The sequence below is a fragment of the Mus caroli genome, unplaced genomic scaffold (genome assembly GCF_978045245.1).
Source record: "Mus caroli unplaced genomic scaffold, Mus_caroli_1 scaffold_13, whole genome shotgun sequence".
In the NCBI taxonomy this organism is placed as follows: Eukaryota; Metazoa; Chordata; class Mammalia; order Rodentia; family Muridae; genus Mus; species Mus caroli.
The window spans coordinates 34,463,982-34,535,034 of record NW_028227268.1 but is presented as its reverse complement, the minus strand read 5'-3'; the positions used below and the strand labels follow the sequence as shown (position 1 = coordinate 34,535,034).

Sequence of the window (71,053 nt, the reverse complement as noted above, 5' to 3'; positions counted from 1 at the left end):
TGGGTTTGTACTTATTCTAAATTCCATTTTTAAGGAAAAAGCTTGAAGTGGGGCACCCGGGCTAGAAAAAACAATATTATCTGGTAGAATTCAATAAGGAAGGCACATTTAAAAAGCATTAAATCTACTTTGCAACATAAAAGTTAATGAAGAAGCTAAGGGAACATGAGCTTGCATGTAAACGCCCACATGAGGAGCAGTGCAGGATTGTGTGGAGTGTGTTCCCTTCTTTCTACTGCAGCGTCTGCTGGGTTGTTCCTTTACTGGTGTTATTATATACACAAAGTCTAATGAAAGACAACTTTCTGTTTCTCTTTTGGATAGTTACTGTTGATTGTTTGGTTTCGTGACTTATTTCTAAAAATAAACATGTCATTTCGAGAAATGATTAAACACCAGCCAACCCTGGCATTTTATATATTTCCCTCTGTTGAATGAAAGCAGAGATAATAATGTTTGGAGCACGAGATGCCTCCCCAAGTCCAGCCACTTGGGGAGGTGGACCTCTGCAGGGAGTAGACTGCACTTACCCCACCTGCTGCTGGAGTGCTGGTGCTGTAAAGAACCGCCAGGCACCAGGGAGGAGGGGATGGAGGGACCACAGTCTGAGATGTGGGAAAACCTGAGCTAGTTAGGGGGTCCCCAGACCTGCAATGAGGCAGGGGCCATGGGGTTCTCAGACTCTGGGACATCCAGGCACTGCTGGGAGCAAAGAATGGAGTCAGGGGCCCATGGGCTGGGGACAGCTTCTAGCCAGGGGCCCGGGGGGAGAAAGGGGGCTCTGTCTTGTCCTTAGCTTGACTTAGTGGCAATTGTGGCTGGGAGCACAGAGAGGCCTTCTACAGGAGAATTAAACAGTAGCTCTATAGGCAAAGACCTTCTTCATGACTCCCCATGGTGAATCTTGATGAAAAGAGACAGTCCATGGTTCTAAACAGTTTATTGTCATGGTGGAAAATGGGTGTGTAATGTACCATAGCCAACTTCTCAGGGTGGGCCTGAGATCAAATAACTTTCGCAGGGAGGAATGTCTGGGAAGGGAAGCTTATTGGCTAAGCTCCCCAGGCCTCTAGATACCTCATTAGCATGGAGAACTCTGTTTTGAGCCTATATGACCATAGGACACCTTTCTTTTATGTGGCACACGTTCCTAGCCAGGAGTCTAGCAGGGATCTGGGAGTCATCTAAGCCTCAAAGTGTGTGCCCACCAAGTCTCCAGGTCTCAACCTGCTCTACCTTACCAAATGTCCTGGCATGTTTTTACATCCCACAAATACATGTGTTAGGGATGTGACCCAGGCAAGTGTCTACAGGCTGAACTACCATAGCAGGGTAACTTCCGCGAGACAGTGAACACAGGATGATTTAGGAGAAGGAAAAGCTAACGCATTCATGGGGACTAAGCATTGGGTTCCTAAGCAACAATTAGGGAAGAAATGAGAGCGGGGATTAAAAGATATCACGAGACAAACAAAAACTGAAGCACAACGCAATAAAATTTAAGGTACAAATAATTAAAAGCAAAGAAATTCTAAGAGGAATGTAATGCCTACATTACTGAAGATCCCAAGTAAACAGTGCCACTCTGGGAGGTCTATAGAAAGAACACTACCTAGGAGTCAGAAAGAGGTTTTGTTTTCTCCATAAGTTACAAAACTAAAGCTAGAAGCTGGAAGATCTTAGGGAGCCCCACCAAAGCCACCATATGATAATGGGGAAATCAGGGTCCCCTCTTGGGCTCTTAGTGTCATTAATGAGCACAAGGACAGACTCAAACAGGGTCTATCCCAAAAGGACAAGGACAGTTTTTTAGAGCTTTAAAGAAAAACTCCCAGGGGGCTGGTGAGATGGCTCAGTGGGTAAGAGCACCCGACTGCTCTTCCGAAGGTACGGAGTTCAAATCCCAACAACCACATGGTGGCTCACAACCATCTGTAACAAGATCTGACACCCTCTTCTGGAGTGTCTGAAGACAGCTACAGTGTACTTACATACAATAAATAAATAAATCTTAAAAAAAAAAAGTTTCTAAAGAAAAACTCCCAGGCAAACAAGCTGTAAATCTCATGGTTGTGGAGAGCAGAAAAATGAAGATAGGACCATCCCTTCAGTTCTTAAACTCTGGCCACCCGCCTTTCTGTCCCCTGCTGCTGCTGGCTGCTGTGCCCGGACTCCACCATGGACCAGTGCCCCATACCTACCTTGCTGGAACATGGCAACTTCCCTCAGGTCCTGTTTAACAATGTGGAGAAGTTCTATGTTCCTAGAAGAGATATCATGTGCTATTACACCCTCACTGAAAAGTTCATCCCTCGACCCAAGGACTGGATTGGCATCTTTAAAGTAGGGTGGAAGACCACTCAGGAGTATTATACCTTCATGTGGGCTCCCTTGCCAAAAGACCAAAACAAGGATTCAGCCACACAGCAGGAAATCCAATTCAAAGCTTATTACCTTCCCAAGGATGTGGAGCGCTACCAGTTCTGCTATGTGGATGAAGATGGTTTGGTCCGGGGAACAAGTGTCCCTTTCCAGTTCTGTCCAGACCCTGACAAGGACATAATGGTTATTCTCGATAAGGAAAAGGTAGAAGAGATGGAACAGCGCAGCAAGGAGCTTTACCAAGAAAACAAGGAGCTGAAAGACAAGTGCATTGACCTCCATGAGCAGCTACAGAGGAAGCAGGTGGCACTGGAAGCAACACAGAGGGTCAGTAAGACCTTAGAACAGGAAGTGGAAGAGAAAGCCTCCTGGGAGGAAGAGAAGGCCTCCTGGGAGGAAGAGAAGGCCTCCTGGGAGGAAGAGAAGACCTCCTGGAAGAAAGAGAAGGCCTCCTGGGAGGAAGAGAAGGCCTCCTGGGAGGAACAGAAGGCCTCCTGGGAGGAACAGAAGGCCTCCTGGGAGGAACAGAAGGCCTCCTGGGAGGAACAGAAGGCCTCCTGGGAGGAACAGAAGGCCTCCTGGGAGGAACAGAAGGCCTCCTGGGAGGAAGAGAAGACCTCCTGGAAGGAAGAGAAGGCCTCCTGGGAGGAAGAGAAGGTCTCCTGGGAGGAAGAGAAGACCTCCTGGGAGGAACAGAAGGCCTCCTGGGAGGAACAGAAGGCCTCCTGGGAGGAAGAGAAGACCTCCTGGGAGGAAGAGAAGGCCTCCTTGGAGGAACAGAAGACCTCCTGGGAGGAACAGAAGGCCTCCTGGGAGGAACAGAAGGCCTCCTGGGAGGAAGAGAAGACCTCCTGGGAGGAAGAGAAGGCCTCCTGGGAGGAAGAGAAGACCTCCTGGGAGAAACAGAAGGCCTCCTGGGAGAAACAGAAGGCCTCCTGGGAGAAACAGAAGGCCTCCTGGGAGGAAGAGAAGGCCTCCTGGGAGGAACAGAAGGCCTCCTGGGAGGAACAGAAGACCTCCTGGGAGGAAGAGAAGGCCTCCTGGGAGGAAGAGAAGGCCTCCTGGGAGGAAGAGAAGGCCTCCTGGGAGGAACAGAAGACCTCCTGGGAGGAAGAGAAGGCCTCCTGGGAGGAAGAGAAGGCCTCCTGGGAGGAAGAGAAGACCCCCTGGGAGGAACAGAAGGCCTCCTGGGAGGAAGAGAAGGCCACCTGGGAGGAAGAGAAGGCCTCCTGGGAGGAAGAGAAGGCCTCCTGGGAGGAAGAGAAGACCTCCTGGGAGAAACAGAAGGCCTCCTGGGAGAAACTGAAGGCCTATTTTTTGAGTGAGCTGCACCGGGAGAGAGAATACAACCAGAAGATGATCTCGGAAAATAAGGCCTTGGAGATCAGAGAAGAAGAGCTTCAGAATGAGCACCAGAAGATTCTGGAGCAGACAGTGGAAATGTGGGAGAAGAAGGAAGCTGTAGCGTTGAAGAAGCAGCAGAAGCTAATGGAGATTTTACGATGCTATGGATGGAAAGCTCAGGTCTGAAGCTGTTGTAGCTGCACCACCCTCTGTCCTCCTATTTGAGAACTGAGTGTATAAAAGATAGCTCCCCACTTCTTGAGCGTGCCCGACTCTCCAGCAAGAACGACGCTGCAATAGACAACAGGATCCTTCTGCACACGTTTATTGGGAGAGCTTGATTGCAGAGGCAAAGATACCCCAAGCCCAAACTGGTGCTTACATAGGCCTAGGAGAGGCATGTCTCACACCCGGATTGGTTATGCAGGGGTTATGTTTACTACCTCATTTGCATGTCTTACATCTGATTGATTAACATGTCTCTCGTCTGATTGGTTAATTCTCAACCTCATCTTGGCAAAAAAAAACTTTATGCCTATGTATGCGTGGTGGCCAGCGGTAGCCAGCACCACCCTGCAACAGCACATGTGGCTTCCCACATCTCCCCCTTTTGTTTTAATAAAATGAAGCTGGACTAAAAAAAAAAAAAAGAAAAATGAAGATAAGCCAGCATGGAGTTTGGCCACAAGGCGGCACTCTGCCACATGACATGACAGGGAGGGAAAGTGTAGCAGAAAAGGAGGAGAGGAAGAGGAGGGGGAGGAGGGAGGAGGAGGATGAAAAGGAGGAGGAGGGAAGAAGAGGAGGAGAAAAAGAAGGAAGTCCTGAGTGAGGTAACCCAATCACCAAAGAACTCAAATGATATGTACTCACTGATAAGTGGATATTAGCCCAGAAACTTAGAATACCCAAGATATAAGATACAATTTGCAAAACACATGAAACTGAAGAAGAACAAAGACCAAAGTGTGGACACTTTGCCCCTTCTTAGAATTGGGAACAAAACACACATGGAAGGAGTTACAGAGACAAAGTTTGGAGCTAAGACAAAAGGATGGACCATCTAGAGACTGCCATATCCAGGGATCCATCCCATAAACAGCCTCCAAACGCTGACACCATTGCATACACCAGCAAGATTTTGCTGAAAGGACCCTGATATAGTTGTCTCTTGTGAGACTATGCCGAGGCCTAGCAAACACATAAGTGGATGCTCACAGTCAGCTATTGGATGGATCACAGGGCCCCCAATGGAGGAGCTAGAGTAAGTACCCAAGGAGCTAAAGGGATCTGCAACCCTATAGGTGGAACAACATTATGAACTAACCAGTACCCCGGAGCTCTTGACTCTAGCTGCATTTGTATCAAAAGATGGCCTAGTCGGCCATCACTGGAAAGAGAGGCCCGTTGGACATGCAAACTTTATATGCCCCAGTACAGGGGAACGCCAGGGCCAAAAAGTGGGAGTGGGTGGGTAGGGGAGTGGGGGGGAGGGTATGGGGGACTTTTGGGATAGCATTGGAAATGTAAATGAGGAAAATACCTAATAAAAAATTAAAAATTTTTAAAAATTCTTGAAAGAAAAAGAAGGAAGAGGAGGAAGAGGAGGAAGAGAAGGAAGAGGAGGAGCAGGATTGCTGGAGAAATAGTTTAGCAATTAAGAGCACTGGCTACTTTTCCAGAGGACCCAGTTTCCATTCTCCACACCCATATGCCAGTTCACAGCTGTCTGTAACTCAGTCCAGAGGATCTGACATTCCAACAGCACCAAACACAAAATGTGGTGCATAGATTTATGGGCAGGCAAAACACCTGTACATATGAAAGAAAATAAAATTGCAAAGAAAAGGAAAGAAAGAAAGAAAGAGAGAGAGAGAGAAACCCAAAGCATCAGGGAGTTTTAAATAGCATGTCCTTTGGCTACTTGTGACTTTTAGCATAAGTAGAATGGGCTGAACTGAAACGTGATAAGGACAGTTGCATCCTAAGTGGGACCAGCGGCCACTGCAGCAGCAGTTGTAGCGGCAGCCTTGAGGGGCAGCAGGAGAATTCCGGACAGCAACAGGAGGCAGAAGTGATGGTGGAAGAGAAGTGGCAGAGCCGATGAAAGATGGCAGCAATAAGGAGGTGAGAAAAGGCGGTGTCTGGACTCCAGAAGGCGGGGGCCAGTGGGTGACAGACTGTGGGCCCTGGTTACTAGAAGAGGTCCCGGGAGCTCCCAAGCCTTGAAGTCAAGGATACCCACATACAAGTCTCAAAAATTGCCACCATGGCCGCTGTAAGGAGCAAAGGTCCGCCCCTAAGGTATCAGCACTCGAGGACCAGTACTACTCACTTTAGAGGGCCCACTCCTTTACCTACTCATGATTTCCATCTACATAGAGCAGATGACCCAACCAGCTCACTGGTAACTGAATTTCTCAACCCCGAATGCACAGGCAAGGAAAGAAAATATAGATAAATGGGGGGTGGGGGGGGGGCTGAAGAAATGGATCAGTGGTTAAGAGTGCTGGCTGCTCTTCAAAAGGACCTGGGTTTGATTCCTGGTATCCACACAGTGCACATACATACATGCAAGCAAAACACCCATACACAGAAAATAATAACATTAAAAAAAATAAGTAGACAAATGAAATTACACCAAATTAAGACACTTCTACACAGAAAGAAAAAAAAAGATTATCCCACAGAGTCAAAATATTTACAAATCATACTTTAAGACAGGGGCTGAGCCAGATGTGGTGGCGCACGCCTTTAATCCCAGCATTCAGGAGGCAGAGGCAGGCAGATTTCTGAGTTCGAGACCAGCCTGGTCTACAGAGTGAGTTCCAGGACAGCCAGGGCTACACAGAGAAACCCTGTCTCAAAAAAAAAAAAAAAAAAAAACCAAGGCTATCGACTCAGCTACACAACAAGTTTGAGGCCAGCCTGGGCTACATGAGATCCTGTTTTAAAAAGCAAACAAGTAAAAAAATAAATAGGGGGCTAGAGAGATGGTTCAGTGGTTAAGAGCACTGACTGCTCTTCCGAAGGTCCTGAGCTCAACCACATGGTGGCTCACAACCACCTGTAATGAGATCTGACACCCTCTTCTGGTGTGTCTGAAGACAGCTACAGTGTACTTATTTACAATAATAAATACATCTTTGGGCCGGAGCAAGCAGGGACTGAGCAAGGTGGTGACCGGAGCGAGCAGAGGTCCTAAAATTCAATTCCCAACAACCACATGAAGGCTCACAACCATCTGTACAGCTATAGTGTACTCACATACATAAAATAAATAAATCTTTAAAGAAATAAATAGAATAAATAAAACTGTTTTTAAAACTTCAGTTGAAGTGACAGAAAGGTCAGTGAGTGCCAGAAGGCCATCTCAGGTGTGATCGTGGGTGTGGTTACAGAAGGCCATCTCAGCTGTGATTTTGGGCGTGGTTACAGAAGGCCATCTCAGGTGTGATCGTGGGCATGGTTACAGAAGGCCATCTCAGGTGTGATCGTGGGCATGGTTACAGAAGGCCATCTCAGGTGTGATCGTGGGCGTGGTTACAGAAGGCCATCTCAGGTGTGATCGTGGGCGTGGTTACAGAAGGCCATCTCAGGTGTGATCGTGGGCGTGGTTACAGAAGGCCATCTCAGGTGTGATCGTGGGCGTGGTTACAGAAGGCCACCGCAGGTGTGATTGTGGGTGTGGTTACAGAAAGCCATCTCAGGTGTGATCGTGGGCGTGGTTACAGGAGGCCATCTCAGGTGTGATCATGGGCATGGTTACAGAAGGCCACCGCAGGTGTGATCGTGGGTGTGGTTACATGGCTGAAGACATGAAGTCAGAAAATTGTACAGTGAATTAGTAAATTTTGTTATAGATGAGTTTCCTTCACTACTGATTTGTTTATTAAATTTTTTTAAAGATTTTATTTATTATATCTAAGTACACTGTAGCTGTCTTCAGATACACCAGAAGAGGGCGTCAGATCTCATTACGGATGGTTGTGAGCCACCATGTGGTTGCTGGGATTTGAACTCAGGGCCTTTGGAAGAGCAGCCAGTGCTCTTAACCTCTGAGCCATCTCTCCAGCCCCCGATTTGTTTCTTAAACAAAGATTATTCTTTGGTTTCTCTTCAGATCATGTAAATCTTTCACCTTATGAAAGTAAAAGCATGGCCAGAGATTAAAACATGAGTTTAGAAATCAATGCCTCCAGCCCCACCAGGGCTTTAGGGTTCTCATTGCTTTTATGTAAGCACATGGGGAGCTCTTGGTACCCCATTTCTCCAGAGCAGGGAAAGGCAGCAAAAGGGAGTCATCTCACTCAGTTCTGCTTCAGCGTGAGGAGTGTGTGTATGGTGTGCAGTGTGTGCCTGTCTCAGTGTATGGTGTGTATGTGGTGTATAGTACTGTGTGTCTCTGTGGGGAGTATATATGTATTTGGTGTAGGATGTGTGTGTCTATATGTGTTTGTAGGGTGTGTGGTCTGTTGCATATCTGGTGTATAGTATGTATGTGTCTCTTTCTGGTGTGTTGGGTGGTGTGTGTTTAGTGCAGTATCTGTGTGCCTCTGTTTGTGTGGTGTGGAGTTATGGTGGGTGTAGTGTGTAGTATTTGTGTGTATGTGGGGTGTATGGTGTGTGGTGTATATGATGTGTGATGTGTGTGTGTGTGTGCGTGGTGTAGAATGTGTGTTGTGTAATGTAGTATGTGTGTATCTCTATGTGTGGTATATGTGTGTGTACATAGTGTGCAGTATGTGTATATCTGTGTGTAGTGTGTAATATATGTATGTTTCTGTGTATGATGCATGTATATGTGTGTGTCTCTGTACTGGCTGGTTTTGTGTGTCAACTTGACACAACTGGAGTTATCACAGAGAAAGGAGCTTCAGTTGAGGAAATGCCTCCATGAGATCCAACTGTAAGGCATTTTCTCAATTAGTGATCAAGGGGGAAAGGCCCCTTGTGGGTGGGACCATCTCTGGGCTGGCAGTCTTGGGTTCTATAAGAGAGCAGGCTGAGCAAGCCAGGGGAAGCAAGCCAGTAAAGAACATCCCTCCATGGCCTCTGCATCAGCTCCTGCTCCCTAACCTGCTTGAGTTCCAGTCCTGACTTCTTTCAGTGATGCACAGCAATGTGGAAATGTAAGCTGAATAAATTCTTTCCTCCCCTACTTGCTTCTTGGTCATGAGATGTTTGTGCAGGAATAGAAACCCTGACTAAGACAGTCTCTATGTGATATATATATATATATATATATATATATATATATATATATATATATGTGTGTGTGTGTGTGTGTGTGTGTGTGTGTATGGTGTGTGCATATGTGTGTCTATGTGATTTATGTAGTGTATGTATACACATATATGACTGTATGGTGTGTGCATTGTGTGTGTGATGTGTGTAAGGTATGTGCATGTACGTGTCTGTGTGGTTTGTGTAATGTTTATGTGTGTGTGTGGTATATGTATTGTGCATGTGTGTGTCTGTATGGTGTGCATTGTATTGTGAGATGTGAGTGTGTGTTATATATAGTATCTGTGTGTGGTTTTTTGCGTGTGTGTATGTGTTCACATGCATGTGCATCTATTTGGGTATATAAGCAGGGGAGGCCAGAGCACTGGGTGTGTTCTTCAAAAAGTGTCAACACTTTTTTGAAACAGGGTCTTTCATTGGCCAGCAAGCCCTCAGTATCCAGTTATAATTGCCTCAGAGATGAGATTACAAACATATACCACCGTACCCAGCTTTTTTAAATGAGGATTCTGGGGAACTGAACCTAGGTTCTTGTGCTTGCAAGGCAAACACTGCAGCCTCTTGGATTTCTTTTTCTTCTGTTAGATTTGAATAAAATTAAGTTTCACTTGCATGTTTAATAAAATGTGGAACAAGATCATTTGTATGTAGTCTTTTATTCTAATCCTGCTTGATAATAAAACACACTCCACATTGCACACAAAGAAAGAAATATACTTGAAATCATGTCGGCCAGACTCATTGTTTGTCTGATCTAAAATGTGATTTTTCTTCTAACACATGAGCTGTCTAGTAACCACACTGGCTGTGGGGCCAGCAGCAGTCACAAAGTGGTTGTTACTACTGACACCTTCTGGCAAAATAGTGACAGTGCCAGCAGCAAAACTATCTGGGCACCTTGAAAGTCCAAAGACAAATGTCGACGTCTTTTAAAAGATGCTGCATTGTTGTTAGTCTTCATGCACAAATGAGCCTACTGTATTCACACAGACACACAGAGAGAAATGAACACACACACATAGATGGCAAAAAGTGATTGAGAGCAGGCATGATGGCGCCTGTCTGTAATTCCAGCACCTAGGAGACTAGGGCAGGAAGATCCCAATGAGTGTGAGGCTAGCCTGGGCTACAAAGTGAGTTCAAGTCAACCAGAGTACCGAATTATACTTTGTTTCAAAAGAAAGTGAATCCAAAGAATTAAACTCAAAATGGGAAGATGTTTCAGAACTGTAGCAACCAACTTCATTTTTATGCCTCCATGTACGTAATGTGTTAGAAAGATTTAGAGAAGTCAGAGGTTGCAGTCGCTAACCCCAATTGCCAACTTGAAGAGATCCAGAACCACTTTGGAGATGGGCTTCTGGGTAAGCATGTGGGGGTTATTTTAGGTTACTGACATGTGAAGACACAGCTATTATATGTGGCACCATGCCCTGGGTTGGGATCCCAGAATGTACAAAAGAGAGAAAAACACAATCCAAGCACTCGACTCTCTCTGTTTCCTGACTATAGATGTAACATGGCCAGCTCCCTCAAGCTCCTGCTGCCGTGACCTCTCCACTAGGATGGACTAGAACCATGAACTGTGTGAGACAAGATAAACCGTCCTCACTTAAGTTGTTGTTGCCATGGTATTTTATCACAGCAACAGGAAGACACTAAGATGCTGACTTGAGACTCTGGGACTTGACAGTGTGCCTCAGGGGCAGTGCTTAACATGTAAGATGTCCTGCATTCCAGCTTCAGTGCAGAAGAATGGATGGATGGGTGGGTGGGTGAGTGGATGGATTGATTTGGGTTACAACCCAAACCTAGAATTGATCAAATTTTGTGTTTCTGAGAAAGAGTTTGGATTGTTTATTGCTCACTTCCTTAAACTTCTCAATATGGTTAATTTCTGTAATGAGTACAAAAGCATTATATTTAATGTTGTGTGTATATATATTATATATAATAGACTACTATAATATATCTGGAAGATATAATTTTTATATGCCAATATACATATCATATTATGAATACGTGACCTTTTCTATCTAGCACGGGCTCTTTGCTGTTATAACTGATGCTTACATGGACCATTTGACATTTCTCTCTCAGCCTTATCCATACTCACCCACCTTAGCAGAGCTTGCTGCAGGGATGATCTCTTGTGTACTGTGTGGAAGCATCACCTGTCAATAAAAAAGATGGTGGCCAATGAACTGACATAGGATTAGAAGATGGGATATCTGGGAGAGAGAAAGGAATTCTGGGAGATAGGCACAGAAAAATTTGCCACCCAGTCTCTGAGGAAATCAGATGGGTAAAGCTAGGAGAGGTAACTAACCAGCCATGTGGCAGACATAGACTAGAAAATATAAGTTATGAGCTGGTTGGGGAACAAGGCCAAGCTGTGGCTGAGGTATTTATTCATATATAAATAAACCTCTGGGTCATTCTTTGGGAACTGGAACACGGTTGGAAAAGCCCACAGTTATAGCTTGCCCCACGTATTTCTCCAGTTCTCAGATTTTCAGTATTTAGGGCCCAGCCTAGATTTTGGCAGTTCATTTCACAATGGAAATGGAGCTCTCTGGTACTATCTCGAGGATTTGCCTTTCTAATGCCTTCTATTTATTCTCTCTATCTCATCCCATCCATCCACCCATCTCTCCTGCTTTTCTCGCTCTCTTCTTCCTTTCAGGGTCTCTGAAAGATAGCAGATATGAGCCCGTGCTCCTGCAGTTGAAAGTATAGTCTGCAGTTCAGGACCACGGACAGTGACTCAGCTTTATGGCTATGGCTGTCAGTGAACATCTTGCAAGCTAAACCCAGGGTCTTTCCCCAACTGTGGATGTTCGAATGAGAGCGGACTCCCACGGACTCGTATGTTTGAATACCTGGTCTCCAGTTAGTGAAACTGTTGTAAAGAATTGGGAAGTGTGGCCTTGCTTGTTGGAGGAGGTGTGTTGCTGGTTCCAGAAGCCCACACCAGACCAGTCTCTCTCTCTCTCTCTCTCTCTCTCTCTCTCTCTCTGCCTATCTGTGGATCAAGACATAAACTCTCATGCCTACCTGCCTGTATCCATGCTTCCTGCCATGATGATAATAGTCTAATCCTCTGAAACTTTCAGAAAGCCCACAGTTACATGCCTTCTTTTATAAGTATTGCCTTGGTCATGGTGTCTCTTCAGAGCAATAAAACAGTAACTAAGACACAATTCTGTTAAGGTTTGGTCTTTTGCTATCTATTGTAAATCTAAGTGCAGGCCCCCAAGACCTGGTTGTCCCAGAGACAGAGAGTCCACACGTACACCTTGGCCCCAAGTTATTTCTGATTGGTAAATAAAGATGTCAACAGCCAGTAACTGGACAGAAGAGACATGGGCGGGGTTTAGGTTTCCCAGGCTTGGGGGTCAGAGGGGGACCACAAGGAAGAAGGTAGGAGGAAGAAAGAGAAGCTGGCATGGATTAGGATTAAAGAAAATGTGGCCCTGTGAGCTCGCCAATTGGACTGAAGAGCAGCCCAGATGAAACATAGTAAATAATAACTTGGAGTTATGATAGGAAAGTAGATTATAATAGCATAGAGAGTAGATATCTGCCCAGATCTTGTGCTTTTTAAGGCTTATTGTAAATATAAAGGTTATGTGTGGTTTTTATCTGGGTACTAAATGGTCCAAGGCAGGGTAGAAACCCCGAGTCAGAATTAAAATTTTCTACTACACAATTCCAGATTATAAAATCCTCCCAGAAAGATATCATGACAGTGGTACTCAAAAACACTCTGCAAATTAGTGCACTGACTAAAAGTTTATTCCAGTAGCTGGGCGTTGTGGTGAACGCCTTTAATCCCAGCACCTGGGAGACAGAGGCAGGTGAATTTCTGAGTTCGAGGCCAGCCTGGTCTACAGAGTGAGTTCCAGGACAGCCAGGGCTACACAGAGAAACTCTGTCTCGAAAACAAACAAACAAAAACAAAAAACAAAACAAACAAACAAACAAAAAACACCAAAAAAAGTTTATCACAGCAAAGAGCAACAGCTGTGTGCTAAATGCATTCATCAAGTATTTGTCTGAACCCCTACCAAATGGCATGCAGGACTCTGTCAGACAATACTTATGCCAGCATTTGCTGGGGTTCCTTAAAGGAACAAAACAGATGAAATTATTCTATATATATTAAAGAGAACTGATTAGAACGGCTAAAAGGCAGTGGTCCAGCTAGCCCAACATGGCTGTCTCCTGACAGAAAGGCCAGGAATATAAGAGTCATTTGGTCCAGGAGGGCTGGATATCTCAGCTGGTATTCAGTCTATGTTGGAATCCCCAAAAAGTATGTCCTAAATGCCTCAGCAGCAGGATAGATGGACTTGCCAGCAAAAACGAGGCTGAGTAGGCAAAAAAGCGAAAGTTTCTTTCTTCTGTCTCCTGCTATGTGAGCTGCTACCAGAAGATATAGCCCCGACATATGGTGAGTCTTTCCATCTCAAATTGTCCAACCAAGAAAATCTCTCAGGTATGCCCAGATGCTTGGGTATTAGTTAATTATAGATGTGGTCAAGTTGACAAGCAAGATTAGCCATCACAGTGACCAAGCCCTCTGTTGTCCTCTGTGTGACTGCTGTCTTGTGGCAGTGGAAAACCCGGCTTCATGGCTTGAAGAAAGCAAAGGCTGATAAAGTTTAGAGCTTTTATCCTGTTATAATTCTGGATAGCTTGTTGTCCGTCATCATTTTCTCCTTCCATGGCTTTTCACCTTTCCTACATCATCCTAAGACTTCAGAGCAAACAAGCAAAACCTTCTCTCCCCATGCCCATTGCCAGTGTATTGCATCTAACATTTCAGATAAGTATTTTTTAGATTCATTTTATTTTTATGCATGTGTGGCTGTGAACCAGGTGCATGCCTAGTGCCTACAGGGGCCAAAAGAAGACATCAGATCCCCCCTGAAACTGGAGTTATAGCTACTATGCAGGAACTGGGAACCAAACCCAGGTCCTCTGTGAGAGCCACAAGTGCCCTTAACCACTGAGCCATCTCTCCAGCCCCTAGTTAAGATTTTATTCTGGGAGCTGGAGAGATGGCTCAGAGGTTAAGAGCACTGACTGCTCTTCCAAAGGTCCTGAGTTCAATTCTCAGCAACCACATAGTGGCTCACAACCATCCATAATGAGATCTGACACCCTCCTCTGGAGTGTCTGAAGACAGCTACAGTGTACTTACATATAATAAATAAATAACTCTTTTTTAAAAAAGATTTTATTCTGTGCGTATCACCTGCCCCCAACTCTTACTTCCAACAGACGCATGCATGTGCACACGCACACACACACGCGCACACACACACACACACACACACACAGCAGGCTGAGCAAGCCAGAGAGCAATCCCATAAGCAGCATTCCTCCATGGCCTCTGCTTCAGTTCCTGCCTCTAGGTTCCTGCTTTGGCTTCTCTCAAGGATGAACTTTAAAATGGAACATAAGCCAGGCATTGGTGGTGCATACCTTTAATCCCAGCACTCTGTGAGTTCCAGAACAACCACAGCAACACAGAGAAACCCTATCTTAAAAAATAAAACAACAACAAAAATAAAGTGTCAATTTTCTCAGAGGAACAGAAAGCAAACCGGAGAGTAATAAAATTTGAGATCAAAGGAAGATCTATAAGCAAAAAGCAGTAAGAAACAGAGGTGCCCAAGGCTAGAGAGATGACTTGGAAATAAAGAGCATATATCGCCTTTGCAGAGGACCCAAGTTCAGTTCCGAGTTCCTGTGTCAGGTTACAACCATCTATAGCTTCAGCTCTAGGGGATCCAACATGTTCACCTGGCCTCTACAGGTTCTTATACTCACATACGCACACCATAGCACACACACATTAAAGCAAAGCATATTAGAATACTCTCTCCCTCCTGTCCCTCAGCCCAGTCACTTAGTTCCCATCTTGAGTGATAGCAATACCATTGCTTCTTGTGTGGTCTCTACTAAGATGCACTAACCCCTCCTCTACAGAGATGGATCGCATCATCTGTGTCCCTGTGGTGGTTTGAATAGGTATGGCCCCCAAAGTCTCATATGTTTGAATGTTTGGCCCATAGAGAGTAGGACTATTAGGAGGTGTGGCCTTGGAGTGGGTGTGGCTTTGTTGGAGGAAGTGTGTCACTGTGGAGGCGGGCTTTGAGGTCTCATACGCTCGAGCTATGCCCAGTGTGCCACACAGTCTCCTGGGACCTACCAATCAAGACGTAGAACTCTCAGCTGTTTTTCCAGCACCATGTTTCCATGATGGAAATGTTTCTCGCCATGATAATGATGGACTAAACCTCTGAATGTGTAAGCCAGCCCCAAGTTTTCTCTATAAGACTTGCCATGGTGGCCGGGCGTGGTGGCACGCGCCTTTAATCCCAGCACTTGGGAGGCAGAGGCAGGCGGATTTCTGAGTTCGAGGCCAGCCTGGTCTACAAAGTGAGTTCCAGGACAGCCAGGGCTATACAGAGAAACCCTGTCTCGAAAAACAAAAACAAAAAAGACTTGCCATGAACATAGTGTCTCTTCACAACAATAAAACCCTAAGGCAGTCCTTTTCTCTTAATCTATTTCAAACCCTTCCTAAACACTGTGTACAGTGGAGTAGACTGTACATATGTTCTCTAGCTTGTTAATCCAATGGCCAACCCCCCCCACCCCACCCTTGGAGGATTTTAATACTTTCCATCTTTGTAATGAAAAACTTGCTGTCCTTTATATAAAAGGTGAAGGCTTTGGACTAGGATCAACCAGGGTTCAAATTTGGCTTATTTCATGCTTATGAGGTAATGACTTTGGTTCAGAATTTTTGCTTCCTATGTCTGTTTCTGCACTTGCAGAATGAGGACACTAACACTTGGGAGCTGGGATGATAACTTAGCATTAAGAGCATTTGATGCTGAGTCACAGGATGTGGAGCTCGGATCCCAGTACTCACAATAGGAGACTCACAAATGCCTGAAACTCCAGCTCCATGGGATCTGACATCATTGGCCGGCCTCCATGGGCACACATATACATCAATGTCCAGACGCATGCAAATGCGTGCACACACATAATTAAGATAAAATATTTTTTAAATAATAATAGCCAGGCATGGTGGCACACAGCTTTAATCCCATCCCTCAGCAGAGGCAGGTGGAGCTATGAGTTTGAGGCTAGCCTGGTCTACAAAGCAAGTTCCAGGGCTACACAGAGAGACCCTGTCTTGAAAAACCAAAAGCTAGTTAAATGATTGAAATTTTAATTAATTGAATTTTAAATTAATTAATCAGAAATTCAATTAGTTCATTCAAAATGCTATTCTGACAATCGTCAGAGGAAGATCAAGCATCGAAAATGTATACATCTGGCCCAAGACTGTAATGACACTAACAATATCTGATACGTTTTCAGTGCTGCTAAGCCCTGGATTCCGTTCTGAGAATTCACGTTTTCTTTTTCCATACTCACAATCCCACTTCCACACATGCCGAAGAGTAACTGACAAGTTAGCTCATATGTCCCTCAGCTCAGAGAGAAGAGGAACAAGATTCCAACCCAAGGTTTTCTAGCACCAGAGAACTTCCTGATGCTCAACAAATAGAACATGACCGTCAGCATCCCTGTGACAACCACATTCCCCACGTCTATTCCCCATCATCACCAGCATCCTCATCATCACCATCAGCATCACCCCCACCTCCATCATCACCAGCATCACTACATCATCATAACCAACATCTTTATCATCACTGTCACTGTCACTACCAGCATGACCATCACGACCAACAACATCATGATTGTCACTATTGTGGGTTTTAAGCCCATTGATCTCTGAAATGGCCTGTGTCTTGCTTTGTCTCCAGCGTCTCAGTGAACCAGTACAAATCTTTTTCAGAAACTATTTTCAGATTTGAGGCTAGTGCTTCCTCTGACTTCAGCTACATGCATGTGCATGTATGTACGTACACATATACACAGGGACCCACGAGCCTTTAGTGACAGGAAGCACTTGGGATGACCTGTTTGTGTGACTTTCTGGTCAACACAGGCAGCTGAGGGGGCACGCACCTCCAGAGGACTACAGGAGGCAGTGTTCCTTCCTTTGCCACCCCTATCAGCACTGGGCCGAGTGAGACAGAAGAGAACAGCAGCCACTGAATGGGCACCTACATACCACATGGCAGTGCTGGCCTTCTGTGCTTCCTCGGACCCTCAGGAGAGGTACTCCAGGCTGCACTTCCTGAGACCAGGAAGGGAATCCTCGATAAACTTAAGTGAGTTGCCCGAGACCAACCCAGTGAGTGTGTGCAGCAAGATTCAGTTTAAGGCCTGGCAGATGAAGCATCTTGATGCTGAGAGAATGCTCAAAGCATCACCATCCCCAGACAATCATTAGAGAAGCAAAGCTCTTAAAAGCCATCTGCCACCCTACTCCCCGCCCCTCCCCTACTGGCCTCCTCTGAGGCCATCCTAGAAAACCACTAGACCTGACCTCACGCCTTCCTTAGAAATCCATCATGTGCGTTTTCAGGATGAATTACGTACATCATGTGAGTGACTGACAAGCTTGGAGTCTTCTGCTCCAGCCTCACCAGGCCAGGCCAGGCCAGACCCCCCTTATCATCACTCAGGGTCCACATTAAAGAGCCTTGTCATATCCACAGGACAGGTAGTTAGGCAACGCAGCACTGGCTCTTAACACAGCCACCTAGAAGGGCCATCTGTCCATCTCACTCATTTCAGCAGTCAAATCAAGGAGCATGGTTCACCTATCGAGAGGTACGGCTGGAAGGAACAAGAATATTCAGTGTCAGCACTTATGGCTGCCCCAGGGAGAGGTGTCGCTCCTTGCTGGCCCCTGGCCTGACTCTCCTTGCTGCTTGCCTCACCTCCCCTTCCCTGCTGCCCACTGAGGCACTCGGCTTTTTTTTTATGTATTTATTTATTTATTTTGCATTCTTACCGTTCCCCAAAGTCATGAGGAGCACTCAAGGGAGCAGCAGAGTCTACGTAGTTTTGTGGGCCACTGAAGCTCACTTGTTGAGCACCAGTCTTGGGTTGGTATTTCAAGGGGTCCTAGAGTCTTAGTTAACATTGTATTGCTGTGAAGAGATGCCATGACCTCAACAACTCTTATAAAGTAAAACCCTGCTGTCTCCAACATCTTGGGGTCTCCAAAGCAATCCAGGCTTCAACCTTCACAGTTTCACACAACGGCCTCTCTAGGCCTCCAGGCAGGGATGCTGCTGACACATGCCTGGCCTCAGCAGCTCTCCTTAGTCACAGAGCGAGAGTTCATAACCCCTTTCTTCTGCCTTTGACTCTAAAGCCAGAACCACATGGCCCAAGCTGCCAAGTTCTGCTGCTTTCTGGACCTGGAACATGGCCTTTGTTCCTGTTACATAGTCACCAGCTTTCTGTTTTCTATGGTTTCCTTCACTGCCTAAGCATGGGTGTTCTGGAGTTCACTCTGCAGACTGGGCTGGCCTTGAACTTAAAGATCCTTCAGCCTCTGCCTTTTGAGTGCTGGGACTAAAAGCATGCCCCACCTTGCCTGAACCTAAGCTAAGCTGTTCTTCATTTCCTTTTCACAGGTTGGAAGCTTAGCTAGGTGGGGTCTTCCCCCAAAATCACGACCCTCCTTGTTCCATTTAATACCAGGCTTTTCTTTGGTCCCCTTATCTCCTTGAACACAGGACTTCGCTCCATTCCACTTCCCAGGGCCCCTTTTCTCCTCAGATTGTACATTTTTAATTTTCCTTGTTCAGTTGACTCCTTTTTATTATAGATCCTCATCAGAATGAGCACTGAGAACCACATGACACAGTCAATACTTGGCTTTTTTGAGTTTTCCTCTAGCGATGCAAAACTCTTCACTTAAGCCTCAGGCAGACTTTTTGGACAAGGGTAGAAAGCAGCCACATTCTTTGCCAAAATATCACAGGAATAGTTTCTCAGCCACATATTAATATTCTTCTCCTCTGAAACCTCTCATACCAGGCTCCGGTAGTTCAAATCTCCACCAGCAACAGTATCTTCCCATATTCCTGCTGGGATGGTCCAGTAAGCCCCGTTTAAAGCATTCCACTGCTTTCCTAATCCAAAGACCCAAAGTCCATCCTCCAAACAAACACACTATCAAGCCTATCACAGCAATACCTCACTTCTAGAACCAATTTCTGCCTTTAAAAAAAAAGATTTATTTATTTATTTTATGTATGCAAGTACACTGTAGCTGTCTTCAGACACACCAGAGGAGGGGCATCAGATCTCATTACAGAAGGTTGTGAGCCACCACGTGGTTGCTGGGAATTGAACTCAGGACCTCTCTGGAAGAGCAGTCAGTGCTCTCAACCACTGAGCCATCTCTCCAGCTCCCCAATTTCTGTCTTTTATTAGGTTTTATTGCTGTGATATTGCATAACCAGGGTAACTCTTATAAAATGAACCTTGCCGGGCATGGTGGCATACGTCTTTAATCCCAGCACTTGGGAGGCAGAGGCAGGTGGATTTTTGAGTTCCAGGCCAGCCTGGTCTACAGAGTGAGTTCCAGGACAGCCAGGGCTACACAGAGAAACCCTGTCTCAAAAAAACAAAATAAATAAATAGATAATAAATAATTAAATAAAATGAACCTTTATATTGAAGTTGGTTTACAGTTTCAGAGGTCCAGTCCATTATCATCATGGTGGGAAGCATGGCAGCGTGCAGGCAGACATGGTGCTAGAGAGGTACCCGAGAGTTCTACATCTTAGCAGAAGTGAATGCCACACTAGGCCTAGCAGGAGTATCTAAGACTTCAAAGCCTGCACCGACAGTGACACACTTCCTCTAACAAGGCCACACCTCCTAATAGTGCTAGTCCCTATGGACAAGCATTCAAACACATATTCAAACCACCACAGCGGAAGGGAGTCTCTGTGGCCTGCTCTAGGACAAAAATATCACATAGACAAAAGACCTGACTTCTCTCCCAAAGCTTTAGTGACAATGCCACAGTCTCTAGACCTTAACTGGAGACCACAGCATGGATAGACAGTGACAGAGCCAAAGCACCTCACAGCTTATCTGAAGGAGGAGCAGGACTCTGACTTGTAGAGAGCTGGCTGGTGGCTTCCCACTGTCTCTGTCTCCGCTCTCCCTGGGAAGCCCTCTTATAGTTAGTTACTGATGGAGCCCATTTCCCTGAACCAGCTAGACACAAGGCCAAAGGAGGTGCCTTTGAGGACAGGGACCCAAGAGACAGTCTAAAGACACTCATCGCCCAAAGTGCCTGAACTTTCTGCTGTCCAAGGTCATCCTCCGATCTTTCAGGCCCCCAGAATCCTGAAACTCTCATTTACGTTGTCTTTCTGTTTGTTTTTCTTTCTTTTTTTTCTTTTTTTTTTTCTTTTTTTTTTTGAGACAGGGTTTCTCTGTGTAGCCCTGGCTGTCCTGGAACTCACTCTGTAGACCAGGCTGGCCTCGAACTCAGAAATCCGCCTGCCTCTGCCTCCTGAGTGCTGGGATTAAAGGCTTTCGCCACCATGCCCGGCCTGTTTGTTTTTCTTTGGAGTCTTTAGAGACAGGATCTCCCTGTCTTGATACATAGCACTGCTGGCCTGGAACTCACTATGTAGACCAGGCTTCCCTTGACCTCTGCAGGAAAGCTGCAATCCTGGGCTGTGGATCACTCACACTGTCTCTCTAGGCTCCTCACTGGACCCCAGCTGGGCCTGCTTGCTCTAGATGTTTTGGGTCAAACAAAACTACAAAATAGTGATCAGGCAACACATGGACACTCGAGAGAGGGTGGGAGGGGCCACGTTAGATCAGGATTGGAGACAGAGGCAGCTCATTAGCCACACTCAAAAGAGAAAAACAGTGTGGCTTTAATCTCTTGATTAAATTACGGAGGAATGGGTCTGGGTGATGAGAAATCACATGGGGAAGTGGGTTAAGTGAGATGATACAGAGCTGTGTGCGCCAGGAAATGAGAGAAAGGAAACAGACAGACAGACTGAGACAGAGGCAGAGAGAGAGAGAGAGAGAGAGAAACTGGGAGGGAGACAGAGAGAGGCCCCTGCAGAAGCCCATGGGAAAGAGAGCAGTTTAGTCAAACATGACAAATTCTATATGAGGAGTTGGAGGGGACACCAGGGAGCCATTGAGGCTTCTGGAACCATCCAGGCACAGAGAGGGAGGATTGCCTGACTTATCACCTGAGGCACAGGCTAGCTGGAGACACAGATGATCAGCACCTGGTTCTCTACACAAAATGCCTCCCTTAGAGTGTCCCTGAGCCCCAAAGGCCCTAAGGGGAGGGGACCCCCAGGGACAGGGTCTTGTGTTTGCTCAGAGAGGCTGTGGGAGTATTAGGAAGAATTCAAAGCTGTGACAAGCATCCTGCAGCAGGGACCACGGTAGGGAATGGTCTAAGTACCTGATACAACAGTTAGAAACGGGGCAGAGGCAGGAGGACCCTAATTCAAACCCTGGCTCTGCTTCCCACTGCGAGCTCTTAATGTCTGTAAAGTATCAATGACAAGATCTATACCCTGGTTTGCTACAAGGATTAAAATAATGATAATGATAATTAAAATAATGATAATGTTATAAAAGATAACTTGGCTGTACATCCCCGCCCCTTCCGGCATCTGTGCAGTCCCGCGTGACTGTGAGACTCCTCCCATCACAGAGGCTCCTCCCACCATCGTCGGTCTGTTTCTCATCCTGCCCTTGAGGTGGTGGCTTGCACTGACAAAGAGTAAAATGTTTCTAGAACAGCCTTGTGGAACGACGACAGCTGGCTTCTTAGGCGTGCGTGCTCCTAGAAGCAAGCCCAGGCTGGTCCGCCAGCTGATGAGAGACACGTGGCCCAGTTACCTAGGTCGCTCCAATCAACAGCCAGCAAACTCAGCAGTCTGCAGACTGGTGCCTCCCCAGCAGACCTCCCTCGCCTCAGGCCAAGCTCCGGAACAGAGGGAACAGCTGCTGGTGTAAGGTATGCGGTAAGATCCCGTTGATAGGTTCAGACTTCCACACAAGATGAACAATCGCCAACAGACTTATCTTCTTGTCGAGCAATCAAAATAACAAGGCAAGAATCTGGGCACTGCGGGGAAGACTAACGGATGACCACAACTGAGAGACAGGAAAATAAACAATGAGAGTCCCACCGTCCTGCCTAGGTGCGGATGAGGGGCAGCTAAGGGAGCCAAGGATTACCCGAGCTCTGGAGAGTTAAACAGAGGCCAGAGGACCAACCAAGGTGGCCAACTCCTGGAGAGCTGAGTGCCACGTAGAGAGCAAGCCCCAGAGGTGTGCAGGGCCTCCACTCCAGTATTCAACAGGACATTGTTCAGTACATGTGTGTAACAAAACTATCTGACGCCCGAGAAAGGCGAGCCATAGCCACTTATTTCCTGCCTAGAGCCAGAAATAAGAGTGAGGGTGAGTATCCTTCCAAACCAGCCTAATGAAAGCAAGGACCAGACCGTTACCAGATAAGTGAGTAAGGGGGGGACCTGAGTTCGCTCCTCAGGATCCACGTTAATAAAAAATGGAACATGGTGACTTGGGTTTGTAATCTCAGCACCAGGCAAGCCTCGTCAGGAGAGCTCCAGGCCAGTGAAAGATCTTGTCTCAAAAATCACAGTGGACGGACCGGAGAGATAGCTCAGTGGTTAAGAGCACTGACTGCTCTTCCACAGGCCCTGAGTTCAACTCCCAGAAACCACATGGTGGCTCATAACCATCTGTAATGGGATCCGATGCCCTCTTCTGGTGTGTGTCTGAAGACAGCTACAGTGTACTCATATAAATAAAATAAGTATATCTTTTTAAAAAATCACAGTGGACGTTTCTTGAAGATAACCCCAGAGGTTAACCTCTGACCTCCACATGCACACACATAAAGTAAAAATACAGATACGGTGCTCAGCAAATAACACATTCAATAAGTTACATTTCCACCCTTGCAAAAGCCTAGACAAAATGACTTTCCTAGCTGCACATCCGCTTAAGACTGTGATTTAAAAGCCAAAACAGAGCGTTCAGGAGAGCATAATTTTCCAGGCTCTGGGAGTCGTTTTTAACACAAGAGTTCTGGTTCCAGCATGGCCTTGCCGCCTGCGGCGCAGGTCAACCAACCTCCCCGGCTCTGTGCTGCACTATTCCTTCAGACCAGAAGATGGCGCTGCTTCTCCACGGGTATTCAAGTACATTCACGTTTCGAAGCTTGAGGGTTTGAGGGTTTGTATACCCAGGACAATGGTGCTTGCTAGGTACAAGCGATACACAACGCAGGATGTGACCTCGTTTTCGAGAACCTTACATTGGAGTCATAACGAAATATGAAATTAGAACTTCTCCGGGTAGAAACGTCAGAAAGTGCTAGCTGCTGTAAAAACTTTCCTTCCAAAAGCCTAAGCTACTTTCCACAAGGCACACAGAGACCAAAACATCTTTTTTTTTTTTTTTTTTTTCAGGGGCTGGAGGGATGGCTCAGTGGTCAAGGCTTGCGGAGTTCTCAGCATTCACATAAGGCAGTTCACGACCACCTGTAACTCCAGTTCCAATTCAGAAGTTTAGCCCATTATCATCATGACGGGTAGCATGCGGACAGACACGGTGCTGGAGGAGGAGGAGGAGGAGGAGGAGGTGGTGAGAGGGCTACATCTGGATCTGTAGGCAGCAGGAAGAGATGGTGAGCCACTAAGCCTGGATTGAGCTTCTGACATCTCAAAGCCCGCCCCCACCCCCCAAGTAACACACCTCCTCCAAGGAGGCCACGCCCACTCCACCAAGGCCACACCTCTCAATAGGACCAGCCCCTAGGAGCCTCTGGGGCCATTTTCATTCAAACTCCCACACAACTGCAGATGGAAACCCAAAAGTTAACCAAAATGTCTAGACCGGAGAGGGTTCTGTCCAAACGTTACAATTCCTACTTAGAAACCAGGTCTTAAAAGAAGTAGCGGGGGCTGGTGAGATGGCTCAGTGGGTAAGAGCACCCGACTGCTCTTCCGAAGGTCCAGAGTTCTAATCCCAGCAACCACATGGTGGCTCACAACCATCCGTAACGAGATCTGGCGCCCTCTTCTGGAGTGTCTGAAGACAGCTACAGTGTACTTATGTATAATAAGTAAATCTTAAAAAAAAAAAAAAAAAGAAGTAGCAAGGAAACCGAATCTGGCCCAGGGCAGGTGCTCTCGAGACATTTGCTAAAATGAGTGAAACGTTTCTCCTGCATGCCACTCCACGACGCAATGGTTTCTATCTCCACTTTACAGGTGAGAAACCCAAGATTGTCCATAGGGGCCTGACTCAAACTTGGAACCTTTCTTTGTTTAAATGTGGGTGTGCTCTGTCTACATGCCAGAAGAGGGCATCAGATCCCTTTTTAGAAGGTCGTGAGCCACCGAGAGGTTGCTGGGAATGAACTCAGTACCTCTAGAAGAACAGCCAGAACGGCTGAGCTCCTGACCCAAACTTTAAACAGCACAGAGGCAACACCCAGCCAGGCGTGACCAGGTGTGATGGGGCGTGCCCCTAATCTCAGCTTTTAGGAGATAACAGCCTTGCCCTCGGGTACACAGGTACTAGGAAGTGTTGACACGTCCAGTGTTCATAACCAGTTGCATAAATAGTAATTAGTATGCATCTATATAACCAGGAGGGCACTTTAAGGGAGATAAATGTGGCTTAAGGAATGAGGGTTTTTCACTGAATGTGTGCTGCTTTTACACATATGGTAGAAACACTGAAAGACCTTTGTGCAGAAATTATTGCCGGGCAATGGTGGCACATGCCTTTAATCCCAGCACTTGGGAGGCAGAGGCAAGCAGATTTCTGAGTTCGAGGCCAGCCTGGTCTACAGAGTGAGTTCCAGGACAGCCAGGGCTACACAGAGAAACCCCTTCTCGAAGAACCAAAAAAAGAAAAGAAAGAAAGAAAGAAATTATTTAATCCCAACCTGGAGTTTCTACCCTGTGTTTGACCCTTTAGTTCCCAGATAAAAGAAACAGACACACTGCCTTTATATTTACAATAAGCCTTAAACAGCACAAGAGATGAATAGTTGCCTACCTTCTAAGCTATTAGAATCTACTTTCCTATCTATAACCCGAATTATTACTGCTTACCATGTTTCATCTGGGCTGCTCTTAACTTAATTGGCCATCCTCAGGGTCAGGGTTTATGACTCAGCTAATCCTTGGCTCTTCTTTCTCCTTCACTACCTTCTTCCTCCTCTTCCTCTTCCTCCCCCTCCTCCTCTTCTCCTCCTCCTCCTCCTCTTCTTTCTCCTCCTTCTTCTTCTCCTCATCTTCCTCTTCCCCTTCTCTTCCTCCTCTTCTTCCTTTTCTTCCTCTTCCTCCTCCTCCTCCTTCTTCTTGTCTTCTCCCCCAACCCCAAGCCTTGGGAAGGGAACCCCCACCTATGTCTCTTCTGTCCAGCTATTGGCTGTTGGCATCTTTTTTTCAATCAGAAATAACTTGGGGCAGGGTCGTATACATCACTGGGGTCTGTGTGCAGACTCCAGATTTTGGGGGGTTCACACTCAGCATTACAATAGACAACAAGAGCATACTTCAACAGACCTTAAACCATCATATGGTAGAAGCTATCTTGATCGACGTAACTGAGGTCAGAAGTGTCATGCATTGTGGAAGCTACCACTCACTTCCTGGGTTTGGGTCCCAGGCTGTGTGAGTGGAAAGTAGACTTGAGCACAGTGGGCGTGCACGCAGCATGAATCCTCTCTCTGTTCCTGACTGTGGATGTGACTGTCTGCTTTGAGGTCCTGCCTTGGCTTCCCTGCAATGATGAGCTGTAATCTAGAGCTAGAAACCAAATGAACCCTTTCTCCCCAGAGTTCCTTTTTGTCACCGAGTGAGATGTAGCTAGAGACTGGTTCCCAGGGAGCAGAGTCATTGCTATGATAAGCTGTTGTATGGATTTTAAGGCTTTGGAACTTATTCTGTGAAGGAGAAGTGTAGGTTGTGGACATCCAGCCCTGAGTCCAGCTGGGAAAAGAACTTGGGCAGGGACAGAGACAGAACGCATTTACACAACACTCTGACCAAGGACCTGGATTTATTCTAAGACCCGAGTCTCTGAATTAAGTAAAATTCAGAGATGGGACACCTTTGTTTGGCAGAGGGAATTCCAATATGAGAGAGTGTTCTGGCTGGTGCTGTAATCAGCACGGCTGAAGGGAACGTCAAGTGGAATACTGGGAAGGATGTCTGAGGGCAAGACCCCAACCCATCCGAGGCTCCATCTTTCCATCTTTCAGGGATCTGAATTCACTTCAAGGAAGAAAGCTTAAATTGAAGGGGCTCTTGGCTCCTCAAAAGTAACTCCCTGAAAACTCCAGGACAATGCCAGGAAATGGATACAGCTATGGTCTGAGTGGGTCGGACTCTATCTCAAACTGGCCACACAAGTTGATGGTATCATAAGCATTGTCCGCCCGGCACTGGTTTTGATGGCAAAGATGTGACTGACATTAAATGGATCACAGAGAGCAGCTGAGGCCAGACACTGTGTGACAGGATTTTTGTTCCTGCATAGAGGCTCTGAAAGGATATTGTATGAAGTAGTGAGGGTAAAGCCATGGTAGCAATAGAGAACTTCAGAGTATTGGAGATGCCAGAACCATCATGTATCTGCCAAGGAAAACTGCACATGTGGAGTGCACGTGGCCTGAGCCTAAGGAGCCACGTGTAAGGAGGCAGAGCTGGGGGGGAGGATCCCCAATCCTGTGAGATCCCAGAAGACTCCATTACAAGCTTCAGATGTTAGTCACTGGAACTACAAGACTTGATGTTTTCCCTGCTGGGTTTCCATTTTACCTTGGGGTACTGTTCATTTGCTATGCCCCTGGCCTTCCATTCTGGAATAAAAAAGTTTATAGCCAGGCAATGGTGGCACACGTCTTTAATCCCAGCACTTGGGAGGCAGAGGCAGGTGGATTTCTGAGTTCGAGGCCAGCCTGGTCTACAAAGTGAGTTCCAGGACAGCCAGGGCTACACAGAGAAACCCTGTCTCGAAAAAAAAAAAAGAAAGGAAGAAAGTTTATACGTTCCATTGTATGTTGAAAGTATAAAGCTTGGGGGAGGGGAGGGCTACAGAGATGGCTCGGCAGTCAAGAGCACTGGCTGCTCTTCCAGAAGACCCTGGTTCAATTCCCAGCACCCACACAGCACCTCACAGCTGTCTGTGACTCCAGTTCCAGGGGATCTGACACCCTCACACAGACATACATACAGGCAAAACACCAGTGCACATAAAATTAACAATAAAGAAAGAAAGCATACAACTTGCTTAATTTTATTTGGGCACAAAGTTGAGAGTTTGGACTTTTAAAACACTGGAATTTTTAAAGACTGCGGAGTGCTGGCTAGTTTTATGTCAACTTGACACAAGCTAGAGTCATTTGAGAAGAGGGAGCTTCAATTAAGAAATTCCTTCCATAAGAAGGGGCTGTAAAGCAAGCCTGTAGGAAATCTACCTTCCTTCCTTTCTTTCTTTCTTTCTTTCTTTCTTTCTTTCTTTCTTTCTTTCTTAGAGTTATTTATTTATTATATGTAAGTACACTGTAGCTGTCTTCAGACACTCCAGAAGAGGGAGTCAGATCTCATTACGGATGGTTGTGAGCCACAGTGTGGTTGCTGGAATTTGAACTCAGGACCTTTGGAAGAGCAGTCAGTGCTCTTAACCACTGAGCCATCTCTCCAGTCCAGGACATTTTCTTAATTAGTGATTGATGGGAGAGGGCACAGCCCATTATGGGTGGAGCCATCCCTGGGCAGATGATCCTGGATTCTATAAGAAAGCAGGCTGGTCGGGCAGTGATGGCTCAGGCCTTTAATCCCAGCACCTGGGAAGCAGAGGCAGGCAGATCTCTGAGTTCGAGGCTAGCCTGGTCTACAGAGTGAGTTCTAGGACAGCCAGGGCTACACAGAGAAACCCTGTCTCGAAGAAAAAAGAAAAAAAAAAAAAGAAAAAGAAAGAAAGCAGGCTGATTGAACCGTGAGGAGCCCTGGCTGGTCTAGAATTTGCTTATGTAGACCTGCCTGGCCTCAGTTTACAGAGATCCAGCTTCCTCTAACCTCCCATAAGCTGGGATCAAAGGTGAGATGAACACCACACCCTTCGGATGAGGTTTCACAGGCAGATAGGCACAGGTTGTCACCTGGGTTGTCTTGATTAGCTTGGCCTGTGGTTGTGTGGGTAAGGAGCTGTCTTGACTATGTTAAGGTGAGAAGAACTCAGTATGGAGAGCACCATTCCCTAGGTTTGAGTCCTGGATTGTCCTGGGTCATGGTCCTGGGTTGTACAGGAGGAGGGGCTAAGCCCAAGCAAACGTGCGTTCATTTCTTCTCCCTCTACTCTTGACTGTGCCTCTGACTCGGCTTCTTCAAGTCTCTGCTTTGACCTTGCTATGATAGCCAAATAAACCCTTGCTCTCCTGAAGTTGCTTTCGTTCCGGTAATTTACCATAGCAACTGTCAAGTTGACAGAATCCGAAATAACCTAGAAGACAAAGCCTTCACGGGGTCACTGAGGTGGAGAGACCCACCTTACCTGTGGATAACACCATTCCAAGGTTCATCTCTGCCTGACTGAGGGCGATGTGACTGGCTGCCTCACGCTCCTGGGACTCCAAGCTGAAGCAAGCCCTTCCTTAAGAGCCTTTGCCACAGAAACAAGTAACCAATACAGTTAAAACGGGAAGGTGGGGGGAGCATAAATTCAGGGCTTCATTTCCCAGTACAAACTGCAGGGTGACCATGTCTGCCCTGAGAAAGGACTTGCATGCTCCACACATTTCTGGGCATCTAACAGACAGCTTTTGAGGTAGCAAATGCCTTTCCCAGCACCTGCTTGTGAAAACCAGAAGCCATTTGTTCCCCCCACCCCACCCCCCATCAGCATAAGCGCTCTTGCTGGCCTGCCTCCAGGGAATAGCTCTCCCAGTTTATCGTCTAGTTCTTGGGACCTTGTCTTTCCCTTCCTCCAGATGTCACTCCATGGTGACATTATACAGGCAGGACCTAGTAGTGAGCACAGAGTAGCATTCGTAAGATATTTGCATTTCACGGGACAAGGAAATCCACCTGATGATCTGTCAGACTTTTTTGTGGAATTTCTGGGGGTTCAGTAGCCTGAGTCAAGATTTCCCTTCCAAAGTAAACAATAAGTTCTTGCATTGGGCCCTTTGTATAGCTGGGAGGTTGGCAGGGGAGGGAAGAGAAAGAGAAACCTTAAGGACACAGTGGGCCTCTTTGGACTTTGGAGGCCAGATCTTGGTCACTTTTGGTCCGGGTTGCAGCGCAGAGGCGGACTGCTTGCCTATGGTGAGACCCTGGGTTCCATCTGTCATCACAAAAAAACATAATAAAAATCCACCACTCGTGAGCGACTTGCTGAGTGCACCATTCACTCCCCAAGGGTCCCCACCACTGCTGGATTTGAGACCATCCCAAGAGAGGCATCTCTGTCAGGTCTGGGCTGCTGTCCGGGTGCTGTCACTACCCAGGCTACCTGATTCAGGTGTTTGCCTTGCTGCAAGAGGAGCTGAGTCCTGAGGCTCCACCCAACAAGGCTTTGTGGGTACCCCATTTTGTCTTGTGTATATATGCCATAACACTCACTTGCCTCCCTCTTCTCCCCTACTGTTACATGTGTTCATAACAGCTAACTACATCACACCGATGAAGTTTGCAGATGGAACAAAAAAAAAAAAGCAGCAGCTCCCAGGGGCTCTGACTCATCTCCAGTTGTCCACAGGGTGGCAGTGCTCTGACAGGCACTCGGTAGAGATTGGGTTTAAGGAGCTGTGTGCGGGACCAAGCAGGAAAGACAAAATTGCAGCTTGCTGTGAAGAGGCCATCTGGCCATCAGCTAACACTATGTGAATGCGATTGTCCTGGATGACGGGGATCCCCGAAGAGATCTGACCTGTGGAGCTCCAGCCTGAGGCTCCCAGCCTGTCTGTCCTCACAGCCTGCTCTACAGGCTTCAGCCAGCCCCCACATATACATAATGCAATTCCTTGTAAGGGACTTAGATAGGCAACTAGTGGACAAGACAACCTACTAGGGTGACTGGCTGTTTCTAGAGTAGAAGTGACTTTGATATAAATCATCAGAGAAGATCTTGCTTCCTTGGAGGGCCAAAGGTTGGCTTTCACCAAAATAAGACAGGCATGGCCAGTCCTAGGAACTCAAAGGATTGCTTTGATAGAAGAGTTAAACAACAACTCAGTGTTTACTGCGTTCGTGTTCAACATGTAGCACTGTACCAGAGCGTTACACAGCCACTTCTTTTGGTTTTTGTGACCTTCATATCATGTACCCCAATTCCACTCCTCTCCCCCTCCTCTTCCCCTCCACCCCTGCAACCTCCCCATCAACAAAGAAAAGATATCTCATTGTGGAAGCTGTAGTGTGGCACAGTGGCCCACAGTATACCCTTTGTCCACACTTCTCTGCTTGCATATGTTCATGGCAATGACTTGGTCTGGTCCAAGGCACCTGGTTTCTGCTACACTATCAATACTAGAACAGCACTGAGACTCTTCTCAGAGATCCTGTTGTTGCCCTGTGTCATGGAGATCCTGTAGTTTTGGATGTGTAGGACCAGCCCCTTCATGCACTCCAGCAGTTCATGGATGGGGTAGATGTTGGTTGGGGTGAGCCAATTCAAAGCCCTGGATCTGGGTCTGAGAGGGATCTGAGCTGGTCAGCCAGTCAGCTCTCCTGCTTTCATGCCCTTGAAGGCAGCTCATCAGCGACCCCCCCACCCCCACACACACATCCAGGGCCAGATTTATTGAGCTGTCCAGGTGAGGTGCGTGGCTGGTTCTCCTGAGTGCTGCAGTGCTGCAGCTGGTAAGGGGCAGGGCCAGCTCTCCTGCCTGCCATTGGTGGCAAGGGACAAGGGCTTGCCTATGTCACTGCACATATACAGCCACTTTTGATGATGGCCAGTACCAGCTTCTAACTGGTTGGAAATACCACCATTCCTAACACCAATGTACTACAGAGGGGAACCTACCGGCTGCCGAAGAGGGAGAAGTCACCTTCCGTAGTAGTTCTGGAATACTGAGTCCTGTGAAAAGCAGCTGAATTGGAGGTTGGCCAGGTGTGGTCCAGGCAAATCTGGACCCCATCTGCACGAAGGCTTACTGGAAGAGTGATGTTCTTATTTACAGACTATCACCACTTTCTGCTACAATGGCAGTTCAGTAGATGTGGCAACCTCAAGATACCCACACAAAAACATGGATATAAATGTTCATAGCAGCAGTTTTCAATAGCAAAAACAAACAAAAAATAAAAACAAAACAAAAAACCAATCCTTTAACAGTGAGCAGATGTACTAAGTCTGCTTAGTGGAATGGTACTTGTCCAGAAAGGTACGTCATTGGCATATCATGAAAACACACTAAGAAGCTAGACTCGGGCTGGTGAGATGGCTCAGTGGGTAAGAGCTCCCGACTGCTCTTCCGAAGGTCCTGAGTTCAAATCCCAGCAACCACATGGTGGCTCACAACCATCTGTAATGAAATCTTGACTCCCTCTTCTGGGGTGTCTGAAGACAGCTACAGTGTACTTACATATAATAAAAATAAACTAAAAAAAATTAAAAAAAAAAAAGAAGCTAGACTCAAAAGCTAGATATTGCAGGATTCTATTTATGTGAAATGTGACTAGGCAAATTCTGAGACACAAAGCGTTAGTGGGTTGGGGAGATGGCTCGGTGGGTAAAGTGCTGCCACACTAGCATAAGGACCTGAGCTCAATTCCCCAGGATCCACATTCTAAAAACCAGGTGAAGGAGCTGGAGAGTAAGCTCTGCACTTAAGAACACTGGTGCTCTTCCAGAAGACTTGAGTTCAACTCCAAGACCTATTTGGTCACAACTGTCTGTGACTCCAGTTCCAGGGGATCTGGACTAAAGGCACAATACATACATATATTGTGCAGACATGCATATCTCCAAAGCATCCATAGTTATAACTTTTTAAAAATTTTAATGAATTAGGAAAAAAACAAAAAACATGCCTTTAATCTCAGCACTCGGGAGGCAGAGGCAGAGGCAGGTGGATTTCTGAGTTCAAGGTCAGCCTGGTCTACAGAGTGAGTTCCAGTACAGCCAGGGCTACTCAGAGATACCCTGTATCCAAAAAAAAAAAAAAAAAAAAGATGCAGTGGGACATGGCAGAGGGGAGGTGGGGATAGGATGGAGCCAGCAACTCGCTAGCCACCCAGTCCAGCCAAGTCAGCAAACTCCAGGCTCTGTGAGATGGTCCGAGTTAAGGACAGTGATGGAGGCACCCGGTGTCAGCCTCTGACACCAGGCACATGCATGTGATTAATGTTTTCTAAAGGCTGAAAAGGCAGCAGGAATTGACTGCAAATAGCTAGAGTTTCCCTCAGGGGGGACATAACCGTTCCAGTTTGCACAAACGTGTACCTGAGATACACTAAAACCCCGAGCTGTGCACCAGCAGAGTTCAGTGTACATCCCACTTGTCCTAGCATCCTTGTGACTTCAGGTCTGTTTCAGGTCATGGGCCTTCTCTTCTGTGTGTGTACAAATGTGTGGGGAAGGAAAGGGCTGGTGTAACGTGAGAACGAACTGGAGCTCCCTCAGAATCCTGCCTCTTCTGACTTTATTAGGCAGATTATCTTCAATTATCTTTCCAATTCAAAGCATTTTGATAGACGCCACTGGACCCTCAGAGCCACACTGCAGAAGAGGCATATTCTTCATGCACAGGTGGTTCAGAAAAGCCAAAGAACTTACTCATATGCAGTAGGCAGGGGCTGGTGCCTTTTTTTTTTTTTTTTTTTTTTTTTGGTTTTTCGAGACAGGGTTTCTCTGTGTAGCCCTGGCTGTCCTGGCACTCACTTTGTAGACCAGGCTGGCCTCGAACTCAGAAATCCGCCTGCCTCCGCCTCCCGAGTGCTGGGATTAAAGGCGTGCGCCACCACGCCCGGCTGGGCTGGTGCCTTTTACACATTCTCCCCACAGCACTGTTTCTGAATGCTGGGCCTCTCTAAAAAGCCCAAAACTCAGATAGGCAGGTGTCACAAGCAGGAACCGGGCAGTACCAATCCTCTTCAGCCTCACAGGCCTATCAACACAGCAGTCATCCAATGATGTGTGTATTGGTGTGGACACGAAGTTCACACCCATCAGACACAGGCACACCTAACCTTCAGTGAAGACGATGTCTTTAATTCAGGGGAGACCTAAGAGATCAGAATTAGGGGTGTGGCCTCTCTCCCCTAAGACAGAGGCCTTACAAAGGGGGCAGCTTTGGGAGAGGGATAGGCGTGGGAAGGGAAACACCTTATCCTTCCTGCCCTTGGTCAAGCAGAGAAACTGAAGACCACCAGTGGAGTTAGCGTTCATTACCCAATTTAGGGCTAGGTCTAAACCTTAAGATGTACCAGTGAGAACTGCACCACTCCTGCTTCAAGCTGGAGCTTTAGCCGTGCTAACAGCTGAGCAGATTTAGGACAATTCGGTTTGTTCATCCCCAGATCATTTGACTAATGACTGCTCTTGAGGGAGGACTCAAGCAATGTGAAAGCAATGTTTTAAAAATGAAGTGCACCTTATTCCTTTCTCAGAGCTGGCAAGCAAGATGGCCTACACCTTGCTATCGATCATCCCCAAGAGTCTCCCAAAAGGCCAGGTGACCCCCATCAAGGCGGCTGCCTAGACTGGCGGATGCTGCTTCCGTCTGGCCAGGAAATATTTTTCTAGCACTTGCTGCAGATGGGCATAGCTAGGCTTCAAGATAAAAGCAGCGGGGAACGTGGGCAGAGGAGTGAGGCAAGTTGGCATAACTATGCAGAATGAAAGGGGTCAAGGCAGTGGTGGAGGGAAGACGCACCACTCTGCATGATGTCCAGGTGTCTGGTATTTGAGCAAAGGCTACAATAGCTATACCTTGGGCCTAGGGTAGAGGTCACTAGCAGGGACAGGGAGACTGCCAGCCACACTATGGACACCTCCTATCCACTGTTACATTGCTAGTCTCTACTGGCTACCCTCCTCTCATTCCCAGTGCTCTTGTTCTCAGGGGGGAAGGGGATACAGGGGGGACTGGCACCCCCTAATACCCTTCTCAGAGGACTAGAGAAGGCCCCATGACTGAAACACAGTCATCCCACCCGGCCACAGCTTTGAGTGCCTGTTTCTTCTGCGAGAATTTCAGTTCCTGTCTTTCTTCCACAGTCCTATGACCCTATATTTATCATTCCTTTCCAGGGCTCTCTACAAGGTGGCCTCCAGGAAGTCCTACAGAGTGAGACTAGACTGGAATGTTCAGAAATGTGTTGTTCCAGGTGACATCTGGAGCAGAAATAGCTAACTTCAGTCCTTCAGTCCCCTCATTTCTGCTAAAACTTGAACTGAGCCTTTGTCCTGGAACACCCAAGACTCCAGCTCTCTCAATCACTAACCAGCAAAGGCAGCAACGAGGCAGGCTCTGCAGTCCCTTAATTAATCCTCTGGTACCTCACAGTTCCAGTCTTTCCCAAAAGACTCACCCACCCAACTTCATACCTGAAGCCCCACCTACCTCCTATACTCATTGAAAGCTCAGCTCTACCTCACCCTAGGACACACGGACCTAGCCCACCCACCGGGCGGCACTAACAGCAGCAGGCCCACCCACCCACCCATCGCCCCCAAAGAAACCCCAACAGCTCAGAAGTGCATCAATCGACCTTTAATGTCCAAAAGAGGCGTGGATGCAGAGCATAGATGTGGCAGGGTCTCAGTCCCTGCACCAGAAATGAGAGATGAACAAAAACGAGACACTTCCAACTGGCCAGAGTCTGGGAGGGCAGGGAAACACAGATCTGGACATTCATAAGAAAAATAAAACCTAAAATCAAACATTCAGTCCTGTACCCAATCACGGTTTGAACAGGGAACTCAGTCCCCACCAGTTCCCACCCTCCCCTGCCAGCAATGAAGAAAAACAAAAGCTCAACACACAGGAAGGGCTTAGGAGGAAGGGGCATTCTCCTGCCTCCCCCCGACCCCCAAGAATGGGCTGGGGAAAAAAATAGCTAGATTTCCCCACCCCTTACAGTGTCAACCCTACGCGAGTTCTGAATGTGATTCATAAGAATCAGCAGCTCAATTGGCAATGACAACCCCCACCCACCCCAATCATGTCACCGACAGACAAGGTTTCCCTTGCACTCTTCTCTGGAACCTCCTCCCAGTCACAGCCTTCTCCACCTCCTGACTCCCAGAGGTCATTCCTATACTTCAGACCTGTTCCAAGGAGCCCTCCACCCCATTACTTCCATTCTCACTTCCCACTAGAGACCAGTCACCTGGTCCCAGATCCAACTCCAGGAAAGATGTTAGTATGGCCATCCTGTTCTGGGTGACCTTCCGAAAACTTTCCCAGGGAACAGACAGCCACAAGGCAAAGCAGTGTCCAAGCAAGATGAACTGAGGGGAGGGGATGGTTTGATACCAACCTGTTCTCACCCTCACAACAGGTAACATAAAAGCCCACTTAGAACTAACTGCCCTCTACTTCCCATACACCCTAGAGATTCCACTTATCCTGCCCCTTCCCACCCTTCTACCCCAAACCCACCCCCACACACGCACACAGACAAACACAAACATACACAAAGAAGAACTGACGGGGCATTGATTTGGTTTGATTGCTAAGACCTAACTAAGGAACTACAGTCACCAGAAATTCCCTTGCCAGCCAACAATAGGGGCTGCTGTAAGAGAACGAAGGAATGAGAAAAAACGAGGGCTAAGCAGGGAGCAGACAGAATGTAAAGGGGAAGTCAGGCTAACCCTACTCCCAGCATCCTCCCAACATGACCTCTGGCTGGAAGAATATGGGAAGGTGACCCACGAAGACACAGCCCTTACTTAAAATCCTGACAGACGGCAAGACAAGTCTGCTCCCCACTCCCACAGCACAGATACACCGCAGTGCCCCTTAGAGACTGCACACCCACCCCTGCCCCAAGCCTTAGTCACAGTTCTGTGGAATATTCTCCCTGGTACTAGTGCCACCCCCCCCCCCACCTTCCTGCCCCTCTCCTTGCCAGTCCTAACCCTGTCCTCACAGCCTCCCCGGCCTCCTACAGCAGCACCCACCATCCAAGAGGCAGCCGCAGCTTAACTTCCACCTCAGACCTATTTCTAGTCCTCGGCCCTCCTAGTCCTTAGGGCTTCGATGAGGGCCTTTTATTTTTATCTAGGGAGAGAAAGAGAAAAGGAGGGGTGGGGGAGATTTCCTAGTGCAGTACAACCAAAAAAATAATGTTAACGTCTTAAAAACATAAACGCAAAGCAGCCTTCTTCCCCAGGCAACTAAACAGAAAGGAGTTTGGTTTTTGTTTACTGCGACACACACATGAAATCGAGTACACAGTCCATGCAGTAGCACAGCCATTGGAGAGGACTTCCTGATGCTGGCCCCAGTGCAACAGTCCCAGCAACGCCGCCTGCTTGCCATCGCTGCCGCCGCCACTGACACCTTCGCCTTGGCCACCTAGCCCGACTTGAAGAGGAGGATTGCAACTTGACCCAAGTAAAAATAGATGAAGTGCTTTGTCTCGTGTGTGACATAGCTGCCAAAATTCCGGCCCACGATACAATGCCAGGTAGGGTTATATTTCTTGTCAAATTCCTAAAAAAGAATAAAAGGGAGAAAGAAAGAAAAGTAGTTAGGGTTTCTGAAGTGGCAGAATGGAGTCACTTGCAGCAATCCCAGCACACACATTTAGTTGTTCCCACCTACCTTGCCCAGTAACCCACCCCAGCCCAGGACCCCAGCCCAGGTCCTCAGCACTCTCCCCTCAGAAGCTCAGGTTCTAAGGCTGGCAATGGCACTCCGGCCTTCATCAATAATGGACCACCACAAAGGCTCCATTGTTCCTCTCTGCCAAGCCTCTAGCACTCTACACCCTGATCATCTCTCCATCCTCTTGTTACTCCACTCCCAAACCTGCCCACCCTCTAATTCAAGATAATCAGAAAAACCAGGATGTCATAAGCACAGTAAGCAGGGCCTGGCCACCACTGCCTCCCGTTCCTAAAGTGACATTCCGAGCAGGAGCAAATGGGGACTAACTGCTGAAGCACCAATCCCCTCACTCTACAAAGCCAAGCAGTCCTGGGAGCCTAGCACACAACAGCTCAGCCTATAGCACAGGTCTTTATGTATCCTTCAGACTGCCAGCCTAGGAGAAGAAACTGGAGCCCCCACTAGGCACATCTTACTGCTAGGTAGACTGCCACAACACTCCTACACATCCTCTACAATGACCTAAGACTGGGCCTTTGACTGTAGTTTAACATGGGTGCTGGGAGCTGGAGGTGAGATAGCTGAGGGCTGGTAAGAACACTGGCTTCTCTCACACCCACACAGTGGCTCACAGCCTCCTTGTAACTCCTATTCTAAAGGATCTGATGCCCTCTTCAGACCTCCACAGGGACCAAACACACACACGACAAATCGACATACATGGAGGCAAAACATTCATACAAGAAAATATAGATATGATGTAGTTAAAAAAAGGCAAACCATGAGGTCTAAACTGGAACCCAGGGCCCAGGCTCAGCTGCCTCTTCAGGGTTAACCATTTCCACACAGGCATTCATCTAGGATTTCTCTTTTTAGAGTTTACATCTATTTATTTGGGAGTGGTGAGTGTGCCACAGCACACATGTGGAAATCAGAGGACAACTTGCAGGAGTCCAGTCTCTCCTTCCACCACGTGGGTTCCAGGGCTTAAACTCAGGTGTCAGGCTTAGCAGCCACTAATACATCTCACCAGCTCAATTTAGAAATCCCTCAATAATTGAACTCTTAAATATTGAACCATTTTTACAAAATTTACAAAAATTACAGTCAGCTCTCTACATCTGAGTTTTACATTCATATATTCAACCAACCACAGGTTTAAAACATTCAGGAAAAAATTACACCTGTATTGAACATGTACAGATTTTTTCTCTATCATTTCCTACAGAAATCAAGGAACTTAATATTCAAAGCTGATTCTTTTAAAGTGTTGGGAAGGGGCTATTGGAGTTGATTCAGCAGTTAAGAGCACCTCTGCTCTTCCATGGGTCTGGGTCCCGTTCCCAGCACCCACAGGGCAGCTCATAACCATCTGTAACTCCAGTCCCAGGGGTTCCGATGGCTTCTAGCCTCTTTGGGTACCAGGCATGCACTATGATGTAGAGACATAAGCAAATTACCCATACACATAAGGTTAATTTTAAAAAAGAGAGAGAGAGACAGACAGACAGACAGAAAACATAAGGGGAGTAGAATATATTGCAAAATATGCAGAACCTAAGCCCGAATTTTTAAGGAAAAGAAAACATTCCATCTCACGAGGATTATAAAGGACACACCACTGTAAATGAAGAAGTTCCCTGAAAATCTGTTCAGGATCATATAGTATTCACTCAAATGCTCTTAATCTTAATCTTGAACACTGAACAGTTCTCAACTGGGCTAGTAATATTTGTTCTGCAGTTCCTCTGCATAGCCTTCGCCTTCTCCTTCCCCATGCTTTGTAGTGACATAACCATCTGTACAACTAACACAGCTTCACTACAGCCTCATCAAGATCATTCGGGAGATTGCTTTGGGAGCTCAAAATCACCCTATAATTCAGCTGCTTCACATGTCTGCAGGGCTTTCTCAGAAGGGGCAACACCTGCTTTCTCAGCAAGTGTCTTCCCTGACCCCACCCCCACCCCATCCACCATCCCCAGCCGATGCGGCTCAGCAGTCAATCCTCAGGCTCCCGGCTTACCTTCTTGATATAGGCAGCAATGTCCTTCTCTATGTTGTACTTCTCCATGGCCTGTGTGGCGCAGTCAACGGCATCCTGTTGCATGTCCTCAGACATGTCTGCGTTCTTGATCACTGCCTTCCGGTCAGACATCGTGACACTGCAGTAGGAACACAAAAGTAAAGCTGGCGACATCTTATGTGAGCAGCAGCTTGAGCTATGGGTTGGGAGCTATAAGGTTAGAGGGGGATAGACATGGTGGAAGCACATGAACACAGACAAGAGAGAAGCTTATGCTGGGTAAGGTGGCACTTGCCTTAAATCCCAGCACCTAGGAGGCAGAGGTAGTTGGATCTCTAAGTTCAAGGGCTGGTCTACAAAGGAAGTTCCAGGTTAACTAAGGCTACACAGTAAAACCTTTGTCAAAAAAGAAAAAAAAAAGCGACTTAGAAGCTTCTAGCAGAAATATGGTCCCTACCTCTTGGAAATACAGGACAAGAGCGAGCGAGGGAAAAGGAGATATGGATGTAAGATGTGCTTTAATAGCTGCCTATTTCATGGGCTCTGAACGAGAGTCAGCACGCCACCAAGAGCCGAAGAGACGTAACACTGCATCACCTAACTGCATCTTTCAGCAAGTTAATTCGTCTTTGTGTTTTTATGTCACCATCTGTAAAATGGGGTCCAAGCCTTACCCTAAGAATAAACCAGCAGCTCGCACCTGCCGAGATTCAGCACATGACTTAATGACTATTATCTACTACTGGTCTCACAGCAGAAACCCTGCTAGAAATCAGTACCTCTGACTTCTGGTCCTGACTCTGAGCCTTTGTGGTCTCAACAAGGCATCTGGCCTTTCTGTATCGATTACTTCCATTTTAGAAATGAGGTCAGCTCTCAACTGGAGGTTGTTTAAGAATTAACTAGGGTTACATGAGAGCATCTGCAAATAAGGAGAGCCTATGCAAGGAAGCTGGCTGTCCATCAGCCAGACTCAACTACCACCTGTTTTTATGAATCAAAAGTTTTATAGGAACATGTTACAATAACAGAGTTCTAAGAGATTGTTCTGACCATAAATCCTAAAATACTCACTGTCCCCTCACAGAAAAAAGGCCAACTCCACTTTGATAAAAAATAAAAGGGGCTTCACATACATGGCCTGCTGGCAAAGAGGTAATAATGGCCTCTTAAATGTTGGGGCTGATGTTACCTCAAACCAGAGAGGCAGCCCCATGTCACCACACCCAATCCTGCTCCCTCGCTCTCCTCACAACAGTGTTCAGTCTTTAAAGTACAATACAATTTCTGAATTCTGGCCTTTAGTCACAGCCCCAACAATAATTATCAGTTCTCTTGAATTTTTGCTTCTTCATGTAAAAATTATTTTTATTCATTCAAAAAGCACTAATGATATGTACATTTGGAGAAATATTACCCGACAGGAGTGCTGAGAACTTTCCCTAAATATAAAAACCAGGCCAGGTGTGGTGATTCGCACCTGAAATTCTAGCACTTGGGAGGTAGAGGCAGGAAGGGAGATCAGGCATTTAAAGCCAAACTCAGCTACAATAAAACCATGTTTCAAACAATCAAATCAGAGGAGATGGAGGAGGCCCACAACACTGACCTAAGACTAAGAAAGAGCTTAATATTTTTATAGCCTTGTTTCATAGTCATGCTTCCTGGGCCATGGCATTCACCATACGGCAAGCAACCAGACTTCGGAGACTGACCCACATGGACCCTTCTGTAGCCTACAGTCATGTGAGCTACCTTACATCCAAAGAAACAAGCTACAAAAACCCACCCCTGCCCGCTCTCATCACTCACGGCAGTACCGATCCCCCTTCACCTCAGCTCCAAAAGCAACACTGGTTGTCCTCAGCCCAATGGGGACGGGAGTCTGACTGCTCAAGATGCTGGGATCATTCCAAGCCTCCTTATCTATGTGCACACTGCCCACGGAGATGAAAAGAACCCAGTCCGTCCAACGCACACAATGTATGCGTGACAACTTCCAGGCCAGGCACTGTCAAATAAAGCAAAGGTTCTTCCACCGAAGCGACACTGGCCAGTGTTTAGCTAAGATGCCCCCTACCCCAGAGAAAATACGGAGCCGAGGAGTCTGTGGTGTTGAAGGAAAGGTCTATTCAAGGCCGACTAGCTCTGTGACCTTGGGCAGCCAATCATGTTTAAAAAATAATGGCTGAAATGAGAGAAACGGAACAACCTCCATGAGGCTTGGGAAGAGAAAGATTGATGTGATGAGACCTTTCTAGAAGAAAAGAAAAAAAAAAAACAATGTCACCTGGTGGCCTATTCCAGGTTGCCACTCAGAAGGGGGCAGTGTTTACAAATCCAGAGGTTGGGGGTGGAGCCTGGCTACAGACAACGAAGTATGAAAATTGCACCATTTTGCCAAAAAAGCTCACCTGCTTCACCGCCTCCTCCCCCCAAAGTCCAAAGGATCAACTTTGTCACAGTAATTAAAAGCTATCTTACTCTCTAACAGAGAGAGCCTACGATTACATAATGCTGGTCTTGTGACTACAATGCCACGATTCTTCACCCTTGGCCCCTCAGGCGTCGCAGAAAGGTGAGGCCCAGCCCTGGCAACCCCTATCCAAGGTACCAGTGAGAAAAGGCTAGGGAGCCAGACGCCCAGCGATCCTTTCCTGGGGAGGTGGGGGGAGGGGGCGGAGCTGGGCCTCCAGATAAAAGGATGGCCAAAGGGCCCCAAGCCAGCTTCCTGAGTCACGAGCCAGGAGCTCCTGTGAAAAACGCAAAAGGAGCACTCCAGGACAGTTCTCAACCTCTGTCCCAGGTCTTGCGACAAAAAAGAAAAAAAGAAAAAAAAAAAAAAAAAAAAAAAAGGGCTAAGCCTCCAAATGACACGGACGGCCCTGCACCATTCTTTAACACGTACAAACGTTATTGCCTCGTTTCGGATTTCCAAAGGGACCGTAACCCCTCGTCCCAAAACACCGCCCCCACCATCTTTTCCTCTAGAGGGCAGGGACCCCCGAAGGGCAGCACCTGGGAAATGAGAAAGCATCCACCTCCCCGCCGCCCTCCGGGTCCGCAGGCCGCAAGCCGGTCCTCCGCCCTCCCCCGCCAGGCCTAGAGAGGCGCCGGAGTGACCGGGCGACCTCGCTGCAGGAAGGACGCCCCGAAGGGTGGCGGCGGGAGGAGCCGCGTCGAGCCCGAACCCGCACTGGCTGCCCGCGCTCCCCGGACCCCAGAGGCCTCCGCGCACCACGGGCTGGCTCCCCTCCCCGGGGCTGCGGGGCCTCCAGCCAGGGCACGAGGGTCTCCAGAGCCTGGGCCGAGTCGGGCGAGGGCTGCCCCCGGGGCCCCCGCTCACCGTCACGCAGGCGAGTCCGCACAGGCCCCTGGGGAGCAGCGCTGGGCTGAAGCAAAGCGCGAGCAGGGGCGGTGTCCCCTGGGCTCGTCCTGCAGCAGCAGCCGCTGCCGCCGCGGTATCCCCCTGCTCCCGCAGCCCCGGGGCCGAGCGCTCGCGCTGCTGGTCGCCCTCCGAGCTTCCCCGGACGCCCGCGCTCCGCCTCGTGCCACCCGGCCGACCGCCTGTCCCGGCTGATACCTCGCCGCCCGCTCCGCTCCGCCGCTGAGCGCGGCCGACGCGCGGCCCTGAAATAGAGCCCCGCCCCCGCCCCCCTGCCGCGCGCGCCGCCGTCCGCGCTCCCCATTGGCTGCGCCCGCCCGGCCCCGCACTGCGGGCTTCTCCCCGCGCCGCTCTCGCTCCACATCTTGTTTCGTCCCACAATGCCTCGGGGCGGAGGAGGGGGTGGGGAAGGGGAGCTGGAGAAGGTGGGGGGAGGGAGCCGTGGCCTTAGGAGGAGAAAGGAGGACTCAGACCCTGTCTGCCCAGGCCCGGAGAGGCCTGACTCGGGAGGAATACATTCGGCCCAGAAAGGAAAAGGGAGAGAGGCGTGGAGAATCCAGTGCCAAGGAAGAAAGAATGGAGGGATGGAGATTTCAGACTCAGGAGAGAAGGGTCCCAACTTTGGAAAGAGGCAGGACAGGGTATTAGAAATCACCGGGGACAGAGGAAAATTCATTTCCCTAGGCTGGCGACACTTGAGAGAACTGTCAAGCCCCATGGTGAAATAAAGGCAACAGTCCTCAAGAGCCCCCCCTCCCCCGCCCCTGCTTTCACATTCGCTTTTGCTTCTAACTCAGCCTTTGTTCACGAATCTTGAGACCTTTCTGCCTATCCATAGCTGGAACCCTAAGTACACTATCATCAAAAATACCGGAGGTACAGCCTCTACCGTTCGGGTGTGGTCTTTGGGGGATAGAGGTGAGAACCATTTCTCGGGGACTGAAAGGAACTCCTGTAAGTATGAGCTGTGAGTTATCTTTTAAAAAACGACTTCACCCATAGCCCTCAAATATAGACAACGCACTGGGGTGGGGGTGGGGGGTCACACTCCTTTAATCTCAGCACTTGGAAGGCAGAGGCAGGCAGATCTCTGAGACAGCAGCTGGGTCTACAGAGTGAGTTCCAGGACAGCCAGGGCTACACAGAGAAACCGTCTCAACAAGACAAAAACAAAATGTAGACAACACAGATTCAGACCCCTTGCCAGATCAGCTCCTTTAGACTACACTTGGATGGCAGCCTTTAAAGTTCAAGAAGCAGACATTGGGATGTGTGTGTGTGTGTGTGTGTAGTGTGTTACAAAAAAAACACTGTGATTTTTCTTCCTAAGCTTTCATTCACAAAGGGGCTATCTAAAGTCTTCAGTGGGAGGTCAAACATTCTAGCCTCCGTGGATGTTAGGAAATTGCCTAGCATAGCTCCTGTGTTCATCTCTTTCTCTCCCCTCACCTAACCCATGAGAAGTCAGACTAGGTCTGGCTTAGCCTGCCCTGTTTGGGAGTATCATGATTTAGTGTTCATTAAGTGTCTAGGACAACTTGGAAAACTGTCCCCTCAGGCTTCTCCATTCCATAGCTCTGTCTTTTTCCAGGAAGGGACTCAGCCAGGCTAGGCCTGGGGTATCCCTTCATCCAGGGGGTATTCTGATGTCAGCCTGTGTTAATGAATGAGGGGTGGGGCACATGTGGGGAGGGGTGAGAGGACAGATTGTAGAGTTCTTGTGGAGAAAACTCTTAGGAAGTTCTTGGAGAAAGAGCTAATCGCCTCTTTCCCCAGCCTTCATTAGCTTCTAAGATCTGAAGGTCACAACTACGATATAAGATTGTATACAAGATGTCCATTGCCCAAGGACATCTAACGGAAGGAACGAGTAGAAGCACACACTCTGCTTGCTTCCTGATGTGTCTTGATACAAGCCAGCACTCAAATGATCTTTTTCAAGGGCACACAACAGTGACTATGAATTTTTATGTCCCTACTGTGTTCTTCCTACTCCTCTTGCCCAGAGTAGAGGAGAGAGAGATTATTCCCAGTGTGGAATATAATGGGATAAGAATTAGGAGATAAAACTCTCAGATAACAAAAGGTAGACTAAGGCTTAAGGCTCTTCAGAAATTTGGGTATTGGAGTGGTGTGTGTGTGTGTGTGTGTGTGTGTGTAAGTTTGAAACTGGGGCTGTAACTCGATGGGAGAGTGCATGCTTGCCCAGCATGCTCTAGGCCCTGAGCTTGAACCCCAAACACTATGGTTCATGTTTAAATAACAGTTAACCTTTATGAAACCTTTATGTACCAGGTACTAACTGCTTCCAGTGTAATGCATTCTACTCCACCACACTAAACTGTTTTGAAGTGAATGTATTACTGTCCCCCTCTGGATGAGTAGTTGTTAGTGTCAGATTCAGGGACTTGCCTAAAGTCACCCAGCTTGTCACCTGCAACATTCAAACCCAGCTTGTTCCAAGTGCTTACCACCTTAGCCGTTAGACTTCAGTGTTACCTAACAGTAACATAAAAGTATAGAGGGACTTGGCTCTCTGCCTAAATCATAACAGCATTTCCTAAACTTACTAACTGTAGTCCTTTTTAAAATATATTTTTCCTATGTTGTCTCTTTATTATTTTGTGTATGTGAGTGTTTTGCCTTGGTCCCCATGGATGTCGGATTCCTGGAAGTGGAGTTAGATATGGTTGAAGATACCATGTGGGTGCTGGGAATTGAACCAAGTTCCTCTAAAAGAGCATCCAGTGCTCTTAGCTCTCCAGCTCCCTCCTTTTTCAAAGACAAAGTCTCACTATGTAGCTCTGGCTGTCCTGGAACTCACTATGTAGACCAGGCTGGCCTCAAACTCATATGATCTCTCTGCCTCTGCCTCCCAAGTGTTAGGTTTAAAGGTGTTCAACACTATGCCCAGCTCCAAAGTCCTTTTTTAATCCAAACATTAATATATCCAGGAACAGAGTTTATGAAACTTGTCCTATACTAATTAATACTATTTATGCAAAATACTTACTATCTAAGATGACTATGCAGCATTGTAACTATGATACTTAATGGCTTTGCCTAACTTGGTGGGTGTCTATTTGACAGAGCCATTTGAAATTGCCTAGTTTCTTTGGCTATCAGTCATGATTTCTGATTTAATACAGAAGGGGTTGATTTTGTCTTGTTTGTAGGCTTCTTCCCCTCTGTCTGTTTTGATTTCAGGGCTCCTGATCCTGAAAAAATCCTCAACTTACAAGTTTCACCCATATCTATTGCTTTTAACTATGGCCTGGGCCCTGGCCACTCTTCCCATCCCCAGATTTTTCTACACAGGCCCTTCAGAAACACTCACACACACGCACACATACACACAACACACACACACACACCCTGATGGTTAGCAGCATCGTTCCAGGAATGGGTGCCTTTGATTCTAAATTCTTTCCACAACTCAAAAGCTGTGCAGTGTGCAAATCTGGCCAAGCTTATTCAGATCACAAACTCTCATTTCCCTCAACTATAAGTTGAGAACAATATCTGCTTTATAGAGGTACAGGAAAAACACACACACACACACATGAAAACTCTTGGCTCAAGGGCCTGGTCCATCCCTGTAGCTAACGAGTAAACTCTGGCCACCATCATCTTTCCCTTCCCTGGAGTTCTTATCTCCGCTTTAAGCCCCATGCACAAGCCAGAAACCAGGGATCCCCCCTGGATTTGTGTCTCCCTCTCACACCCGCCACCAAGTCATCCTTGCTGACTGCCTGTTTTTCCAGTCATTTCAAATGCTTCATATCCAGCCTGCTATTCATCATCTCTTGGTTCCTTGGTCACTGTTGGCTCTTTCACTTCAGGCTTAGTGCTTCTCAACTGTCCTAATGCTGTGATTCTTTAAGACAGTTCCTCAGGCTCGCCAACCATAAAAGTTTTGGTAGCAGTAATTTTGCTAGCTGTGAACCGTAATGTAAATGTCTGATATGCAACCCCTGTAAAGAGGTTGTTTGACTCCCAAAGGTCTGCTCTACATCACAAATCCATTAACAATGCAGACTTTGCCCTTCTCCATAGCATGCACCCCTCTTCTACACACACTCCTCTGTTTGCCAGGTCCCTCCACACTTCCCATCGCTGCCTGTGGCTCCTCTAACACCTCAGCTGACTGCATCTCCCACACGCAGATTCCACACCTTTGTTCCAGTGGTTCTTATCCCCCTTGAGACTTGTCGCCTCCCTTCCTGGCTCACTCACTCTTACATCTGAGATGCTTTCCCCTGGCTCTCGCTGGGGATTGCATACCTGCTCAATGCTTTGTAACTTCCAGGCCTGGTCACTAATCATTCTCTATTAAACTTGTCAATAGTAGGTTTGTCTGTCATTTCTTGCTGACAAGGACCACGTGTGATTTCTGTATACACTGGTGGACCTAATCCAGTTCCTGAAACAAGGAGAAAATTTCCTATGTATTGGGTAACCTAAGCAAGCCCATCAGTGGCTTTCACAACTGGATGAACCTTCCTTCTCTTCCAGGCGGCCAGGCTCCTCTGTTTCTCTCCCCAGAACCAGCAATGCACTGTTTACACAGGGCTCTCCCTGCCCAGAACAAATTGCCAGCTAAGAAAAATCACTGTCAGTGCTGGGGAAGGTCCAGCCTTGGTTTCTAAATTGACTCCCTCCTCACTTTCTGCTGAGTGTTTGGCTGGGATCCTTAGGTAAACATCAGCTGACTGGGTTGCCTACAGGGAGGAGTCCACAGGCTATGGAGGGACCAGAAGTCGTTTTACCAAGGCCTTTATCAGGTGAGTTACTTCAATGGCTACAGGAAATTGGAGAAGGGTCAGCCTGGGCTATACAGTGAGTTCTGGCCCAAATTGTGCTACAACATGAAACTGTGTCTCAGAAAGGGAGATAGGGAAGAAGAGAGGGGAGGGGAGAGGAGAGTGGAGAGAGAAAGAGAGAATATTAATCATGTATAAGGGAGATTCTGTCCTTATGGTCATAAAAACATACATACTTTCCCATCCTCAGTCTTTGAGTACAGTAAAAATAATGAGATTAGCTCATAGGAAGACTCCAGGGCCTCACACATACCAAGCAAGTTCTTTGCCACAGTATCCCCAGGCAGGCCTGCCTCCTTCCCTTTTTTTGAATTTTTTTTTCTGACTTGGGCATCAACCCCAAGGCCTTGCCCATGCTAAGGAAGAAATCTACCACTCAGCCCATTCTTCCTGTCTTCTTTTGAGAATAATTTTGAAAAACACAAAACCAAACGAACCAACCAACCAGAACTAAGTATTTTAACTCACCTGGCATACAAAAATGCAAGCCAGCAAAGAACTTTATGGGGAATCTTCACTAGGAAAATGGAGGCCAAGTTTACATTTCAACACAAGGTAGCCCTACATCGCTTATGTGTGAGCACACACTGCCTTGTTCAGAAGGTAAATAGCTTTTTGTCAATTTCATACAAACTAGAATTACCTGGGAAGAGAGAACTTAATTAAGGAATCGCTTCCATCAGATTGGCCTGTGGGCACATTGGTGGGTCATTTTCTTTTTTCTTTTATGGTTTTTCAAGACAGGGGTTTTCTGTATAGCCTTGGCTGTCCTGGAACTCACTTTGTAGACCAGGCTGGCCTCCAACTCAGAAATCGGTCTGCCTCTGCCTCCCCAAGTGCTGGAATCAAAGGCATGTGCCACTACCGCCCAGCTTCATTGTCTTGATTAGTGATTGATGTGGGAAGGCCTAGTCCACTGTGGGCAGGGCCACCCCTGGGCAGGAGGCCCTAAATGGATAGGGAAAGCGGTTGAGCAAGCCATGGGGAGCAAGGAAGAAAGCAGTGTTCCTCCCTCGGTGGACTGTTCCTGCCTTGAAGTCCTGCCCCGATGCCTTAGTGAGGAACTAGTACCTAGAAGGAACATGAAATAAGCCTTTCCTCCCAAGGTTGCTTTGGGTCATGGTGTTTTTCACAGCTGTAGAAACCTAATACACAAACAAGAAGTCATTCTTGCCTTTCACCATACAGTGCCTGGAGATTAAACTCCGGAGTTCTAATGGCAACAGGGGCCTGTACCCACTGGGCCATCTTGCCTGCCCAAATCTAACTTAAAAAAAAAAAAGTCTTAAAGATGCATAGCTCAGTGATGTGTGTGTGTGTATACATATACATATATATCAATATAGCATCCTGGCACTGAGGTTGGCAGATCATTGTGAGTTTAAGCCCAGCCTGGTTTACATAGCAAGTTACAGGACAACCAAGGGCTACATAGGCTGTCTCAGAAGACATAATGACTACAAAAATCATTGCAGTTATTCTCCTGGTTCCTTCCAATCTTTGCCAATCTGCTTTTCACCTCCGGGGATTTGCCTGTTCCGGACAATTCATATACATGGAGCGACACAGTGTGTTGGCTTTTACGGCTAGTTTGCTAGCATGATGTTTGCAGGTTTACATGTCTCAGTGTTTTATTTTATGACCGTGATGTCACTGAACAAGTATACTGGGCTTTGCTTCCCTAATAGTTGATGGACATCTGGGTTTTTCCTCTACTAGGCCTCAAACCAGAAATGCTAAGCAAGTAATCTATCACTTTTTCTACTTTTTAGCTCTTATAAATGAGGCTGCCAGAAAGATCTGTGTGGTTAAAGTCTTCACCTCCTTGGGTATGAAGTTCCCCTCTCTCTAGAAGTGGGCTTGCTGGGGTTTTGTGGCATCTTTATGCTAACCTTCCCAGGAATAGCCAGGTTGTTTCCCAAGCAACTGTACTACCTTACACTGCTACATGCAGTGTATGAGGGCTCCAGCCTCCTGTGTCTCCATAAACTTATTATCTGATATCTGTTTGTTTTATTAATTTATTTTTGTTTTTGAGACAGGTCTCACTGTGTATCTCTGGCCGGCCTGAAATTCACTATGTTCTGGAATTCACTAGACTACCTAGGAAGCCTTGAACTCAGAGATCTGCCTTCCGAATGCTGAGATAACCTGCCACATATTTATGTATGTACATATATACATATATATTTGTTTATTTAGAGATAGGGCCATGTGTAATCCAGGCTAGTCTCAAACTCACTATGTTGGCAAGGACAACTGAATTTCTCATCCCCCTGCCTCTATTTCCCAAGTGTTAGGATTACAGCCATCTACCACTCTCCCCATTTTTATTATTGGACTTTCTAAAAAGTGTGTGTGTGTGTGTGTGTGTGTGTGTATGTGTGTGTGTGTGTGTGTTAAGGGAGTGAAGTCTCTCCTTTCACTATGTGGGATCTAGGATCAGGTTCATTAGGCTTATGTGTGCTTGGCCATCTTGCTGGCCACATTGTGTGACTTCTTGATTATAGACAGTGTGGTGGCTGTGAAGTTGAAGCTCACTGTGGTGTTCACTGGCATTTCTTCGATAGCTAATGATGTTTGCCATCTTTTCTCATGTGTTCACTGACTGTGCATCTCATTTGGGAGAATGCCCATTCACATCCTTTATCCATTTTTCAGTTGGGTTATTAGCGTTTTAGCTTGTTGAGATATGTGTGTTTTAGAATTATCTTTGTTACTTTAAGTTACGTGCCTCTGTGTGTGCGTTCAGGTGCACAGCAGAGCTGGAGTTACAGCGGGCTGTGAGATGCTTGATCTGGGTGCCAGGAATTGAACCTGAGTCCTCCAAACAAGCAGTACATGGGTTCAGTGCTGAGCTTCCTCTCCAGCCTCTGTATATTCTTTTTACATTCGAAATACTAGGCCCTCAGAAGACCCATGGTTTACAAATATTTTCTCCGTTTCTGTGGGTTTTATTTTCAGTTTCTTGATGGTCCTTTGAAGCACAAAAGTTTAAATTTAGCCGGGCGGTGGTGGCACACGCCTTTAATCCCAGCACTCGGGAGGCAGAGGCAGGCGGATTTCTGAGTTCGAGGCCAGCCTGGTCTACAAAGTGAGTTCCAGGACAGCCAGAGCTATACAGAGAAACCCTGTCTCGAAAAAACCAAAAAAAAAAAAAAAAAAAAAAAAAAAAAAAAAATGTGCATCACCAAGTTGGGCGTGGTGGTGCATGCCTTTAATCCCAGCACTCGGGAGGCAGAGGCAAGTGGATTTCTGAGTTCGAGGCCAGCCTTGTCTACAAAGTGAGTTCCAGGACAGCCAGGGCTATACAGAGAAACCCTGTCTCGGAAAAAAAAAAAACAAAAAAACAACAAAAAAAATGTGTACCACCATACCTGGCCTGAGTAAATTTCTGTATATATGTGAGGTAGGGGCCATATCATTGTTTTGGATGTAATGCCAGTTATCCTGGGCGATTAGCTGAAAAGACTTACCACAGACTTGCTTTGAGACCCTTGTCAACAGTAACTTGACTAAAACAAAACAAAACAAACAAGCAAACAAAAACAAAAATGTAACCACTGGGCTGGAGAGATGGCTCGGCAGTTAAGAGCAATGACTGCTCTTACAGAGGTCCTGAATTCAGTTCCTAGCAACTACACAGTGCTTACAACCACCTGTAATATGTCTGATGCCCAATTCTGGCATGCAGGTGTGCATGCAGATAAAGTGCTCATAAACAAAAATAAATCTTTAAAAAATGTAAACAACATAAATGTAAAAGTTTACTTTTGGACTGTCAATTATTCTTGTTTGTTTTTGTTTTTTTGAGACAGGATTTCTCTCTGTAGCCCTGGCTGTCCTAGAACTCACTTTGTAGACCAGGCTAGCCTCGAACTCAGAAATCCGCCTGTCTCTGCCTCCCGAGTGCTGGAATTAAAGGCGTGTGCCACTATGCCTGGCTTGGACTGTCAATTTGACTTCAGAGATCTAAATATTGACCCTTCTGCCAGGCCTGAACTGTTTCCATTACTGTAGTTGCTACACAGTAAATGGATTCCTCCCGCTTTGCCTCTGTCAAGGTTTGGTCAAGGGAAGCAGAGCGGCCTTCGTTGTGCACACACTGGCTCTAGGGAGACTGAGGCAGGAGGGTCATGAGTTCCATGCCAGTTTTAGCTACATAGAGAGTTCTAGACCAGCTTGGGCTACATGGAAAGACACTATTTCAAACACACAGACACACACAGGCACGATAGACACACACGCACACACACACACACACCACTGATCCATTCTGGGACTTGAGTTTACAATTTATCAATTTATATTAGAAACTCTAGTTGAGGAAGCTCAAGGGATAGCTCAAAGTTTAAGCTTTTTCCAGAGCTTACTGTTTTTCCAGAGGACCAACTCACAGCATCCACACCAGGCGGCTTACCACTGCCTAGAACTCCTATCCTAGGGAAATCAGCCCCCTCTGGTCTCCAAGGGTACCTCAACCATATGGTGCACATAAACTCATGTGGGTACACACACATACCCATAAATAAAAACCTTTAAAACTCTAGTTGACATTTAAACTTGGAAGTACTACCAATTTGGCAAAATTAATCTTTCCAAGTTCTCAAGGTGGTTGGAGACATTCATCTACATAACCAAGTTTAATACAGACCACACTGAGACTGGTGACCAGGAATAATAACTAAAGGGCTCGGAGGGCACAGAGTCAGGGCAACTAGTTTGCCTGAAGAACCACAGAGCCGAAGAACTGACATTTGATATAAAGAGTGGGTGGGATTAAGGGGGAAAGGGACACTCTTAAGATAGAAGCCTGTGGACTCAACCAAACAATAGCAGGAAGCCAGACACGTTAGGAACAGCATTCGGAGGAAAGAAGCAGGTGAGAAAGGCTAAAGCCAGACCTCAGCAGGGTCCAAAGGATGAGTTGAGGAGTTAGGACCTAATCCTAGAGAATGCCAAGAAGATGGTGTCATGAACCTTCCTCAGGAGTTATAGCATCGATCTTGAAAGCACATCTAAAGGACTGCATATGGTAGGTTTGGTGCCTAACCAGTAGTGGAGACTAAGAGGTAGGTATAAAGAGAGTAGGCCATTGGGGATGCCCTCTTGGAGGGACTATTTGGAAAGAGCATTGTTATCCTGGCTGGCTCTCTGCCTCTATTTCTCTCCCCTTCTTGACTGTGTGAGATACCACCATGATGTATCTGCCAAAGATGTACCTGTCAGAATGTACTAGGCTGGAACAGATCTAAAACAGCAGGACCAAGTGACTATGGACTGAAGTCTCTGAAACCATGAGCCAAACCCCAATCTTTTCCCTTCTTGTAAGGTGATTACTACAGGCATTTTGTCACAGCTTCAGAAAGCTAACCCAGTAGGGTCTGAGACAATAGAAACCTAAATTTGTTTTCTGGAGCTCTGTGATGCTCTCAGCCCCTATAGAAACCAGCAGAAGTGGCTGCCTTCTCACTCTTGGCCAGGGCCCTGTCTGGGCTTCTCCTCTCTAGGCTCTGTGACATGGGACTTCCCTGGCCTATTCCTACCTCTCTGATTACTCCCTCCAGTCTCCTTGTCAGGCTCCTCTTCCTCTGCCCATCCTTCAAATGTGGTGCTCCTTGGAATTCTGCTCTAGATCCTGTTCTCTTCTTTAGTGACGTCATGTTGCCATGGCTTCATGACTACTCACCAGTGGTACCTTCATGTCCACTGATAGCCTCCCCACACTCCCTCCTTCAGAGCTGCAGAATCATCAGCTTTAACTGATCATTGCATGTTCTTTTTTATATTTGCCAGACTTGGGTCCAGTTGTGAGTAGAGAGGAAAATTTCACGTCAGACAGTTCAAATAAAAGGGAGAAGCCTGTGTCCTTGTTTAAAATATTTATATTTTAAAATTATGTGTCTATGTGTATGTGCATGTTTGTGCACACGTGTATACACGCTGCACATATGAGTAAGGAGGCCAGAAAAGGGTTTTGGATGCCCTGGAGGTGGAATTACAGTTGTGAGCTGCCTCATGTGAGTGCTGGGAACCAAACTTGGATTCACAACCAAGTGGTGCCCAGCCTTGACAGCTAAGCTATCTTACCCTTAGAAGTGTATTTCTATTTTAGATTAAAGAATACCAGAGGTACTAACTCTAAGTCTGCTATACTGTCTCCAGTTCTCAGAATCTCAGGAGCCAGTTTTCTGCCAGCTTCACACACACACCTCCCCCTCAGCTTTACCTCAGGATCCAAGATGGTGGCTCATACTCCAGAATGCCTTGTCTATAAGGACAGCTTTTCAGTCATACCCCACATTCTTATACTCCACCGACTATGACTTATTAAGAAGACCAACACAGCTATAAAGGAGACTGATCCATATTTTGTTTATTCTGAGTGGCCATGTGACCAGTCACACAATTAGGTATTAAACTGATCATCTGACTAGAGGCTGGGGCGTGCACACAGCCAGCAAAGTGCTTTGCTGCACAAGCATGAGGGTCTGGGTTCCAGCTCCCACAAGCATGTAAGAAGCATGCACAGTGGAATGTAGTGGTAAACCCAGTGCTGAGGGGGCAGAGTTAGACAGGATCCCTGAAGCTCATGGGCTAGCTCCACTAACCTAACTGTCAGGTCCCACGTCCCTGTGAGAGATCATGTCCCAGCAAACAAGGGGAATGGCTCCTGAGGAACGGCACCCAAGGCTGACAACTGCCTCCACACACATACACACATGTGTACCCACATCCGCATGTGCACACACAAGCACACACACACACACACACAGGTTAGGGAAGAGTTAATTTGTCTACACTAGAGCCCATCATTCCTACCCCTCCCATATCCACTCACTCCAAACTAAACCTCTTCCTGACATCTCCATCTTTTGTGTGTGAGAGAGAGAGACAGAGAGAGACAGAGACAGAGACAGAGACAGAGACAGAGAGGGAGAGAGGGAGAAAGAGGAGATTTTTTTGTGTAGTTTTGGCTGTCCTAGAATTTGTTTGTAAACTAATCTTCAAACTCACAGAGATTCCCTGTCTTTGCCTCCTGAGTGCTGGGATTAAATGCATGTGCCACCACTGCCCAGCTCAAAAAGGACTTTTCTAAAACACAAAGATGAACGTGATATGCATGTCCTTTAAAACTTTCCAGGTTTAGGGCTAGAGGGATGGCTCACTGGCAAAGAGCATTGGCTGCTCTTTCAAAGAACCTGGGTAAGATTCCCAGCACCTACGAGGTGGCTAAACAAACACCTCTAACTCCAATTCCTAGCAATTCACTGCCCTCTTCTGGTACACAGGCACACATGCAGGCAAAATGCCCATACACATGAAATAAGAGTGAATAAATCTCAACAAAATAAAACTTTCCAAGCTTGGTACATGTGTGCAATCCCATACCAAGTCAAAGGCAGGAGAATGGTGAGGTCAAAGCTTGACTGGCTCCTCGTTAAGATTCTATCTCAACAGAACAGCAATAGTGAAGAAACCCCTTTTAGGGTTTCTTAGGTTAAAGAAGGGTTTCTTGTGTTTTCAGGTTAAAGCTTATTCTGCCTGGGCTTTCTCAAGCCCTCTATAAGACAATCTCACCTCCTACGGTGGTTTGAATAAAAATGTCTTCAACAATTACAAGCATTTGCTGCTCTTCCAGAGGGTGCGAAGTTGGCTCCCAACACCTGTATCAGGTTGGCTCACAACCATCTGTAACTCCAGCAAGAGAGGATCAGACACCTCTGACCTCTGTTGGAACCTGTACTCACAAGCACATACCCACATGCAGACCACACACCAACCCAACACATAATTAAAACAAATAAAAATAAGTATTTTCAACAACAAAAACATCCCTCATACATTTACATATCTAAGCACTTGGTTCTCAGTCGATGGCACTGTTTAGGGAGGTAATGGGGCCTTCAGGAGGTGCCTTGCTGAAGGAAGTATGCCACTGGAGTCTTGAGAGTTTATAGCCTAGCCCCTCTTTCAGGTCACCCTCTTTGCTCCCTGTGTGGATAAAAATGTGATCTCTCGACTTCCTCCTCCAGCCACCACGCCTGCCTAAACTTATTGCTAAGTCTTTCCACCATGATGGACTCTAACCTCTTGGACCCAAAGCCAAAATAAATTTCCATGAGTTAGTTTTGGTCGTGGTATTTTATCACAGCAAGAGAAAGTGATGACGCATCTAACCCCTCACCTCGTATCTCCTGGTGTCCCACATGTGCTACACTCCAGCTCTGTGTGTGTTCCTCAAGTCTTTCACTACCCCATGCACCTCTGGACTCGAAGCCTTCACATATGCTGTTCCTTGTATCTGGAACACTTTCCCCCCGTCTTGGCCTGCTTCATGTTCTGTCTGACATTCATCAGTCTTGACTTCAGTACATCTCCTTTCAAGGTGGCCTGCAGGCATTTCTTCTGGGAGCTTCCATTATTTCTCTGGCCTAGTGTTGTGTCACTTTGCCTAGGGAGATGTGACCAATTTTCTGTCCACCCCAGATAAGACACTGGTGACAGACTAAAAAAAAATGATTGCCTTTGGTCCCATCGCTTGGAAGACAGGAGCAGGAGGATCTCTGTGAGTTCGAAGCCACCCTGGTCTAGAGAGTAAGTCCCAGGACAGTCAGGTCTACACAGAAAAAACTCTCTCTTGAATTTTTTTTTTTAAAGGAACGAGGAAGGAAGAAAGAAAAGGAAGGAAAGAAGGAAGGGAGGGAGGGAGGGAGGGAAGGAAGGGAGAAAGAAATGATTCCACCCAAATCTGGCTTAGACCAATGAGTTTACTGGGGTTACTCACAGGAGCAGGGTTCTTTACTGGAGCAGATGACTCAAAGGCAGGTACTGTTTTTCTGTACAGCTCTGGCTGTCCTGGACCTGACTTTGTTGAGCAGGCTGGCCTCGAAGAGATTGTCATAAGGATGGAAAGAGACAATGTAGGTAGGTGGGTTTGTTTGACATTCTCTCACTGTGACAAATACCTGAGAGAAATAAATGAAATGTTTAATTTGGCTCATGGTTTCAGAGGTTTGAGCCCAGGGTTTAGTTCCATTCCTGGGGCAAAGCAGAACAAATACCTTGGCCATGGAAGAAGGTTGTGGAGTGGGAGGCTGTTGACCTTAGGCAACAGAGAGGTAGCGTGGCGTAATGGGAAGTGGGCAAGACTACAGCATACACATCAGAGATGGAAGACATACCTTCAGTAACTGACTCTCTTTAACCAGCCCCTTCGCCTGCACAGTTCCCACCACCTATCAGTATATTGGAAATTTGAATCCATCAATGGACTAAATTGTTCACTAGGCAAAAGTCTTTGCCATTTAATGGTCTCCAGAAATACCCTCATGGACACACCAAAAGCATGCTTTGTTAATTTTTTTTATGTATCTCTTAATCTAATCGAGGTGAACCATCTCATTGGGTTTGAAAATGCAAGAATTATAGTAGACATGCCTACAGCTGCAAACATTTTTAAATGACTGCTTTAATCAGCAGGAGATATACATACAGTTGTAGGAAGGAGGCTGGGAGAAATAGGTGTGGGCTTATACAGCACAATCTACAACACACATGGATTTACACAGAGGCAGAACCAAAAAACCCAGACCTGACCCAGGAGACTGACCCTTCTGTTCCAGGGCATGGTAGCAAATACCTTTAATCTGGGCACTCAGGAGGCAGAAGCAGATGGATCTCTGTGAGTTCCAGGCCATCCAGGAAGACCTTGTCTCAGTCTTCAACAGCAAAAAAGACAACAAAAGATTCCCACCTGCCCAGATAGAAGTGGGGGTTTGGTGTAGATGGAACCAGAGTCCCCAAACGTTCTAAGCATGCCTTTTACCTCTGACCCAACATGGGTGGAATGTACCTTGGAGGCCCTTGCTCCTAGTCCAGGCTCTGAATGACTCAGGTTTTATCAGCCTTGCTATCACAGCCCTGTCAAATCACACAAAGCAATCAGTAATGCCAGCCTTTCTCAGCCTGGAAGGCCGCAGTCACATCCCCAGCAGCTGCTTGAAGCATCCGGCAGAGGAGACTCTGCTAATCACACACAGCTCTGTGCTCCTCGCTTCCCTCACCCGGGAACACTTCCTTTCCCAGGATGCCTCTCAAAGGCAATGGAAGGCCAGAACCCTTCAGGAAGAGAGTTCTAACTCCCTATTACACCATGGGGGATAGAGTGTGGAAGGGCTTTGGACGAGCCTTAGACCTTGCTATGACTCAGAGCCATTCAGTCATGCACATATTCCTTCACTCAAAACACATTCAATGAACCCTAAAGACAACAGGAAATGTTGTGTGATAGACAGGCAAAGTGCAGATCAAACCCTAGGGAGATGTTGGCCAAGGCAGCTATTTCTTGAGAGACAGTTTAGTGGCACGGCTGAGAGTCTAGGCCCTGGAAACCAAATCCTGACTTTGTAACATATGAGGTGGAAAAAGGAATACTTTTGAGGGTATTGAGGGGTTAAAATGCAGAGTAGATGACTGGGCAGTGGTGGTATATACCTTCAATCCCACTGCAGGGAGAGGCAGGTGGATCTCTGTCAGTCTGAGACCAACATGGTCTACAGAGTGAGTTCCAGGACAGCCAGGGCTACACAGAGAAACCCTGTCTCACAAAACAACAATGCAGAGTAGATGCCCAATAAACAGCTACTGTAGTAGGAAGGCAGCAGGGAGCATGGTTTTGCCTGTGCAGCAGGAAGCACGGGCGCGGTACATAGTGACAAAAGAGAAAATGAAGAGTTTGTATGCAATTCCTTTTGACCGCTGCACAGCCTGCGAGACAGCAGAAAGAGAAGGCCAGTACGCGCTTCAACACTGAAGGCTACAATAAACATGAAGAAAGTTACAAGGGCACAGAGTCTTCACCAGACAATGTGTGCACCTAGCCCCAGTCAACAGCCCCTAAATTTAGAGCCACAATCAGTGAAGACACATGACAGGGTCTCCAAAGTGGGGAGCCAGCTCCTGGGACTTGCCTCATCGTTGGCCTGTGTTCTAGACTTGGCTCATCTGAAAAGGCTCATTCCTGCTGTCCTGGCTCCCTGACTACTGCTGTAATAAAAAGGACCAAAACCAGCATGGGAGCAAAGGGCTTATTGGGTTTATATGTTCAGATCACAGACCATCATTGAGAGAAGTCAGAGCAGGAACTCAAGCAGGGCAGGAACCTGGAAGCAGGAGCCAAAGCAGAGGAGGCTGCTCACTGGCTGCTCCTCACCGCTGACTCAGCCTGCTTTTAATACAAGCCAGGACCAAGTGCACTGCACCAGGGCAGCAGCACCCCAATGGGCTGGATCCTTCACATCAATCATGAGTCAACAAAATGCCCCCATAGACTTGCCTACAGGCCAATCTAATGACAGCACTTTCTGAAATGAGGTTCCCCTCTTCCCAGATAACTTTAGCTTGCATAAATTTGACAAAACAAAACATTAAGAACCTGACCAGCGCCGGGCGTGGTGGCGCACGCCTTTAATCCCAGCACTTGGGAGGCAGAGGCAGGCGGATTTCTGAGTTCGAGGCCAGCCTGGTCTACAAAGTGAGTTCCAGGACAGCCAAGGCTATACAGAAAAACCCTGTCTCGAAAAACCAAAAAAAAAAAAAAAAAAAAAGAACCTGACCAGCACACCTGCCTGTCCCCATAGTTTGAGCCCTGGGAACAAGAAGAACCATTTGCTTTCACAGGACCTGGGGAACAAACATCTCCAAGAAGCCAGACTAGATCTAGCTTAAAGACCAGCAGAGGCGGGCTGGAGAGATGGCTCAGTGGTTAAAGCACTGACTGCTCTTCCAGAGGTCCTGAGTTCAATTCCCAGCAACTACATGGTGGCTCACAACCATCTGTAATGAGATCTGATGCCCTCTTCTGGTGTTGTCTGAAGACAGCTACAGTATACTCATATACATACAAAAAATAAATCTTAAAAACAAATAAACAAAAAAACACAACAACAACAAAAACCTAGCAGAGGAATGGTAGTGCATGCCTTTAGTCCCAGCACTCAGGAGGCAGAGGCAGGCAGATTTTTGTGAGTTTGAGACTATTCTGGTCTACATGGTAAATTCCAGAGCAGCCAGGGCTATGTAGAGAGATTCTGTCTTTAAAAAAAAAAAAAAGTCAGGTGTTTAATCCCACAACTTGGGAAGCAGAGGCAGACAGATGTCTGTGGGTTTGAGGCCAGCCTGGACAGCCAAGGCTACACAGAGAAACCCTGTCTTGAAAAACCAAAGCTGGGGTGGAGAATACCAGGCCTATAGAAAAGAGGTGGAAGGCCGGGCATGGTGGCGCACGCCTTTAATCCCAGCACTCGGGAGGCAGAGGCAGACGGATTTCTGAGTTCGAGGCCAGCCTGGTCTACAGAGTGAGTTCCAGGACAGCCAGAGCTATACAGAGAAACCCTGTCTCGAAAATCCAAAAAAAAAAAAAAAAAAAGAAAAAGAAAGAAAGAAAGAAAGAAAGAAAGAAAGAAAGAAAGAAAGAAAGAAAGAAAGAAAGAAAGAAAGAAAAGAGATGGAAGTGAAAGGCCAGGAGAGGCTGAATAGGCTCACAATCAATGTCCCTAACTCTTTTTTTTTTTTTGGTTTTTTTTGAGACAGGGTTCCTCTGTGTAGCCCTGGCTGTCCTGGAACTCACTTTGTGGACCAGGCTGGCCTTGAACTCAGAAATCCTCCTGCCTTTGCCTCCAGAGTGCTGGGATCAAAGGTGTGTGCCACCACGCCCGGCCAATGTCCCTAACTCTTTTGGTTCCATTTGGAAGTTGGGCCCACTGAGGGCAAAGACTTCTCCAAACACAAATGAAACTGAGGAGAAAGGAGAGCAAGGGTCAGGGCCTCCCAGCCCTGAGCTGAGGAAGAGCTTGTAAGTAAGGAGAGGCACACTGAGAAGGGTTGTCACTAGGAAGAGTGGGAGTCAGGAGGCCTCCACTGTTGTCCAGCTGCATGGCTTACTTTGTGTGGCTTCCTCTTGGCCTCTGTTCCTCTCCAGCAAAAGAAAGTGGTTTATTGGTAAGAACTCAGAGGACCTTTAGAGCTCAGGATTGTGATGTCTAGACTCCACCAATGCCTGGGCTTTTTTTTTTTTTTTTTTTTTTTTTTGGTTTTTCGAGACAGGGTTTCTCTGTGTAGCCCTGGCTGTCCTGGCACTCACTTTGTAGACCAGGCTGGCCTCAAACTCAGAAATCCGCCTGCCTCTGCCTCCCGAGTGCTGGGATTAAAGGCGTGTGCCACCACGCCCGGCTCATGCTTGGGCTCTTAGGATTTGGAGTGTTGGGAAGGCTCTAAACACCAGAAGGAACTCCAGAATAGCCAGGCCTGAGAAAGGGGTATGGTGAGTAATGTGGGCTTGACAGAAGCTGGAGAGATTTGCCTATTAGCAGGCCTGCCTATAGGGGATTATCTTTTTTTTTTTAGGTTTATTTTATGTGAATTATTGTTCTGCCTGCATGTATGTCTGTGTGTCCCTGTGTGTGCCCATGGAAGAGGGTTTTGAATCGCCTGGTGCCCCTATCTTTTTATTCCTGTAGTGATCATCTTGTCTGACATAATGGAGGCAGGAAAACCTGTCCACTGTGAGTGGCACCATTCCCTAGCTGGAATTCTGGACTGTGTCGATGATAAGGGGGCTGAGCAGCAGCGCTCCTCTGTCTGCTTCCTGACTGTTGCTGCAATGTGAACTCCCTGCTTCAAGCCTTGATTCCCCACCATGGTGGTGCTGGACCCTCTTTTTTTTTTGTTTTGTTTTGTTTTGTTTTGTTTTGTTTTGTTTTGTTTTGTTTTGAGACAGGGTTTCTCTGTATAGCCCTGGCTGTCCTGGAACTCACTCTGTAGACCAGGCTGGCCTCGAACTCAGAAATCCCCCTGCCTCTGCCTCCCGAGTGCTGGGATTAAAGGCGTGCGCCACCACGCCCGGCGCTGGACCCTCTTGAACTGTGAGCCAAAAATAAACCCTTTCCCCACCCAGTTGCTTTTGTCAGAGTCTTTTAGTTACAACAGCAAGTAAAGAAATGAATTCAAAGGGCTATTCACAGCTCACAACCCCCAGGTCATGGGTGCTTCAGAAGGGGTAGGAAAGAAGTGGGGGTGGGGGTGGGGGTGGGGGAAGGATGGAGGCACTTAAGGCAGATGGCCTGCCCAAGCTCCTGATATCTCCAGAGCCAATGAAGCTGGCTTTCTTTCTTCTCCCAACTCATGCTACCTCAGGAGCCCGTGGAAAAGCTGCATTATAATCGATAGCCTCATGAATAAGTGAACAGGCAATGTAACACATCTGGCCTCCAGCACAGAGCTTCCTCAGGAGAATGGAGCCTCGACCCACTTCTGCTGTCCAATCTGACTTTCTTCAGAAGACTCCGAAGGGAGTGAACTCTCGGGGTCATCTCAGGCAATGCCCCTGCCTCTGTGCTGCCCTCGATAGGCCTTCATCAAGTGCTCAGAAGCTGAGAAATGTGCCTTCTCCACCACCTCAGCCTGGAGAGGCCACTCTCTCCTGTCAGCGTCCCACAGAAAGCTGCGACAGATGTGCTTGCTAGCCTAGTGACCTTTTTGCCGTGTGACCAGAGACTTTTTTCCAGCACCGATTCTCCCCCCAGATCCTTATCCTCAGTCTATCTATAGAATTTATCTTTATGAACTAGACCAAGAGTTTCTTGGAGTCGCGTCTGATCTGTGTTTAGTTTACTTTGTTCCTCAAGGAGATACACGGACGCTTTGTTGTGCAAGAGGGATTGAGTTCTTTATCACCAACATGGTTTTCACCAAATTGTGCTGTGCTTAAGTACGCCTAAAATAAACTGCTTGGCGTCAGACTCCAGAAGTCTGAACCAGCATCTGCTACTGAGCATCGTGCTGACCTTAGCTGCCCTCTTGCCTCTCTGGGCTTGTCTCTCTGCTGCCAGGTAAGGCCTGGGAGACCCCTGAATACTACAAGAGCAAACCATCAACAAACACCCCAGACCAAAATGGTGGCCATGCCTGTGAGCAGATAGACAACAGCCTTCTGAGTTTGCCTTGAAACTCCTCAGAGCTTTCACCTGCTTTGGTGTCTCAGTTTCCCCTCTGCCTCTCTGACCACAGGGAGGGGCACCCTCAGAACTAAAGGCTGTTCAGTGTTGCTGGGAGAGTTAGCATGTAGAAGGACTTGTGCCAGCCCTCTTTTTCCTCTTGGTTCTAGTGAATTCCTTCACATTTCTGACTAGTAGATACTCTCTCCTGCTCTCTGATCAGGACCTGTGGTGTTTGGAATGACGGATGACAAGGCTTTACTTACTTGTGCCACTCCTGTGCAGCCTCCAAAGTCATCTATCCTCTCATGTGAAGTAGGCAATCGGGACGACGCCTCTGTAGCCCCACGTCAGACCTCCTCAGTACACATGTGAACAAGAGTTGTTGTGAGACATCTGTACTGTGCTTCCCACACACATGCCCTCCCCACCCCTCACCCCTCAAGGCTGTGGATCCATGTTTAATTGCCCCAGACTGGTGCTCAGCCTGAGAAGCAGTTGGCACCCAGGTATCTGCCTCTGGTTTGACCTGACAGAAAGAAAGGAGCTTTAGCACCCCAGGAAGTGTCATAGAATTATCTGTCTGGTCCCTTGCAAGAGACAAGAGGGCCACAGTTTAGTGGACCTGGATAGCTCACCACTAATTTACAAAGCTGCCTTGATACCTGCTCCACTGTAGCCCAGGCTGGCCTTGCATTCCTGATCATCCCAGCCTCAGCCTCCGAAGTGCTGAGGCTATAGGTCTACATCACCATCTCTGGTACTAAACAATGCATTTCTGAACATACAATCTATAATAGCTAGGCCTAGTGGCCCAGGTCTATAGTCCCAGCACTCAGGAGGCAGATGCAGAAGGACCAGGTATCAAAAAACAAATAGGATTATGAAGTAAACTCAAGAGTCTTAAAGAACTAAGGAGTTCGAAGCCAGCCTGGTCGACAAAGTGAGTTCCAGGATAGCTAGGGCTACACAGAGAAACCCTGTCTCAAAAAAACAAAACAAAACAAAACAACAACAAAAAGAACCAAAGGCTGGAAATGGAGTTTAGTAGGAAGGCACCTACCTAACATGCCACAGGCTTTAGGTTAGATCCTTAGCAAAACACAGAGAGAGAGAGAGAGAGAGAGAGAGAGAAACACACAGAGAGAGAGAGAGAAACACAGAGAGAGAGAAACACAGAGAGAGAAACACAGAGAGAGAGAAACACAGAGAGAGAGAAACACAGAGAGAGAGAAACACAGAGAGAGACACAGAGACACACAGAAAGACACAGAGAGACACACAGAGAAAGAAAGAGACAGAAGACAGAATCAGAGAGACACAAAAAGAGAGACAGAGACAGAGAGCATTCGGCCTTGGCTCTTACAGCTAAAGGTTCTGGGTACTCTAAGGCAGAGGATCGCACTCACAATGCCAGGCTCTATCTCTTTAGCAGGGCCCTGAGGTCCAGCCCCAGGCTCCTGGTTCTACCAGCAACACAGGCTGGCACCCAACACATGGGTTGTGGCTGTCAGCAGAGAGGAACTGGCAGCAGACACAGCAGGCTATGTTTTCTTTGCAAGCTGAGGGTAACTAAAGGAAGCTGAGAATTCTTCTCTTCTGCTTCAAGGAGGAGGGGGATGGAGGAACAGAGAGAATCAAGCAAGGCCAACGGCTTGCCAAAGAAGGAACTCCTCTAACTTCTAAGACAAACACGGAGTGGAGACCAAAGATAGGGTGGGGAGCTAGGACCTCACCAAATCCCTGGGTCCTGTTGGAAATATCCAATTGCATCATGGTGGTAGCCAGCACTTATTAAATGTTTTATGCCAAGCAAACACTGTGCCCAGAGCTAGGTTATACTATGAAGCCAGTGTGTGCAGAGGCTGGGAGCATCAGCCTACACACCACACAACTGGGCTCAAGTCTTTGACTTTGTTATTCATCAGCTCTGTGATCTTGAATACGTTTCTTAAGGACCCTGTGTCTCGGCTACTTCATTATGAAAATGGGAAAGCTAATAGCAGCACCCACTTGGTAGAGTCCGCAGATAAAGTGAGTGGACATCCATAAAGCTCTTCATATGTCTGCCTTATAGTAAGTATGTTGTCTGCCTTACAATAAGCTTTGGCTACTCTGAGTCACACACACACACACACACACACACCTCTGAAGTAGGAATCATTAATTGTGGAGGCTCCAGGAAGATGAATGATCCCACTGAGGTTCCCCGTGTCCTTTGTTGTCCCTATCTTTAGGAAGAAGCAGACTCACAATGGCTAGCAGCCCTTGCTTCCTATAGCCATTCCAACTTGGAAGCCACAGCCCTACTGCAGAACTGGAACAAAGGACAAAGGTGATCTCCACCTTGCCTCCTAGGCCTGGGTTGCCCTCTGGGCCCAGCCAGCAGGTCCCTCCCACCCGACTATAGCAACAGCCAGGACTGGGAGCCTCCCAGGTGCTACATCTGCATCATCAGCCTCAGGCCTCCCTTGGGGCCTCTCCCTTCGAACCACAGCATCCTCATCCCACCCCCATCCCCAGGTAGGATGCAGGTCGCTCAGCCTGGAGGGACCTTTTTAATTTCAGGATAAACAGACTGTCATCCTGGCTCAGCCCTCTGTGGGCTTACTGCTCCCCGCCCCCCTTAATCCGCAGTGCACAGCCGCTCTGTTCTTCTGCCAACTTGGCAGCTCATTGCTGCTGTTACTATCAACACCTCTGAGGGAAAAAGGAGCGAAGTCGGTTCTGATCGCCTAGTGCACTGAGCAACAAATTGATACTGAGCCGGAGCACTCTGGAATGTCTCCCAGGCTCCGGAGACTCCGGGTGAGGCAAGAAAGGTGGGATCTGTGTTGTAGGGAACAGATGGGGCTGAAAATCAGCCCCAGTATGAGCAGCCCCTTAGCTGGGCCGCTGGAACCAGGCTAGGGCACACACAAGCCCGCCCCCACCCCGGCCGGAACCCCCAGGTCAGGGAGTGCAGGGAGGGAATACGAAGAGCTGCTGAGGGCTGTGGCTGGAGCCTCGGAGGTACAGGACAAGAATATCAGTAAATGGATCTTGCTTTTACGTCATCTCTTGTCGCAGTCCAAGGAACATGGATGGCTTCAGCTCAAGAGATGGTAGATCAGGGTTTTGTGGTGTGGGTAGGAAAATGCTTTTGGGGTTTGGTCTTTCTTTCTTTCTTTCTTTGTTTTGTTTTTTTGAGACAGGGTTTCTCTGTGTAGCTCTGGCTGTCCTGGAACTCACTCTGTAGACCAGGCTGGCCTCGAACTCAGAAATCCGCCTGCCTCTGCCTCCCAAGTGATGGGATTAAAGGCAAGCACCACCACTGCCCGGCTTTGGTTTTCATTTAGACTGCCAGTTTAGGGATGTATGGACTAGGTCTTTTTCTTTCAGCATCCTTGGACTCCATGTCTCCTTTACCGGTTTAGACTGGGTGCTAGAGAGAGCACAGTTTCCTTACCAGTTGGAAGCTTTCCAGGGTCAACCTTTTCCTTTACCCAACCCCACACAGAGTCACTCAGGCCCAGCCCATTGACTTCCTAAAGCTGCTAGTAGTGCCTTTCTTAGTCTAGGGCTAGGGCTCCCAGGGGGCCCAGTTGGGAAGAACAAAGAATATCTTACAAAACCCACTTTAAAGCAAAAGCCAGCTGATAACAAGAGTCACACCTATCTTGACAGGATCAAGGAGTACTGTCTTTCCAGCTTTCTCCCTGCTAGCTAGGGTAAAGTCTGCATTTCCCAACTTTAGTCTCAGCCAGAAGGGCTGGCACACTCCTGAATTCTCTACCAGTGGTCTGCCCAACCCACACAAAAATGTGGTCCTGCTTCCTAGTTGGGGCTGAGGTGGGGGTGGGGCTCAGCGTGTTTGCTTTTCTATAACCCAGAGAAGTCAGGCTCCTCGATGGGCTGCAAACTACAGGGATGAAGATGTGAAACTGGTGCCTGTATACGACTGGACTGTGCCTTCTTTTCTACACCCCTCTCCCCTCCACCCTCCCTATAAACCCTTTTATCAGATGTGAAACTGATACCAAGATCATTTCCAGCTCCAGGAATCTGAACTCTCTCACCTTCCTGGTAAGAACTACCCAGATATCCCAGAAAACCTTCAGACTGTCCCAGGGCCCGGCTACAGGAAAGAGAACCCAGTCAGCAGGCTGGGATGGAAATAAGCTATGAGAGGCTGCGTCGCCGTTCCGGGCTGCACCTGTGAGCAGCCCCTCCGATGAAGCCCTGTCAGCGTTTCCATGACAAACTCATATTTCCGGATGCTCCTCTTCCAGCTTGAAGAGCTTGCCTCTCAGCGAGGCTTGATACTGAAAGTGCATTCAGAGTTCCACCTCCCCCCAAAAGACTGCACACTTCCATAAAAACTTACATTCTCATTCTACATATTCGCTCTTTATTCTGAGAGTCTGATGGCTTAACATTTGTTATAGGCTACGTGAAAATAAGTGACACACACCGGAAGACTTGTGGAGAACTATGGATGCCTGGGAGACTTGTGGTGGAGAACTATGGCCACCACGCAGCAGGTAACACCACCTCTCCCTGCAAGAGATCCTCTGCATCCACTTGCTTGTCTCGAAGCCAAAAAAAATCTACCAGAGATTTCTACTTTTGAGCCTGAAGGGACTCCCCAGCTGCAGCCACCGGAACAATGCATCTGCCTCTAACAGAGGCTGACTCCAGAAGGTCACCAGCTCCCAGCTGATAACAGATGAGTGGAAGGAATCAGAGGTACCTGGAAGGTCAGAAAGGACTTGTACAGTAGAAGATAAAAGTTTCTGGACAGGTTATATATATTATAGTTTGGTAGGCTTACTTACAGGAGTACACACACACACACACAAGCAAATACACACAGAAACAAAAGTGGATGCACATGTGCACACATAGAGAGGTGCCTGTGCACATGCACACAGAAAGAGAGATCACATGCACAAGTACACAGACAGACAGACAGACAGATGCTCCTGAGCTCACAGAGAGCTGTCCTCTGCACCCACCCCCCCCATGTGCTTGACATGTTTGCCCCGCCCACGATTTAAAAAAAACATTTCTTAAAAAAAAAAAAAAAAAGTTTCAGTAACTAAAAGTAACTTTTAAGGCGGTCTCAATCATTTTATCTTTTTAAATTGTTTTAGGTAGTCTCGAAGCCCAGGCTGGCTTCAAACTCAGTATGTAGAAGAGAATGACATTGCAGTCTGTCTCTCCTACCTACACTTCCAAGTGCTCCGAGGTGCCCAGGAGAGTGTTACCACAACCAGCTTAGTTTCATTTTTCCATTTTTTTAATGAGTTAGATTGTTGTTTTATCTTTGGAAGATATAGGCTCACCTTGCAGTGTTTTCTCAAAGCCCCATTCTTTCTCCCACTCTTTCTCATCCTCAGCTTTTCACACGCTCCAGCTACTCTCTGGCACTCGAGCATCACAAAATCGAAACAGGAAACTCAGGTACATCCCACGGGAAAGCCAAGTCAGCAATCAGCAAACCCCAGCAATTCTAGAAAAAGCCTTCCTGTCTCCCAAGTCCACATCTAGTCCCCTTCTCACTCCTGAGCCGATGAGACTTGAACATTATCTTCCCGGATTTGACAGCTCCCTGGAAGGGAAGGACAACTTTGCCTTTAGGGTGAGCATAGATACTGCTTCCTGAGAGAGGTAATTCAGCTAAATTTAAATTATTATTTCCATCATGTGCTGTACTAAACCTGCTAGGTGATGTTTCGATCCTAGCTCTTCCCCTAGAACATGAATACACTAGGTATCAAGTAAAGAAAAAAAAATGCTGAGAATTGGGGAAAGATATGTCAAAAGGGGACTGGGACAACAGATCTGTCAGTAATGTGCTTGCTCTGCAAGCTGAGGACCAGTGTTTGATCCTGAGCACCCACATAAGAAGCCTGGCACAGTGGCCACACGCTGGCTACCAGAGCTTCTGACTCAGAGACAGTGGGTTTCTTCTGAATTCTCCTCAGCTATCTTGGCATAATCAGGTGCATGTCTGGCTAGTGAAGACCCCTGTGCCAAAGAGCAAGCGAGGCAGCGCCTGAGGAACATTGACCTCTGACCTCTACGTGCAGTCACTCGTCCAGGGTGCGCATGCGCACACTCACAAGCCCAAAAGGAAGAAAGACTTTACTCATTCTGGGTCCTGGTGAGACTCTGGCTTAGAGAAACAAGCGGTGTATGGAAGCAGATGAGGTTATACAGGAGAAGGAGAGAAGAGAGGAGGGCAGAGGCATGGAGAATTAAACCTGAGGCTTACTCTAACTTTAGGGCTATACAAAGGGAGAAAGTGGGTCTGGACAAGTAGTCGAGGAGGAGCTAGTGAGGCAGGAGGATGACTCTAGAGTCCTGGGAGCAACTGGAGAAAGTGGAGAAGATGAAAAGAGAGGCACAGAGTAATAAAGGACAGAATCCTACTGATGGGTCAGAAAAGAAAGGAAAATTCGCCATCAAATCTATCAACGGGGAAGTCATTGGTGACCTTGGAAAACACGGTTTTGATGTCATGTTGTGACAAAAGCCTGGAGTGTAATAGAAACAGTATAAATATGCCTTTTCCTTTATAAAAGATTTATTAGCAGGGCAGTGGTGGCACAGGCCTTTAATCCCAGCACTTGGGAGGCAGAGGCAGGTGGATCTCTGTGAGTTCCAGAGGCCAGCCTGGTCTACAGAGTGAGTTGCAGGATAGCCAGGGCTACACAAACGCTATCTCAAAAACAACAACAGCAAAGACTTATTATTACCATTTAAAAATACTTTTCTTTGATGTGTATGAGTGTTTCGCCTGTATGTATCTCTGCACACTACACCATGCCTAGTGCCCACAGGACCTAAAAAAGAGCAGCAGCTCCCCGAGGAGTGGAGCTAGAGATGATTATGAGCACAATTTGGGTGCTGGGGATTTGAACCCAGGACTTCTGGAGGAGCAGCCAATGATCTTAACAGTTGAACCATCTCCCTAGCACTATTCTGATCATTTAAAATTGTGTGTATTTGTGTGGGTGTTTGTATGTGTGCTTTCGTATGTGCTAGTGCTCCTGGATCCCAGTGACATGAGGGGGATCCTGGAACTGGAGTCGGGAGCCACTGGATGTGCGGGCTGAGAATCAAACGCATGTCATCTGCACCCGCTCTACATAGTGAAACATCTCTCCAGCACCAGCACCCTACAGTATAGATCTGTTGACCTTGTTTGTTTGAAACAGTATCTCTCCCTGCAGCCCTAATTGGCCTGGAACTCACAGAGATCCACCTGCCTCTGTCTCCCAAGTGCTAAGATTAAAGGTGAGCATCCCCAAGCCCGGTTGATTGCAGATATTTTTAAACTGCGGTTACGCCCCGGTAGCAGACAAATGGTGACGCGAATGAGGGGGAAATGGAAGATTTTTTTTTTTTTTTGGAGATGAGTTTTTATATCCCATTAGTATGCTGATGAGAACAATCCCCTTGAGAGAGAACATTTGATGATGCAGATGAGAGGATAATTGCCGGAGTGATGCCTTTAATAAGCAAGAGGGGGAAAGAATCCTGTGTGAGGGGAGGAGCTAGCCAAGACAGACGTGTGGACAGTCCATTCGCAGCACACTAAGGGCCGGCACGATGTGTGGGCCTGCCCAGGAGAAGTAGGTATTTTTGGTGTCGGATAAGGATTATTTTCTGATTTCTTTCTTCTAAGTGGGAAGAAAATGATGTCATAAGCTGGGAGTGAGATGTGGGCTGAGCTATGTGGAGGGAGGCCTGAGAAGAGAGGATGTATCGTGCACGCAATCATGAGGATTATGAAAGTTGGTCCAGCAATGGCGGCGCCGCACCCCTTCCATCCCAGCACTTGGAGGACAGAGGCAGGTGAATCTTTGTAAGTTCAAGACCAGCCTGGTCTACACAGTGAGCTCCAGGACAGCCAGGGTTACGTAGAGACCCGGCAGAATTGCTGAGTAGGAGGTGGTCCGACAGGTGGGAGTGACCAAAGAGACGCACTTCCTCTCCCAGAGGACTTGTCCACGGGCTACCTAGTGTGTACTTGTAGGTGGCTCCTCTCAGAACTACAGTCCAAGAGAGAGCACTGGGGAGACCATATTCTGTTTTGGCCTAGACTCAGAACTCAAAATTCATTACCTGGCTACACTTTGTATTTAGGAGAAGGTCACCGAGTCCACTCCACCTCCCAGGGAGTAGATTCCACCTTCTGTCTAGAGGACTGTCTAGAGGATTGAATGATTGCCCTGCCCCCAGATTTGCATGTTGAAGCCCTAGCTCAAGGTGTGGCTGTAGTTGGAGAGAAGCTTCTAAAGTAGAGATCATATGACCTCATGGAACCCAGGCTGACCTCATCCTGCGTCACTGGAATAAGCCTGAACTTCGGGGCCTCTGGTCTTCGGCTTCCTAGTGTGAGGGATTGAGAGCTGGGCCATCAGGTCTGATTTATATACTGTGCGGGAGTTCAAACCTTGGGCTTCATGCATGCCAGGCAAGCACTCTACCCATTGAGCCACTACTCCAGCCCCTCAAGGGCTGCTAAATGGTAAAGATACATTCTGAGAAATGGGTCATTAGGCAATTTTATTTTATAAACTTACCTTGCGCAAAGCAAAGATGACTATAGCCGTCACCTGAGGATACAACCTTAGAGAACTTCCACCTTAATGATGGCCCATCATTGATAGAAATGTCATTTAATCTCATGACTATAATTAAAGTTGGATGAGATCCTGAAGGCAAGGCTCTGCTCTGATAGGAGTCATGTCCTGTGTGTGTGTGTGTGTGTCCTATGTACATTTGTGTATGTGGCTCTGTGTACCCCTATGCATACATGGGAAAGTCAGAGGATGGCTCTAATGTCTTTCTTTTTCTTTTTTTCCTCCTTCCCTTCTCCCTCTTGCTTTGCCCCACCCCCCCCCTTTTTTTAAAAGAATTGTTTGTTTTATGTATGAGTCTACTGTCGCTCTCTTCAGAGACACCAGAAGAGGGCATCAGACCCCATTACAGATGGTTGTGAGCCACCCTGTGGTTGCTGGGAATTGAACTCAGGACCTCTGGAAAAGT

At 47.2% G+C, this 71,053-nt stretch overlaps 2 protein-coding genes and 1 long non-coding RNA gene across 5 annotated transcripts; 2 read left to right on the top strand and 1 right to left on the bottom strand.

Annotated features, from left to right (window-relative positions):
• The first annotated feature begins 2,178 nt into the window (after positions 1 to 2,178).
• Positions 2,179 to 3,912, top strand: LOC147001427 (uncharacterized). Its single transcript, XM_085829315.1, has 2 exons — positions 2,179 to 2,787; positions 3,334 to 3,912. The coding sequence occupies exons 1-2, from the start codon at positions 2,179 to 2,181 to the stop codon at positions 3,910 to 3,912; spliced, it is 1,188 nt and encodes a 395-aa protein (XP_085685441.1).
• A 30,787-nt stretch (positions 3,913 to 34,699) lies between these two features.
• On the bottom strand, positions 34,700 to 52,639 carry Dynll2 (dynein light chain LC8-type 2). 3 transcript variants are annotated; one of them, XM_021177812.3, is made up of 3 exons: positions 52,562 to 52,639; positions 38,808 to 38,946; positions 34,700 to 36,664 (listed from the first exon to the last, which is right to left on the bottom strand). In XM_021177812.3, the coding sequence occupies exons 2-3, from the start codon at positions 38,937 to 38,939 to the stop codon at positions 36,527 to 36,529; spliced, it is 270 nt and encodes an 89-aa protein (XP_021033471.1). In that variant the 5' UTR covers positions 38,940 to 38,946; positions 52,562 to 52,639; the 3' UTR covers positions 34,700 to 36,526. The 3 variants fall into 3 exon arrangements, with proteins under 3 accessions (XP_021033471.1, XP_021033472.1, XP_021033473.1); XM_021177813.2 differs by lacking the exon at positions 52,562 to 52,639 and adding an exon at positions 42,154 to 42,450; XM_021177814.2 differs by lacking the exon at positions 52,562 to 52,639 and adding an exon at positions 42,391 to 42,434.
• Positions 52,640 to 64,661: 12,022 nt separating this feature from the next.
• Positions 64,662 to 67,609, top strand: LOC147001426 (uncharacterized). Its single transcript, XR_015044854.1, has 3 exons — positions 64,662 to 64,833; positions 66,016 to 66,750; positions 67,393 to 67,609. It is a non-coding gene; the product is annotated as an uncharacterized LOC147001426 (long non-coding RNA).
• Positions 67,610 to 71,053: the final 3,444 nt, after the last annotated feature.

Excerpts from the sequence above, each read along its gene's own strand:
- LOC147001427 (XM_085829315.1), top strand. The coding sequence starts at position 2,179 with ATGGACCAGTGCCCCATACCTACCTTGCTGGAACATGGCAACTTCCCT. Across the intron at positions 2,788-3,333 it reads CCTCCTGGGAGGAAGAGAAG|GCCTCCTGGGAGGAAGAGAA; the intron begins GCCTCCTGGGAG and ends GAGAAACAGAAG.
- Dynll2 (XM_021177812.3), bottom strand. The coding sequence starts at position 38,939 with ATGTCTGACCGGAAGGCAGTGATCAAGAACGCAGACATGTCTGAGGAC. Across the intron at positions 36,665-38,807 it reads TTGCTGCCTATATCAAGAAG|GAATTTGACAAGAAATATAA; the intron begins GTAAGCCGGGAG and ends ATTCTTTTTTAG.